The sequence below is a fragment of the Cyprinodon variegatus genome, unplaced genomic scaffold (genome assembly GCF_000732505.1).
Source record: "Cyprinodon variegatus isolate N-32 unplaced genomic scaffold, C_variegatus-1.0 Scaffold676, whole genome shotgun sequence".
In the NCBI taxonomy this organism is placed as follows: Eukaryota; Metazoa; Chordata; class Actinopteri; order Cyprinodontiformes; family Cyprinodontidae; genus Cyprinodon; species Cyprinodon variegatus.
In genome coordinates, this window is record NW_015151129.1 from 96,172 (window position 1) to 166,576 (window position 70,405).

General features: G+C 36.9%; 3 protein-coding genes across 7 annotated transcripts; 1 reads left to right on the top strand and 2 right to left on the bottom strand.

Annotated features, from left to right (window-relative positions):
- Window positions 1-1,371: 1,371 nt before the first annotated feature.
- zbtb47 (zinc finger and BTB domain containing 47) lies at window positions 1,372-31,291 on the bottom strand. Its single transcript, XM_015394170.1, has 6 exons — window positions 31,009-31,291; window positions 10,373-11,734; window positions 8,058-8,205; window positions 6,590-6,705; window positions 6,121-6,265; window positions 1,372-4,471 (listed from the first exon to the last, which is right to left on the bottom strand). The coding sequence occupies exons 1-6, from the start codon at window positions 31,009-31,011 to the stop codon at window positions 4,032-4,034; spliced, it is 2,214 nt and encodes a 737-aa protein (XP_015249656.1). The 5' UTR covers window positions 31,012-31,291; the 3' UTR covers window positions 1,372-4,031.
- A 2,768-nt stretch (window positions 31,292-34,059) lies between these two features.
- nktr (natural killer cell triggering receptor) lies at window positions 34,060-54,010 on the bottom strand. 4 transcript variants are annotated; one of them, XM_015394180.1, is made up of 17 exons: window positions 53,880-54,010; window positions 51,674-51,752; window positions 50,177-50,251; window positions 49,493-49,600; window positions 49,077-49,121; window positions 47,384-47,471; window positions 46,525-46,554; window positions 45,495-45,640; window positions 45,139-45,328; window positions 44,876-45,043; window positions 43,945-44,032; window positions 43,629-43,777; window positions 40,861-43,539; window positions 40,685-40,768; window positions 38,076-38,135; window positions 34,769-34,870; window positions 34,060-34,583 (listed from the first exon to the last, which is right to left on the bottom strand). In XM_015394180.1, the coding sequence occupies exons 2-17, from the start codon at window positions 51,729-51,731 to the stop codon at window positions 34,520-34,522; spliced, it is 4,134 nt and encodes a 1,377-aa protein (XP_015249666.1). In that variant the 5' UTR covers window positions 51,732-51,752; window positions 53,880-54,010; the 3' UTR covers window positions 34,060-34,519. The 4 variants fall into 4 exon arrangements, with proteins under 4 accessions (XP_015249666.1, XP_015249667.1, XP_015249668.1 ...); XM_015394181.1 differs by lacking the exons at window positions 50,177-50,251; window positions 51,674-51,752; window positions 53,880-54,010 and adding an exon at window positions 48,855-48,878 and having other exon boundaries at window positions 34,061-34,583; window positions 49,493-49,565; XM_015394182.1 differs by lacking the exons at window positions 49,077-49,121; window positions 49,493-49,600; window positions 50,177-50,251; window positions 51,674-51,752; window positions 53,880-54,010 and adding an exon at window positions 47,098-47,123 and having other exon boundaries at window positions 34,061-34,583; window positions 47,384-47,511.
- sec22c (SEC22 homolog C, vesicle trafficking protein) lies at window positions 54,001-60,347 on the top strand. Of its 2 annotated transcripts, none has more exons than XM_015394185.1 (7): window positions 54,001-54,257; window positions 54,604-54,815; window positions 56,168-56,331; window positions 56,460-56,639; window positions 56,772-56,890; window positions 58,771-58,836; window positions 58,922-59,122. In XM_015394185.1, the coding sequence occupies exons 2-7, from the start codon at window positions 54,634-54,636 to the stop codon at window positions 59,120-59,122; spliced, it is 912 nt and encodes a 303-aa protein (XP_015249671.1). In that variant the 5' UTR covers window positions 54,001-54,257; window positions 54,604-54,633. The 2 variants fall into 2 exon arrangements, with proteins under 2 accessions (XP_015249671.1, XP_015249670.1); XM_015394184.1 differs by having other exon boundaries at window positions 54,002-54,257; window positions 56,769-56,890; window positions 58,922-60,347.
- Window positions 60,348-70,405: the final 10,058 nt, after the last annotated feature.

The window sequence follows — 70,405 nt, forward strand, 5'->3', positions numbered from 1 at the left end:
TATTTTGCACATTCATGTTTGTGGTTTTACACAAGTCATTATTATCCATTTTAAAGCAGTAGATTAGTTATTAGAAAAAAAAAATCATAAATCTAAATATCTTTGTAAGCAGAAAAATAAATTTTAGCTCTTAAAATGTTGGATGTTACTGTTAAATTCCTCTGCTAATTTGCAATAATGAAGCTAATTGTCGACTGCAGTTTAGAAAGACTTTATCCCAGCCAAAATATGACCAGTTAAATTACAATCCAACAGTTCTAATTAAAGAAGGTCACTCTTAGGCTTTATAAACGTAACTTAGCATCATACCAAGCAAATAACACATTTGCTGAGATAAGATTACAGCATATATATATATATATATATATATATATATATATATATATATATATATATATATATATATATATATATATATACACACACACACACACAATTATAGAAGCATTTTATCTGGGCATAGAAACTTGCAAATTATCACACTTAAACGACAGGAGTCATGTCTTGTTGGACATCAAACTTTGCGTTTTAAATGGTGCTCATTGTAAAGCTCCCGGGAAACTCACATCAATCTTAAAGCAAATGGAAAATTGTCTAAGCCCCTTATAACCCTGATTCCAGGTAGCCCCATTTGGATTAAAATTAGATTAGATTCAAAGCAGCCATTGCTTTATATGAAAAGTTTCTCCTGCATGATTGTTTTCTTAATGCATCTGCAAAATTCAACTTTGAATAACACAGCCATTGATCCTTTGAACATGTTCAGAAATTTCACAATATAAGCATCAAAACTATGAAACACCATGTATCATAATGCACCACAGCTGCAGAATGTATGCCATTAGTAAGAAATAATGCAGTGGTTAATAGATAATAAAGTTACTTAATCTGATGTTACACTAAGCAGACATCTACGGTATCTATAACACCGTTTAAGATTCAATCACTTTGGCCTGCAGCATTAAGTGGCTCCATCTGTTTGCAGTTTGACCTACTTTGCAATTTAGAGCTTTTTATGCTGAGATGGTCAGCTGGTCCGTAAATATCCATCTAGAGGATGATATCATTGCACAATAACACACCCTTTCCTTAAGCAGCCTTAACCACTGTGAAATCCACACCTTTGATCCTGGTGTACACACATCATTCAGAGCAAGAGCACATCAAAGATGCACAGGCTTCATAAGCATGATCAGTTCAGTGTTTCACCCCATGCTCTTTAATTCCTCACATTCAAACCCAACATCACATGTCTTATGACTTGTCAAAATATATAGGAACATAGGAACCTCCTTTTTAGCATCTTTAAAGTAATTTGTTTTGGTTGCTCTATCTGAGCTTAAATCATTTTGGAACAAAAAATCTGTGTTTCTACAGTGCAAAATAATGGACCATAAGAAAAATTGGAAAAGCTGCTCAAGAATGTCTTGCAATCACTTCTGCTGTTTCTAAAAACCTGACTTTGAAAGCTAGAGGGGAAATTTAACATCTTTAAAGGTTTTATGAAGCTTAATTTTTTTTTTCCACTTTGAAAAAAAAGGTTCAACTGCATAGGATGCCTTGAAGAAATCTAATAGATGAAATGTTTTTAGCACGATTAACAGAAGGAAACCACAAACAGACTTGTTTCATACTGTCGGACTATTGGTCCCCGAGCTTCCCTCTGCTTCAGAGAACTTTCAGGAAGCATACACTCGACAGCTTGCTTTGTTTAGACAACGACAAACATAGATTAATAGTAGGAAATGATTTCAAGATCTGACCTGCATGTGATGTGCCCGTCAACGTTGAGTATGAAAAAAATATAAGCAGGCAAATTGCCAAGATTATGAACAGATCTTGTGATGTATCTATTATTTACCTCATGGTAAATAATGGATCTGGTTCTGCTTCTAGGCTTTGATTGTTTTCACTATAAATTTGATCCTGTATGGATTTAATGCATTTTATTATGTGAGCAAACTCCTCCATGTGTATTAAAAAAAAAAGAACACCATTTAACAAAATCAATATATAAGTATAAGGACACGGTTTGAATAAATGAGCTTTGGACCTAAATTCGTAACAATCACACAGCTGTCTAATCTTTATCGCATATGGTCACTTTATTGCAGCAAAACACATCTATTATATTTCTGATTCATGTGGACCAACAAAGGTACTGCATAATTCTGGGGTGAAAGGCTAATTATAAACAATGAAAAAATCTTTGCCATGTATTTGTATTCATCCCCTTTGAGTTCACAACTTGCTATTGCCGACACAAATTTGATCTCATGTGCCTTCGTCCACTGGTATGTGGGTGAGGGAATGGAGGGGGAGAGTTTTCCAAAGCCCAGGGAGGACATGGGAAATGGCATATTACATATTATGAGGAGGTTGGGGCTGATAGCTTGGCAGAAGAAAATTAAGGAGAGGTATATTAAATAAGGCATTCCCTGTCATTTCTTAATGTTCACAATAAAGTTTTCTGGCTGCACAACCACAAACCTACCAAGTCGTTTCATTACTATTAGCATAACTATTAGTCTCATATTCAAGTATGGCCTCATGGAAGAGTGGCAAGATGAAAGTAATAAGTCGTGTTTGCAGCAAACATGTGGAAGAAGGCGTTGGTCTGGTCCAATGAGACGAAACTCTTTAACTCACATGTTCAAAAGCAGGTGTTAAGAAACACATACTACACTTGTCCTTAAATACACCCTACGCATTGCGCTGTATACCGTCAAGATAATATTTGTCAAAGGAGTCAAGGGAACCTGGTCAAACCTGATTGAACAGATGGGGCTGAGTACAGGGCAATACTTTAAGAAAACATGTTAGAGGAAGCAAATGAGACATCCAGAGCTACCAAAAGATCATATTCATGTGATACAATGGCCCAGTCAAAGTCCAGACCTGAGAAACTGGAAAACTGCTCCTTAAAGAGAGTCTCGATCAGATTTTGCCAATGGACTGAACAAGGATGGCAGAGGCAAGCTCTGAAAAACAAAGAGGATTCAGTAAGAGTTCAATAAGTATGATTCTAAGTAGATACCACTTTTGTGGGGATACCATAAAATGCAGACATTATTTTATTTCTTTTCCACAATTACGCATCACTCCGTGCTGCACTATCACATAAAATCCCAAACAAAACACTTTATGGTTAAAAAATAAAAATAAAAAAATAGGAACAAGGTTCAAGAAGTATGAATGGTTTCCAATGCAGGTTATATAATTATTATTCAGAGCAGTGCAGCAAGAGGGTGGGCATCTTTAATGGAATCCAAACATAAAAGTGAAGATCTTCATCTGCTGACTTTTTTGGAAGCTTAGATATGAATTAGCCATTCTAATAACGGCCTTAAACAGTCTCCACTTCTCTACCTCTCAGCTCATTCTAGCATACCAGAAGACAAAAAAAAACACACTCACTACATAACACACATTATAGCCTTTCTGATATCTGAATCCACAGCTCTGGTAGCCACAAAAGGAAACAAATACAAAACAAAAACAGACTTTATACATTTTAAATGTCAAAAGAGGCATTTGTAAGGTGCAGGATTGATTATAAATGCTATATTACATTACTAACTTATCCAAGAGAGGGAGCTAACAGGATTTGGTTATTGATGATGTCACAAACAGTTACATGTCAAAATCAGTGTTTGGTTATTGCAGAGTCCGAATGGAAGTGATGGCTACATCCTGGCAGAGAACAAAATAACATTTCAATCTTATCCTTTATAGGTAGTTATTTGCTAAAGGATGCTACAATCTATATTTTGTGCAAAACTATAAATTCACAAGTGTGATGTAAAATGTATGGGATAGGTCAGAAAGGACTTTGAGGTTATATACTGTATTCAGTAGAGTAAAAAATATCTATTTCATTATTGTTCTAGCTGTATGAGTCTGTGTGGCAAGTCCAGCCTTTAGCGTATTTTCAGTTCTCTCCTCTGTGTTAATGTCAATCTCCCGCTGCGAGTCTCTCTTACAAAAAAAAGAGCAACCAAACAAAGTGCTTCAAATGCTACAGAGATGTGTTAGTTGTTGGAGTTCATCCTACCAGCAGAGAACAAGGGAGGCGGTGGGGGTAAATGTGAGGCAGTTGGCAACCCCCCCATGGGGTGCAGCAGAGGAAGAGACAGTTGGTTGCTGTGGAGGAGCTGGGGGCTGGAGGCAGCAGAGGGCGTGGCGTCAGAGACGGGAGTTCCCAGCAGCTTCGGAGCGGAGGAGTCTGTAGTTGGAGAAACTAGTGGCTGGTCGAAACCGAGGGGGTCTCCACAGCTGGGGACCACCATGGGGTTGCTGACGTGGAAACACTTCTCCCTGTGAGCCTTGAGCATGTTGGAGAAGCGGAAACGCTGGCCGCACACCTCGCAGGGGTACGGCTTCTCCCCGGTGTGAGTGCGGCGGTGGCGCTTCATGTTGGGCCGGCTGGTGAAGCTCTTCCCGCAGATCTCACAGATGTATGGCTTCTCACCTGTAGGATACAGGACAGCACAACTGTAAGCAGCTGATAGTGCCGTTTTCAATGCTGAGATGACTCTTTTACCGATCCCTACTGACCACTAATGAGTCTAATGGGAGAATTATCCCCCCTCTGTTAACAGCTTAGTGTGTTTCTACAGTGCCTTGCAATGACTAAGATAATTGTTTTCATTTTGTCACATTTCAACTACAACCTTTAACATATTTAATTAAGATTTTTTTGATAGACCATGATGGACCAACACAAAGCAGAGAAGCAACCAGACTGAGATCCAAAGCTCCGATTGGGAATCAAAAGACAAATATGAGCTAAAGGAAGAGACGTAAGAGGAAAGAAAAGCAGTTGCAATTGTTCACAAGCCCTGATAGGAATACACCAATTATATGAAAGGAAAGCGCTCTTTTAAGAAAAGACTACATTCATAGATTTTCGACAACCTACTAATGGTGTTTGCAGAAGAAAACCAGAGGCTTGCTTATGTGACACTGAAGTTTTTGCAATGTGTGCCTAGAAGGCCACCAAAACATGATGGACAAGCAACAGCTTGTACTGTGAGAGTTTGCAAACCTCTACTGACATCTTATTATTTTGCCCATAAATATCACAACGATCAACAGATTCTGAAAAACTCTTGGAAAGAAATCGGTCAGAATATCGGCTACAAAAAAGGTAAAATTGGTACGCTGTGTCGGCAATGTGTCTCTTTTCCACACGGAACATTGATTGAGTCAAACATAAACCAGATACCACGAACTGATGAACAGACTGTACACAGTGTGAGCCACACAGATGTCAGCCTTCATAGTGAAGGGTACCTATACTCGAATTTCTCATTACGAGCGCGCTTGATTTCCCACACTACCAAGGCATCGTCCGACAAGTTTAGCTTTGCAAAAAAAAAAAAAAGAAGTCTAGCTGGATGTCTTGTGCGGGATCATCTTCACCAGAGCAAACATGGCACACCTACCTGTGAGGCAGAGAGAGCAGCTGTGATTCTGAGGGTCCTTACATCTGACTGCTCTGAGCAATGTATCACTGCCTGCTATCGCCTCATGAACTCAGTATCTCATTTAAAACTGTTTGGAATGAATGATCCTTCCTGGGAGAAATACTTTCCAACCAAGCAGTGTAATGGTACCTACATACCATTTAGGCAGAATCTCACCATCTGTGCAGAATCTCACTGTCTGTGCAGACTCTGCACCCACCAGCGATGGTGCAGGTGGAGTGGTGAGTGATGAGCATACCTGCCTTCCAAGCAGTTCATCCATGTTTGACTCGATTCCCAGCCATTACAAAGTCTAGGGGATTGGTGGCCTAATAGGGGAGGTTCTGAGTTCAAACCCCACTACCATGGACTGCCACTGTTATTCCCTTTTAAATGGTTTGTTTTTTTTATCTCTCTAAAAGAGTACAATAAGTATATTATATAATAACATCATAAAATCGATTTTTCTTATAACATTTCAAAATCATTACCTAAATAAATAAAAGGGTTAACACCACCATACTGAATAAGACCCACGCTATGTCATAAAAGTCATAAAATTTTAAATTAAAGAACACATGAAAAATTGCATGTAATTATAAAATAACTCCAAAAAAAAAGCTTTAATAAAAGGTGGGAAAAGGTGAATCACCAGTGTGTGTCTTCATATGCTCATCAAAGTACTGCTTCATGTTGAAGTCCTTTCCGCACCACTGACACATGAACTGTTTGTGTCCGATGTGGATGCTCATGTGTGAACGCAGCTGGTATTTGTACTGGAAGCGCTCGCTGCAGCTCTGAAACGGCACACAGTGGACAACCTTGATAAGTGGCTATAAAACCTAGTGGTGGATGTGGCTGGAGCTCAATAAAATCATAGTCAAAATCCAGATGTATTACTGAGTATTACTTTAAACTCAGAAATTTAGTTCAACAAAAGTGACACAAACCGTGTTAATATCGTCAGAAAGACTAAAGGGATCAATATTCACTGTTGTTCAATGGGATCTTTCTTATATCAGAGTGTGGGTCTATAAAAATCTGGATTTCATCACTACATCAAAGGCATCTCCAAGAGGTCTTAAGAAAATCATATATCACTAAAAAAAAGGATCTCAAACCTCACACTTGAAGGGTTTCTCTCCCGAGTGCTGCAGAGAGTGAACCTTTAGTGACATGCTGCGCTTGAACGACTTCCCACACGTCTCGCAGGTAAATGGCATGTCCTTCGTATGGGCTACAAATGCAGACACATAAAACATTACAGGCCAGTCTAAATCAAACTAGAAACATTTCCCTTTTTTTTCCCCCAATAAATTCTCTTGATAACTCCCATCACATATTTGACATGGTTAGCCAAATTCTGTGATCTACATTATATTGATACACTGCAAAAATGATCTAAAAATGACCTTAAAATAAGTGCATTTACCCTTAATTTAAGAAGGTGAATAATGATCTGCTAATGGAATTAGTATTTTTACGGTTAAAATAAGATAATTAAATATTATGCACTCAAAATGCAAGAATGCAGTTACATGATTTTTTGTTTTTTTAAGGTAAATACTTATTATATTGGCAAAGTGTCTCATTTGCCTGCTTAATTTAAAAAGAACGCATTTACTTTGAGAAAAATTTACTTAGATTTCAATTTTTGGCAGTTTAGTTTATATCTTACAATCATTTTACCCTTTTTTTTCTGTAACATGCTTTATTTTAATGGGCTAAATGTAACCGCTAGCTGTCACAAAATGTCCTTCTAATGGTTGTATATGGGCAAAACTGTCTGCTTTAATCCACTTAGTTTTTCCTGCAGTGAATATAGCCTAAGATTTATCTCATCTCCATTAATCTCAAAAGATGCCTCTGACTTAGAACCAAGAAATACCGGAGAAAGCAAGTCACAACCATGGCATCATAAAGTCTTTGAAATACCACAATATTTGAAATAAAAACAAATAAACCAAAAAGAAAATTGCTTGTGCAGGGGTGTTTCAGCAGGATAAACATCCAAGATATTATGACCAAATCCACACAGAAATCCTTTGCAGACAAAAAAACGTTTCCAGATCATCTTATCCCTCTAAAACAATCCTAAAAAAGATGATGCATTAAAGAGGACCAAGTAATTAGGATTATCGAGATAGATTGTGCCAAAAAAGGTCAAAGGTTCCTTCCTCTGTATGCACACAGCCTTTGTGAAATTTTACAGAAGTGTATAGCTGAGAAAATTGAGATGTGTCAATGTTACACACACTGGAATATATTAAACTAATAAGTAATTCTGCTAAGAAATTAATTCGGAGACTTAAAATTTGATTGAAAAAGACCAGGATATCCAACCCTAAGCGTCAGATAAATCTCAATTGGAGTAAAGTACAAATGCAAAATATTCATGGATGGATGTACACATAGAGTGTGGTCAGCCTGTCCAGGAAGCAAGATGCTTATCCTTCATAAAAAAGTGGAAGAGGAAAGTAACACCCAAAACAAATCCTGATCAACAATTAAAGAGCCGTAGAGGAGGAAGCCCAAGTAAACAAGGGAACGAGGTGACTTAAGGAGATAGTTGATGTTAGTGCCACTCACCGACCATGTGCTTCCTGACATGAGCCATGGTGTAAAACTTCTTCTCGCAGATCTCACAGGAGAACTTCTTCTCAGCGTAGCCGTGGACAATCTTGTTGTGCTCGTGGAGAGACCACAGCTTCTTGAAGGCCTTTCCGCAGGTCACACACTTTCAAACAACACCACGAAAGAGGTAAGATGTTATGACGACTGGGGTTTTTAGAGGACAATATGTTTAAGGCATCAATAACTGAAGCTTTTCATATACAAGAAGAGTTTTACTTAAAGCAGCTGTTGTCTCAAAAAGAGTAAAGCAGTAATAATTTCAAACCAACAACATGATTTGCATTCTTTAAAGGAATAGTGGAAGATTTTTATTAATTTTTTTAAAAGACCCGCCCTCTCCACTTTAAAAAAAAGAATGCACATGCACAACCCTGTACCTGCTCCCAAGAGGGAACACCTATTAAGCGCATGCAAGAGCATGCACAAGCTCGTTTTTTTCTGTTTGAAAGTTGCTGTTTGCATCACTCAAAAGCTTCCTCTCTAGAAGAAGATTGCAATATTTCCACCATGTCAGACTCACCACCGGAAAGTGAAAATGGGGACGAGCATGTAGGATGGCCTTACGTAAACATATCACCAGAATGATTCGCCAATAGAAGGGGCGCTTATTTTGATGATCAGCCCGAAAAAAGAACATCCTCGACTATACCTTTAAGCAGTGCATAATTGTGAAGTCTCTAAAATGAACCTCTAAAAATAAACCTCTAAAAACATATGATGCAATTTACATAAAGCTCCCTCTAAAATCATCTGATGGTAAAAGCAAGAGGCTCTGTGGAGGCCACATAGATATATAATAGATCATCAGTGGAGAAACGACACCGTGTGGACTAAGGAGACCTTGAGACAGCTTAGGGAAAGAGTTATGGAGAAGTTTAAAGGGAGGTTAGGTTTAAAAACAAGAGCTGATTGCTTCAAACAAACAACATCCAGACTAATTTCATGGCTCACTCTTAATACTATTTCTGATAAAGTAAGGGAGAAGAAACTGTATTTTTTGTACAATTTTTCTGCTGAACTTTGATTAAATAATGTAAAAGTTAAATTCCTGTTTGAGAGTTGTTTACTATAAGAATAAGCATTATTTAGAGTGCTATTTAAAGAGCGATTGCTCCAAGCAGTAGAACGGGATAGTTAATATGATAGATGAATGGAGCTTAATAAAAGGCAAACCCTAAAGAAAACCGATTAGGGCCAAAGTTCTTTTTTTAGTAATATATTAGCCCTACATACAGCAAGAATGGTTCTATGTTTTTCTAATGTTTTACATAAACACATACTGTGTTAAAATTGACTGGTCAAACTTCTGACTAAAAGCCAAGTGAGATTCAGTCAGACGGCTCGAAAATTCATTCTTACACACACTCTCGATTTAATGGGACAGTGCATTTTGCAAAAAGAACATGCAAAAAAAGTCACTTTATATGAGATCTTTGCATGAAAAGTTTTCCAACAAATTACCATATCCTGCTAGGGGAGTACTTGTTTTATGCTTTTTTTCCCCAGTTTGTTAGCAAATAAAGCCCCTCCTGTATATTTACAGTAACAGAATCAGGTGATCAGAGGTACAAATACTGTGCATGTGTGGATCGGGTAGACAAGAAAGTGATGTGGCCCAGTTAAGTTGGTAAAATAAGGAAGAAAAGTTCAAGATCCAGAGTCAAAAAATGCAAATAAATATTTGATTTGACTATACATTATGAAGGTTGGTGTTCACCGATACCAACAACTAAGATAACAATGCTACTCTTAGTCTCTAAAGTCTATGGAGAAGCGACATAATGACTGACTGAAAAGATATGGGGTGCAGTTTTTTTGCAGCTGCTTAAACTCACAAACCACATCAGATTCAATTCAGGGCTCATTAATATTACACTTATTTGGTAAATAGGATTTTAATGAGTTTAACTGGCATTAAGTTAAATAATTAGGTTTTGGCGTATGATGGAAATGTTCTTTTCCTTTGATGGTCAGGTAGGAAGCTCTGGAAAAGATTCACTATAACTTAGAGTAGCTTTAGATCCCTTTATTTAATCAATGGTGCTTGGCAAAGCTAGGCCGTCGTTTTTCCATGAGGCATTGCAAGACTCTATTAGGCAGTCGGGATCTATTAGGAAGCCATGCCAATATTTTACATTTAGCTTTGTGATGGGGAAAACACCTTTATGATGGACACTTGATGTGTATAACCTTATTTTATCATGATCAAAGGGTTTATGGTCTTTTAGTAAAGGCATATAACATAAAAATGTACCTTTAAACTGTCCTACCTGGATGCTTCTCTCACAGTCAGTCTGTTGGTGCAGCAGCAGCTCACTCTCCAGTAGGAAGCGCTTCCCACAGTTATTGCAGATCTGCATACGGTTGTGGGTGACGTTCATGTGTTTCTCCAGGTACCAGCGGTTGTTGAAGATGCGAGGGCATTTCTTACATGGGAAGTGTTGTTTTTCCTCCAGCCTAACCTTCTGGCCGAGGCCCTCAGCATCTAGTCCCTTCTTCCCGCCCTGTCGTTGATTGGCCACAGTGGCCTCTGTAAGAGTCTGTCGCATGGTGGTGGCGCCTGCCACAGTCAAGGCTCTGGTGGCCCGGCGAGGTCGATCCATTACAGTGGGCTGCTCAAGTCCAGGAATGTTTAGGGTGTTTTCCTCCTCCTCTTCATCCTCTTCATCTTCCTCTTCACTAGTACAACCCAGCATGCCTCTCTTCTTTAGGTCTTCATCACCTTCCTCTCCATGTCCTTCACCATTCTCCATTCCATTGTCTTCATGGCCATCAAAGTCTCTCTCATTTTCATGACAACAACCAAACATAGGTTCTGTGCTTGTGGAAGATTTTCCATCTGATCCCTTTGAGACATTCAGAGTCTGGTTGTTGAGGTTAACTTCAACTATGATCTGATCTCTGTTGAAGGAAGCGTGACTATCCGCTGGAGTTGATCCATCCACATTGTCCTCTGCTTTGCACGTAGTGGTCACACCTGTGCTGCCCCCCCCTACTCCTTCTTCTTTCTGATAGTACTGCTTTGTCTGGGCAGCCATCTTTCCAACCTCCTCCACTCTGATAGAGAATGGGTTGCTGCCTTCTCTAGTGTAGACCCTGCCAAGCTCAGATTCCTGTTTGATCTCCCGATAGAGCTGGCAGGGAGGCATCTCTGCTTGCTCACAGCTGCTAAACCCCCCCTGATTGGCCATCTCTTTACAGGTGGCTCTCAGCGAATGAGTACTAAGGAGGTCTCGACAGGATGCAGCGATGTCGCTCATCTGAAGCACAGTGGCAGCGTTGAGCACGTCACAGACGGTGCTGCTGCTCACCAGCAGCTTGGAGGTGTAAATGAAGTTGAGGATCTGCTGAAGGCCCTGAGAGGTCAGAGCATCCAGCAACAGATCCACACGTCGAAGCTGTTTGCTTTGGGCAAAAAGAGAGTGGAAGAAGGGACTGTAGGCTGCCAGCACTCCCTTGTGAGCAGGAAAGGTGCTGTGATGGCGCACCAAGACGATGTCCACGTCACAGAGGTCAGGCTGGAAGAGGCGCTGCTCATTTAGCCTGTCCATCAAACAGGTGAAGTGCAGAGCCACATCCTCCACCAGAGAGAACTCAGCAGAGGGGAAGTCTGTGGTCTTCTCCACTATGAGCTGAAACAAAACATAATGAAGATTAAGATTTATTAACATTAACTCTGGAATCCAATATCTGTTCCTGGAGGTCAGAATTTTGTATAATTAAGATGTTTAACCTTTACAGCTGATTTAAATAAAAGATTCAGCAAGAAGTGCAAGAAGTTGTTTCTGCAGGGTCGTCTCTAGGTACTCCTACTTCTTCCCAAAGACAAGGTATGCAAATCATGGCTGCTGGGTTAAATTAATCTGTCTGTTTGCCTTAGCAGTGAGTCAGTGTACATGGCTGTTCGTCCAGAGTGTCTCTAAGATGCCCTGTGGATTGTTGACTCCAGAGTCTATTCCAATACTAATGACCCAAAGAGAAAGACGCCAGTTACCATGGATGGAGAGAAAGATGGATTGATGACATACATAATTTCTGGAATCATAACCCTCACATGTTTGAGCAGCACCCAACCATTGATGCTTCTAAAAATACAAAAAAACCCAAAACAGAATTACTTTAGACTTACTTTTCTCCAGTATGTTGTTAGTGTTGAGACTTTACACAGCATAAATAATCTTTTTATATAGAAATTGTGAGCAGCTGACAAATGGATGCTCCCCCAATAAACACACTATTCCTACTGTAAAATCAGCTCTAAAACTACCTCCTATGGCAGCTTCACCCCCCCTTCTCGATTCCATACTTTTACCTTTTAGAAAGTGGCTGGTAAATTTGTCCCTGCATCCTAACATGAAAGGTTTTAGCTTGAAGTTTCACTAACACATATTTCCCTCTTCTACATCTTTAACTTCATTAATAAGGATCTTTCTTAAAATAAAACACCTGCTTTATAGATTCTATTCCCCATTAAATGTGTTTCTCAGAATTTTTTTCTGCTCACAGTGTCCTTTAAGTGGCAATTTGAAACGTGAAGTTTGTCTCATAACGCTCATTTTAAAACTTTATATGTTATAAACTTGTCTTCTCCAAAGTTTTTCTTAAATTTTCTATTTTTTACAGATTTTTTTATGTCAATTTGATCACAGAATTATAAACCTGAGGCATTAAATGATGTGCAAAGCAATATTGGTGACAAACCATATACTGTACATAAAATGAAATAAACAAGAAAGACAACATTTAGGTGGAAAAATAGGCATTTGTGTGTTCCCAAAATTAAAGCCTAATCAATAAGGAACCCTAAAATATAAGCTCATACCAGTTCCTGTGCATGCTTCAAAGTGTTGGGCTGCATGCAGAGTGTGACCCTAGTCAGTGAAAAATCAAAAGGTGTAACAATCAGCACTCTGTGCAAGGTCCTCGACATCCCAAGGTGGGTTTATTTTAGCACAGGAAGGGCAGGGTTTCGATCCAGACGGGATGTGACTGAGGACAGAGCAGCAAACAGTGTAGGCGGACACAGACCCCTACATGCACACACACACACACACACACACACACAAACCGGTTGTCCAATCTCTACCAAAAACGCATACACACCAGACAGAAACACAGTGTCTGGTCTCTCTGCAAAGACTGACCGGCTTGTGCATTGGTATTCAGTGCCATTTCCCCTCTTATTGGCTGGCTGCTGCAGCGGCACACTCTCCCTAAGGTATGACGAATTATGCACAAGACAAAACATGTCAGGAAAAAAGAAAACAGGGAAACCTTGCTGATTAAATAACAAATAACCCTCCAAAAAAGATAGATGCTAAAGTCCAGGGGCAATTTGAACGCCCTGATTAAAACATAATTTTTTTAGTAGCTGCTGTAAACGATTCAGCAGGAAGAAGTAATTACCTTTCCCATGATACTGTGGGTTTAAAAGAACAACTTACGGCTTCTATGCAGCATATCAGAGTCTACATGGGGGTGAAATGCTTTATTTCTGTTCTTTCTTGGCATCATTTTCATCACATTCTTTCCTCTATTTTTAGAGGTTGGGAAAAGATTAGCATTCCCTCTTTCTAACCTTGAGAATATGCTCTGTTTGACAAATTCACTTATAATGTTTTAGATTTATTCATAGTTTTGAGCTGCAGAATTGGAGCTCTCAGCACAAGGTGTCAGACGGCAGCTGAGGGTAAAATGCTGCAGCTTAAACCCTAACCAGAGCAAGTTGTGAGCTGAAAGGTAATAATATGTTCCATCTTTTGAGATGTTATCTAAAGCGACCGATCCAAATTCTTAGATTTCTGTTTAATATATTAAAACATATTAAACAGAAATCTAAAAATCAACTGATTCAATTTACTTAACCTGAAATCTTTTGATTCTAAAAGAATTATGATTTTTTTTTTCATCCCAATACATTCCTCCTAATAATCTATCAGAGATAAAACCAACCGAGGTGGACAGTAAATTCAGAAAGAAAGGTAAATATTATTATATGAATGTTCTCAAATGCTGCAGCAGTTACCATAATAACATAATATCATTCATTGCTATCAGGCGTTATGTCTGCACTAATGAAGTTTCTTAAACCCCAGAATACAAAATGCTGGACATAGCTGACATGAGAGAAGAGTATGCCCCATTTTCAGATTGAGTCTAATTAGTGGCCACTTAAAGCTGCCTGCAGAGAATCAGCTTTCATCCCCAGATGCTCAGAAGCACATAGTTTACGTACTCTTCTTTCCAAGATATTACAAACAACTCACACAAATAGGATTTATTATTTTCCCATTTGAGCCCATGTAAAATGTATCATTCCATGTCAGGTCATCAAACATGAAAAAATAAAGCTGTGACAAAATTTATATAGAGATATTGAATCTGAAAACAAACAAACTATTGGAAAATCTAAATTTAAAATCCATTAATTTTATAGTATTGGTGTTCGAACTAGGGCTGAAACTCTTACATCGGATTAGTCAATTATTGAAATAATCGTCAACTAATTTGGTAATTGATGAAACGTTAACTGGAGCATAGAGACTCTAAAACAAAAATGCAAATTTTGCATTTAAGATAAAAAAAACATATTTGCCCATCAATATGCTCTATCCAAAGTGGAAAAGTTTTAGCTTCACCTGGTTTAATTTCACAAAGGATTCCCTTTAAGGAACCTTTGGCCATCTGATTAAATAATTAAAAAAATAATCAACAGATTAATCAGTTTGCAAAATAATGGTTAGTTGCAGCCCTAGATCCAGGTAAATCTTTACTAACAGCACATTTATAACACTCTACTTTAACAGCAGTGAGACGCTACAGAGAGGACTGTCACTGTTTTTGCTGTATTACTTCCGTTTCTTTTTGTAGATTTAAGCTTAAATTAACATTTCAAAGCCACCAATAAATAACTGCATTGCTTTGGTTTACAACAAATGTATTCCGATGAAGAGGATCTGAAAAATAATCATCAGGTTCGTGAACAAAACATGGATTTTGGTAAACCTATAATTAACTTAGAACACACAGACAGATGCTTTGTAAGAGTTTTATGCAGTGAGAAACAACAATTGCGTCTCTTCATACTGCAACCATAATCCAACTCCCATGATCTCCTTCTGACCTTCCCCTTTTTCTCACTTCTTTTCCTTCCCGCTAAAATGTCAGGGAGAGAGCTTGTTTGCTATCATTAGAGCAGTGCCACCTTTAATCAGCCTCTCAGTCAGATGTCTCCCTATACATTATTCATACGACACCGGCCCTGCGACAAACACATAGTGGCGAAGATTACCGACACAACCCGACACGGTGTGTCAATTAAACTGCCTTCAATCAAAGCAACACTCTCAGTTTAAAAGACAGATTATTTTATCGCTCGTCCAAGGCAGCAATGTAGTCGGCATTTTAGGGGCCTGTTTTTACAAAGCAGCTCTTAAGGCTGACGTAGAAAAGTCCCATGAAATCATTTTTTTTATTTGATGCAGAACATTTTAATCCTCTAGATGTGATTTAGAAACAGGGAGGTTGTTGTGGAAACAAGGGTTTGACTTGCTTTCCTCAGCATCCTGATGCTCAAGCTGTTAAGACTGGACTAATATGTACAGACATGTTTTTATTTGTTTTCTTGCCGTTGTTTGGTTTTTTTCAGCCCCTATTTATTGCAAGATGTCCGTAAACTCCCCGTCCTTGCTCTGCAGCAGGAGGAGAGCAGATAAACCTGGAAATCCTATAAAGACTGCGAGTGATGATTAAGTTTATGTCAGAAAAGCTTTTAAATCACATGGTCCACAGAACCATGCACTTCAGTCCATTTTCTGGGAAATCTGAGCTCTAATCATCACATGAAACCACACTTAACTGAATATTTTTGTCAGTTGCAAACTGTAGGATTTGCTGACTGTTGCCAACCAGTAGCAGCAACATTTTAAAAAAATGATGCATTTCCTTGCAATTTATTAATTAAAAATGTAGAAAGTTGTACTTAGTCTTGTCTCCATTAATATGTAGTCACTGCCAAAGATTAAATACATTAAGGATGTTAAATTTTGGCATACCTAAATAAAATTGGTAGGGTGCGTTTAAAAAAAATGGATCTACGCCATCAGAGACATTATAATCAATAACTGTTTAATCAAATGTTGTTATACAGCAATTATACCCCACAAAAAAGCAAAGGACAACAAGAAACAGATATCAGAAACAAAAAGCTAAAGTTCTTGATGCTGTTGTATAATAATGCTCTCAGCATATGTGAGATTTAGCCTTTCAAACACTAAAACTGTTCAGTAAATCCATACAAATCAGTTAATGCTGGCATCCTAATATACGGCAGGAAAAATATTTCACCCAAATTTTAAAATTATGTGATTTCTTTACATAAATTCCCATTTAGTTTTTTTGTAAATAATTTTTACACAAACTTATTAAATAAAACTCAAATGATTCATATCCATTAGTAAGCTATTATTAATAAAGCTTATTTAAAACACATAATTGACAGGTTTAATTATTTAGAATGAATAAAGTATATTTAGAATGAATAAATAAGAATAAATACTTAAGATTAATACTGAGTGTATTCATTCATCTCACTTATTCAAACAGTAATCATACTATCATTTTAAATAAGTATACTTTTTTAAAACTAAATACATAAACCTGATGATTATGTATTTAAAATAAATAAGCTTTATTAGACAAGTTAATAAGTATCATATAAGGTTTTATTAGGTGTGTGCTAACATTATTTTTAAAAAAGGAAATGGGAATTTGTTATGTAATAAACTGACAAAAATAAAATGGGTGAAATATCTTTGTGAGTGAAAATTAATAGTAGTAATATTTGTTTCAGTCCCCATGGTGTAGTGGTTTAAGTCTTTTATGGCCATGCAGGGGAACTGGATTAGATTTCCTAATTTCTAGATCTGAACTCTTAGGCCTAATTCAGGTGATTTCTTTTTCTAATCTGACACTGAGTGCTAATTTTTTCTGATTATATATAAAAAAAAAGATGCTTAGATCAGAATCAAAGTTTAGGGATGTTACTTCATCTTACGGACTGAAATCAATCAGCCTTTAAAGCTCGCATTTTTGTGGATTTCTGCTGATCCCAGCAGAACTTTAAGGTCCCATTTGATTTGGTTCCCTTCTACTATAGCAGGGGTCACCAACGTGGTCCCCACAGGCATCAAGGGGCCCTCAAGACCACATGGTGCCCTGCGCATCTTATGAAAACAGAACAACTCACCAGTGGACTAAGTTTGAAATTATATATTATGCTGTTGCTCATGTTTTTTATCATTTATATAGCTTTTCATCATAGCAATACTTTTGAAAATGTAAGCATTTGTCTTATTTTTTAACAGGTCTGCCTAAAAAGTGGATCAGACAGCTGCAGCTGATCCAGAACGCTGCTGCCCGTGTCCTCACTAAGACTAAGAAAGTAGAGCACATCACCCCAGTTCTAAAGTCCTTACACTGGCTCCCTGTATCTCAGAGAATAGACTTTAAAATACTTCTGTTAGTCTATAAATCTCTGAATGGCTTAGCACCTAAATACATCACAGATTTGCCATCAGTGTATCAACCCTCCAGACCACTCAGGTCTTCTGGCTCCAGCCTGCTCTGCATACCTAGAACCAGAACTAAACATGGAGAAGCAGCATTTAGTTCCTATGCTCCAATTATCTGGAACAAACTTCCAGAAAACTGTAAAAGTGCGGAAAGCCTGACGTCCTTTAAATCAAGACTAAAAACACATTTGTTTAGGATTGCCTTCGACTGTTCTAGTTAAACAGTTCAACTAAAACATCATTAGTTCAACTTTTTTTTCTTTAGTCCAACTATTTTTAATATTCTTTTTTGTTTCTGCATTTTTATTTTATTTTTTTTCTACTTCCTTTGATTCTGATTTATTTTCCTATATATTAATCATGTAAAGCACTTTGCATTGTCTTTGTACTGAATTGTGCTATACAAATAAATTTACCTTGCTTTGATTTTCAAAATGACAATATCTAAAAGCAAATTAGAAAGGAAAGAAACAGTAGAGATATGTTTATTATTTATGAAGTTTAGGTGAATGCTGACTCCTCCAGTTCACACGTCAGCATTGGCAGCCCGTTCTATGACTCAGTACCAATGAAGTAGCCCTCAGTCTTAAAAAGGTTAATGACCCCTGCACTATAGTAAACTCTTTAGATTCATCTTAAATGTTAACATGCTCACCATACCATGTCACCTTAAAGTACTGAAAAACCTTCATAGATGCTTTAATTTGTGAGCTACGACTGCATTTTCCATTTCCAACAGGTAAGACAGAAGGTCTAATTAAAGTAGACCTCTTAAAGCAAGCAGTTCATTCAAGGACAAAGCACTTCCCCATAATTTAAAGGAAAATTGATTTTAGAAAGATGAGGAAGGAGACGGCTTTGAAAAAAAGATTAGGTTTCTAGTGTAGCTCCTTCTGAGTGGAGCATGCATTACTTAAGAGAGAGAGTCCAGAAAGAAAAAAAAAAGAACCATTGTTGCAGTTAATTTACTGCTGCGCTTGTTAGCATTAAGTGTTACTCTAACACCAAAGTGCAAGAAGAGCCCACAGTGCACACATCAGTCAGTGATAAAAAGAACAATGAGGAAACTGTTCTTCAATCAGCCATGTCAGGATTGATGGGCTGCCTCTGGCACGGTCCAGATTGACTGGACCTGATCCAGAGTCTGAAGATGAAGATTCTCTTGCTAATTTAGCTGCTGGAAAGGTCACCTCTCTCCCACATCACAGCAGACCGCTCAGGTGGATTTATGACGGTGTACAGAGTCCCACTCTGTGGGGTCCATATCCAAGAAAAGCAGACTGTGTGGTCTTTGCTGTTGCCCTTTAAAAGTTTGAATCTTCAGCTCTTTTTGTTTTTAATTTTCTATTCATATACAAAAAAGCAAACAAAAAGCATCCAGTCTGCCTGTTGAACGTTTATTAGCAAAGGCCGCTGCCAGAGTCACGGACATTTCAACCGTGTAAGGGAGGCCTGGTTGTATTAAATGCAGAGGAAATCTCAGGGGTAAAACTACATTGGGTTAAAGCTTCCTTGAGCTGCATACAGACTGAACCGTGACTTCATACAGAAACAAGCTTGGTAACCTATGCAAGATGGCACCATCTATTGTTTAAAAGTTATTTTGGATGCTCTAGGTGCAGCGCCTTTAAGATCCATAATTATGTTTTAAATCAAACTCAAAGGAGTCAAAAGTTTTCAGATATTTGAAGACTGTGTCCGAATAGGAACTGGGACTTTGACTCGCTGGTATGTAAACATATGTGCTGAATAAATCAATTAATATTTTAGTTGCGAGAGTGCAAGTGAATGCACCACAGAACAAAGCACTCATAACTTATAACATCCATTCACTTCTATATTTAAGGATAAAACAGACAAGATTAATAGCATCTCAATATCTTTAAAACTCCCAATAATTTTGCAGCACAATTCAACTCATTGACCTCCAAGAATCCCCTGGAAGCTGTTTAAGTGAATTTGCCCTTTTACTAAAAAGAGAAACCAGTGATATTTATCCCATCGGTAAGGATGGTTGGTGTTATGCACTTCTTTGACCCATGGAGTCCTTCAAAGAGAACAGTCAGCAGCCCCGCTCACAGTGCCGCCTCTGGCTGAGGGGCACGGCATGGCCTGACATGACTGACACCCAGAGGAAGGAGAGTGGGCACCGTGTCAGGCCTCATCCCGCTCGGTGGGAGCTAGAGATGGCAGGGGAGCAGGGCCAGGCCCTACGCACACAGCTGAGTCATCATCAGGGGATTTCAGAGCGCAAACATGACGGCCCTGAATGCTAACTCTCTCTGCAGGATATCAGCACTTTAAAGCACCAAGTTTGGGCTCACTGTTACATCAGAATGCGATTATATGGTGGGAAATAGATCATAAAGACAACAAAACGGGACAAGGGGCCAGTCACTCAAGATGGAAGTTCAATCAGAGAGTCATTAAAAAGTCATCAGAGTGATGAGGGATGAAATGTCCTCTGAGTGTTCATCAGACCCACTTGTCGACAGTCAGAGACATGAACTTTGATTCATGCATTACTCCTCTGTTGTGTGCTTTGGAGCCAAGGCTAAAAAAAATTTTTAAACTTAGTTTGCAAAAGATGTCATGTTTTCAAGGTTTGCTTTTCTTAATAAGCATTTCTTTAAAAAAAAAAAAAAGAGTAAAAATATAAGAAACCCAACAAATCGAATGAATTTAAAGAGGTAAAACCCAAGGCAATGATTAAAATAATGCCTCATTTGATATATAAATATTAAAACAGCCACTAAGGAAGAAAAAAAAAATGGATTTCAAGAAGCTCAAAATGAATATGAAATAAATATGCAGAAGAGTCCTTTCAAACCAATTTTAGAATAAAATGATTCTTAATTTGTTGCATAAAGTTATGAAGTTTAGGGATCTACTTGTTTATTTAAATCATTACAGCTAGTGCCAACAAAGTCAAAAATGTTTTAGAAGCTATCATAAAACCAATTTAAAAAAATGATTTTAAACATAAAAATGTAAATGTGACAATCACATAGGAGACTACTGACAGCAGATGGTCAGTGACATGTTGATGGGGAAGCAGGCTGTAAACTGAGTACTGTATCCAAGCATATTAATGGAAAGTTAAGTGGAAGGAGAAACTCCAGCATCAACATCAAAACTGCTAAAGGAAAATGTTCCTCTTAAACACTAAAGTAGTCTTGTCTTGTTAGCATCATCCTGTCCAGGCCAGGTCTAACAATCATCTTGTAAAACATATTTTTGATCTCCAGAGATCTTCAGTCAGAAAAACAGCTACTGCTTTCTCTCATCTCAAATCACTCTGCACCGTCTGAGCTCTCCTTCTCCTCCTGCTGTGGGTGGGGGTAAACTCACACACCTTAAATACACAATACAGGTTTGATACTCCACCGGCCTGCCTTTATTCTTGACGTAAAAAAAAGAATCCATAGTCAAACTTCCATAAGTAACAAAACTAAGACCCAGTGAGTCTTTGCGAGGAAAGAATCCAACTCTATAGAGGAATTTGGCTTCACTCCTGTTTACAGGATTGCTTTAATTTGACCAGATTAAATGGTTTTGGAAAATCATCAATCTGCTAAAGACTAAAGGCTGATTTATACTCAGAAACCAGGTCGTCTGTGTGTGTGTTGCATTGAATGCAAATATGTCCCCGCCCCCTCTGCAGACACTCTGGTGCACCTCTCCAAAATTGTAGGTGACCGCAGACAGTGCTACAGACAGGAGGACTTTGATTGGTCAGATATATATCCGCTCTACACTATGCGTATTTCCCGTTTGGTACCTTATCGGCTTGTTTCGTTTTCAAAACAACTCATGAAGTTGAACCAGCTAAAAGAGCGAGGTGCGTAAGAACGCGGGGAACCCCCCTCAAGTCCCTCCATTGTCGCACAAACTTGCCCTCACTTCTTCACCGCCTCGGCCGTATCTAGACCCAGAGCTAGTTAGTGATTGACCCTCTTGCGTTGTGAATAGAGCAGACAACGCTTTAAAATTGGGCATAAATTAAAAATATCTGCATCATACCTGCGACAAGCTCACTGCGACACACTGCCACTGGAGTAAAACTAGCCCTTAAGCAATAGATAGTCAATCAGATTTATGTTCAGACCTTGAGGTAGGCATTAATAAAACTTTATTTGTTTGAGCCATTCATAGGTTGTTTTTTTTTAAATTGGTTTCTAGACAAGTTTTGCTGCACAATCCATGTGAAATTGATTTTAACAACACAACTAAACCAGATCTTCTGGATTTTTTTTTGCATAGAGCAATATTTGAGGATTCATCAATTATTGCTGAAAGGTCCAGGTCCAAAAGCAATAAATAGGCCCAGACCATCATACTACCACTGATTGTGACTGTGGAGACAATATTAATTTTCTATAATACTGCATCAGTTTATTCACCAGATGCACGGAAACAGTCACCAGTATTTTTTCAGAGGGTTTTGGATTCATAATGTGTTTTTTTTTCCTTCCTCTTACTGAGCCAGCTGATGCCTGGATTACTTAAGACGTTCTTCTGTCTCTTTTATGGTCTCATGGACGAGTCTGAATTATTTTGGCAGGGAGTCTATTCTGGAGAAGATTCAACACTGTTCAATGTTTTCTCAATTTTTGGACATCAGCTCACACTCGCAGAGCGGGCTGCATACGCCAAACCTGCTTTAAAATGGACTGAAACTGGCAAGCGATCTTAAACAAAAGCCACAAGATCAGTTTGTTTATATATATAATGAAGGGTCTGGTTAAACCATGTCCAGCATGGTGTTTATACTCAAGAGCATCAAACACTTAGGTCATTACACAGGTCTGTGTTTAAAGTTTTATTTTTATAAAAAGCAATAAAAATGACAAAAATATTCTGAAGTTTACCAAAAAAACAACAACTCATAAGCCAGGCTTTCTAAATGCATGAAATTAGGAGATTTTTGAGATTTTAAAGGAGGGGAAACTGAAATACCTTCACTTCTTGCTCCTGGTTTTACACTTTCCTCCACTTTAGCCAATAATTTCATACCTCTCAGCCTATTCAAATGTTAAACTTGCCAAACCACATTACTCACTACTGTCTGCAATTAATAAAGACAATATTAACAGCATTTAATCTCCCATTACTCTCTGTTGGTTCGTTCCATCCTAATCTGAGTCGAACTCGGCTAAGCCTCACATTGTTGGAGCTCCCACAGCCAACAACAACCCATTTAAACATGTTTCCACCTACATGGTAATACAACCACACACCACAAGTTTATGTTTGATAGGAGTTTAGCCAGGCATGAAATTAGAGAGTAAAAATAAGGACCAGAACCCAGTGGGATCAACCTGTTAGCATCATCCATGAGGGAAAAGGAAATGAAAGCATATATGGCACAGATTCAGCTACAGGGATGTCTAACTTCTGAACATACTGAACGCTGTTGGATGAAGCTGAGGACAGTGTTTGTGAAAGCTAGTGGTGTTCGATGCAAAGAAGACATCAAATGGCTGGAGCTGAGATGATGAGCGAGCTGGATAACCAAGAGGTTCTGCACGCAGGCTGAGAGGAGCAGGGATGGAGTGCCAACACTGATGCTGTGCCAGGAAGTTTGTGTCTGGGCCAGTGATCTGGTATAGGAAATGCTGAGTCAGGAAACCTCGCCAAGAGGAGGGGGGACTGTGGTGTTGGCATCTCTTCCACACGCCACAATGCTGCACACAGTATAGCCCTGCTGGAGTCATAACACGTTGTTCCCAAGCCAATACACCACATGCATGGGCACACTGCAGCCCGGGCTGCAGAACCACCGGCTAAACAAACATGAAATGGCAGAAATAAGGAAATGGCCACTAAATTACCATTTTCCCAAAACAGTTTCTGTTTTGCAGTTTACCAAAATAAAACCTCAAACCTAAATATCAGACTTTATGCGATCCAGCCACAATACAATTGTTCTGGTTTTAATGTAAATACATTTGTGTATTCAGGGAAAGCAAAATTCAAACCTGCCAAAAAATATTTTTTTTTTGTTTACATTTTTTTTTTACTTACTGCAGGGCAAAAAAAAAAAACAAAGAAAAAAAATACCAATAGGATTGTTAAAGTTATAGTGGAGGATTTTTTTCGAATATTTGAAAACCCACACTCTCCACTTAAAGACAAAAAAAAAATGCACATGAACAACCCTGTACTCGCTCCCGAGAGGAAACGCCTACTAAACGTGTGCTATTGCATGCATGATACCATTTCTCCTCGTTTAAAAGTTGCTGTTTGCAAAGAAGCTTGCAAGCTTAATTTCCAAAAGATTTGCAATTTTTTCCATTATGTCAGACTTACCACAAGTAAGTGAAAATGTGGACGTAGAACGGCCTTATGTAAACATATTACCAGTATGATTGACAATTATTAGGATCACTTATTTTAATGATCCACCAGGAAAAACAACATCCTCCTCTATACCTTTAAAGATACAGAGAGCAGGTGCAGAAAGTCCCAAAGACAATAGATGGAGTAAAACAATAATATATTAGACATCTTTTTTTCGCTTTAAACATAGAATGCTTTTTCAAGACAAGTCCAACAGTAATTTGTCTGTGTGCACGTTTGGAGGCAGCTGATATTCCAGGGGAAGGTCAGAGAGGACAGAGAAGGAAATGGGAAGAACAGCATCAGTTTTCTAAAGCAACGACCAGTGAGGAGAAAAAGAGAAAGATTTATATTCTCAACAGTTATTTAAAAGCAGATCTATAAGTTCTGTCATTTCATGTTAAGGTGGGGACATTTTACACATTTTTTCCAAATGAGGATTTGAAAAAAAAAAAAAGGAAAACAAAGAAAAAGAGGCATTTCCCAAAGAACTTCATTATTATTTATTATTGTATTCCTTTTTGTAGACTAACAGAAAATCTAAAACAATAATCTAAATTGTTATCCACTGAATGTATTATCTACTTTCAAAACATCTAAGGACACTGTAGTGTCAGTCAACAGTAAACAATATTACACAATAGAGTACTACATATGTATCATTCTAACCAAATATTCAAGGATTTCAGGATTCCTCTATTGTACTTTTTTTAGATTCATGTTTGTGCTGTGAAATTTTGACTCCCAGTTCAAAAAACTTTGTCTTTATTTTAGATTTACTTAGTAATCGATTAATCGATTACTAAGTTAGTTGAAGATTATTTCAATAATAGATTAATGAAAATCAATCCAATTAACTGTTTCAGCCCTAATTAACACAGACTGTTTTCTTACTTTTTCAGCATCAAATCTCGTCACTGCTTTTTTGAGCTTCAGCATCGAACCCACTAAAAAACATAAATCAAGCATTCCCATGAAGGGGTGTGAAACCTACAGGTCAAATATATCTTATGCATCATGCAACATTTGCACAAGTTGTACTAAAAATGTAATGATTAGGCCATGTTCACACTATAGCTCCTGATGCTCAACTCTTGTTTTTTTTTGGAAAAATCTGATCATTCTTTCTGCATGGTCGCTGAGGCTACTACTTTAATGCGATCACCATCAAGGAAAGGAACATTTACTTACATAGAACATGGAAGTAATACCAGATGTCAGCATCTGGTAAAGTTCCAAATTAGTTAGTTCTGACTGACATTAGTCTAGTCACAGTTGGAAATAAATAAAACAAAAAAACTATATATATATTTATATTTGGGGTCATTTACCTGCAGAGCTCTTAATGCTCAAATATATTTTTTTATGAATTTGTTTTGTGTGTGGACAGTCATTCCCTTTACCTATAAAATATGATGTGTATCCGATTTCAGATTAAAACTGTTTGTGACTACAAACTGACCTGCATCTACATAAAGGCAATAAAGAGTAGTCAAACACAGCACAACAATAAAACATGGACAAATAGCACAACAGAAGCAGGCAGGTCAGCAGGTGCTGTGTGTGTGAATCAAAGGAGAGCAAAACGCTTTATAGGAGGATTTCAGGGATCTGATTTTAGCATCATGACGGCCATTTCAGCACCGGAAACTGGATAAGAAGACACAGCCAGCAATGGTTGAGTAGAGATTTTAACAACTCCACAGTGGCCTGGTTTATTCAGTATTCTATCCTCTGTTTTAAGGGTCTTATACGACATTTACTATGCTAACTATTTCTATGTATTGATGGTTCCTACACTCAAAAAAATTATTAAACCCCTTCTTTGAGGTGACATAATTTCTTACCATTCAACATACTTAAAGTAATCGGTGCCAGAATTAGTTAGTAATATTTAATTGATGTAACACCATATGTACGAACATTTTATGCATGACTCAAAGTAACCTTAAATTCTTGAGTTCACTATAAGGCTGCCTTGTGAGCTTCCGGGGAAGTGAACTGAAGAATTTTAGGTTACTTTGCAATGCTCATTAAAACTGGTCTTTGCTAAGATTACTTATTTAATTATCGAAGCACATCTGCCAGAGAAGCATTGAGCATGGCAGCTAATTCTACAACTAAAAGAGATAGTGGAGTTAGTTATCTTGAGGCCCAGATCCACGATCACAGGGTGCTCTATCTTGGTCAACGTTATGTTGACCTTGTGTCATGTATGAAAGTTTGTTAACAAAAACGGTTTCTGCTCTTAAAGTAAATACAATTTTGAGTTGATAAAACCAATTAATTTGTCATTGGGGTTATTCAAATTAGTTCAACATTAATTAAATCAATGCAGGGACAAATATAGGTCAACAGAATTAGATATTATTAAGTGGAACAAACCAAACATTTGGTGTATGTATTAATTTCCTTTTAAAAGTTTGTTAAAAAAATGTGTTGAACGGATTAATTTCCTTTTAAAAGTTTGTTAAAAAAATGTGTTGAACGGATTCAATAAAATGACACCATACAGATAAATGTGGATTTGGTTCTGCTAGCAAAAACGTGTTGGAAGGAAAAACTGCCGTCAATTCAATTGAGTTGATCCAACGAGTCATTTTTTGGGAGTGTACGCTTTTCAATTATGCCTGAATAAAGTTTTTACTATTTATTAAAAAGCTCTAAGTTCTAAATATCTCTCCACTCTGCATCACTGAAAAATGAAATATGAGCAAATCAATTCGGTATAGTGTATTTTCCCTTGATTTTAGCAGATGAGTAGGAACATTTGCTGATTCAGTTCTCCTTAATAAAATAACTTTATCTTATTTAAATTGCATAATATCCAATTCGTTTTTTTTAAGGGCAAAAACTCATTCAATTTGCAGATCCTCTTATCTACCTGACTCAGTTAAGACCAAAAACTACTTTTTTTTTGCTCAGTTTCTCTCTTTTTTGCAAGTTGCTTTAGTTCCTGATGGGCAGCACAAAACTGTGAAAAATCTGATGGAACATGACATCAAAGTGAAATGTAATCCTCATCCCACTGGAATCCCACTCCAAAAGGTCTAATAGGAATCGGCTTCAGGACCGCTTACGTCTGTGGTTAAAATGTAATTTGAAAAAGTCAGACACATGCCTTATCTGAGCATCCACACTGACCTGATCACTGCACAAAAAACAAAAACAAAAAAAAAGTCAGGTGTGTAGAGATACTAAAACATGCAGGACAGCAGGCAGACAATGAAGTTAAAGAACTACATCCAGATCAGTTTGCAAACCTTTGCAAAATCCCACTAAAGTTCATCTCCATTTTATCTTCACTGTCCCCTGTAGAACTCACTGTAGACTCATTATATCACACAAAAAAAAAAATAATTGAAGTTTCAAAAAGAAAGAAATCCAAGGATAGAAATCCAGAAAAGTAGCTCAGTGTTTCTGATGCTGAACGACTACAGAAACAAATCAGATTTATGTTCTTTATTTTCCTTCTTCTCACAGTAACCTCTCCAGCAGACCAGCAACAGTTAAACAAGAAAAAATATGTCCACATGTAAAAACCATGTGTCTTTATCTCAGTGTAAAAACAAAGCCCTCTTTAGAAAAAGCTCGTCATTTGATGGAACAGGAACAAAGGCAACCTTATATAACCTCGGTGTGTTTGACCTTGCTGTCTTCGCAGTGAAGTCCAGGGCTTCTAAACTCTGGAGCATAAATCAGCAGCAGCTACAGGGCGGTCACAGTTTCTCAGAAACCCCAACCAGAACATGAGGATGCCTGCTGTAGTTTATAGTCGGGTCTCAGGAATGGACGCTCTGTAACGGTTTAACAAAAGCCGTGCATCGCTTTCTACAAAGAGAAGTCAAGGATTGGCAGAAATGCCATGAATGTTCATTTAAAAGATGCTATGGCAACCTCCTTGGCTGATACTCTATAATAGATTAAAGACAGTATTTCACTCACTTTTTACAGATTTCTAAAGGCACGCAATGTAACTTTTGACCACAAGTGGCGCTAGAACTGTAATTTTTATGTCTAGCGCCCCTAGTGGCCACATGCGCTGCAGCACTGTCGAGAAAGTCAACAAACAGCCAGCCAACGAACAAACTCCTTTCCATGATCGACTCTTGTTTTTCCTCGCCCACTATCCATTTCACATTTTCTCTTTTTAGCCTCCTCAGAAGGTTAAACTTTTTTCTTCCCTCGGCCATTATTCCAAGAGGGGAGCCCCACTTGTAGCACTGATAGTGTCAAGTGCTGTGTATTGGCCTGAGGAGTCATTTAAAATAACTCATATGCATCAACTCTTCAGGTCACAAATAAAAAATAAATAAATAAAATAAAACAACAACAAAAATAAAACCATTAAATTGGTGTTTGGTGTATTTTCTTTTTGCTTTGGCTGCACAGCCTCAGTACGTTGATATTTAAGTTAATAGGAAACAGTTTTAAAATTCTTTTCATTTCATGAAGAAAGTATGTCAAAATAATCATTAAAGTAAGCAGGAGAAAAATGAAGTAATTAAATAAGAAATATTTCTGCAATATCATTTCCCAATTTAATTAATTTTGGGTGAAATTTCCCCTCCTTGTGAAGATCTTTTATATTTTTTAGTTATATGCATCCGTCTGTGGTTGAGTGAGTTTGGATGACCAATAGTGGGTCACTATTGGTCATCTTTTAAGTAATTTTCTTTATTTTGTTTTGCTAAACTGACATTTTTCCCAGTTTGTCTCATCTTAACAGTTGGTTGAGATTATTATAAGAACTTGTGATGGTCGCTGTCTGCATGTTGTTATTCTGGCTTCTATTTATTTATTTGTGGTCAGCTTAGTTTTTTTTTTTTTTTGGCGTGTTTAAGAAGAATTTGCAAACATTTAAAATTTATTTGAATTTGCTTGTTTTCTTTTGTCTGCGTTTTGCTTTCCATCATGCCTCTGTGGCCAAATATTCTATAATACTCTACTTCCTAAATGTTTTGTTGCTATTTGGGGTTTCTGTTCATTTGTTTTGCCTCTCTTTGAAGTTTTTACATCTGTTATTCTAAATTCGGGTTTGAAAGCCTCCTGTAATATAACAATTAGTTATGTAACATGAGGCTAATGAGAAACAGGAGACTAGTTACATGAAACTGACCCCTGTTTGAGGTGCACAAACTATTTAGTGCATTTATCAAAGACAGCATCTCTAAATCAGCAAGGATTCATCATACTCACAAAAAACAGGTTGCAGTTTCTGTCTCATGTCCTCCCAACAGAAACAGGAAAAAAAGAAAAAAGAAAAGCAGAGCAATAACCAAACTCTGTGTTCCTCTTTGCTCTCGGCAGAAGCCACCCAGCGAGCACCAGGACTAAACCTGCTGACCTGACCCAGATATTAACCCAAGCCTCCAGATGTTAGGGAACGCTGGGATTACTCCACCACTGCATCCAGCTCCACATGCTTTCCTAATGAGGCATCCTGAAATGACCCTGGAGCCAGAGCGGACCAATGGCTTCACTATCAGACTGAAGCAGACATTTTTTCTCTTGGTTTATTTATTTATGATATTCGTTTTCTTGTTTTTTTTTCTGATGATAAATAGAATCATATCTATATCTATCTATCGTGTTTAGCAGTATCTGAAATGTACACTACTGCACTAAAAAATGAATGATAGATTAGCAAATTATGAACATCTTAGGTTATTGAACTCTGTTTTTATTAGAAGGATTTCAAACCATAAAATAATTTTAGCTTCTCTGAAACAAACGGTCTAAGCCTTTGGTCTAACTAGGAGCTAGATCTGCAAATAGCTAAATAGATAGGATATTTTTACATAGATAAAAAAAAAATCAATTAATTTGGCTTAAATATAAAAAAAACAAAAACATTATTTAAGCAGCAGAAGAAACATGCTTTTAAAAATGTTGAATATTTTTATCTAAATATCACTAAAAATTGAACATATGTCAGTATATAAGTAAAAAAGTAAGAACTGTATTTCAGAGACAATGATATATCTAAAGTGACCCACATGGCACAATGCACCACTAGCAAGCACATTCAAAGCTGCATCTCAAAGGAAAAAGTAATTTATCAAAAATGTGAAACTGAAGTATAGGTCCATCACATACAAAGCAGCGTAATTTAGGTCGTCACAAAATGTAATTTTGATGCAAATCTCTAAAGGCTAATGAAAATCTTTCCCTTTATTAAACTATGAATAATAATGTATAAGCAATGTTGTTCTAATACTTTTGCTCTGTAGCCCTGTTAAAATCGTTCTAATATTGCATTTCTGGTTCAGGAAGTGATAAAACAAAGGAACGCAACAGTCATATCGGTGTCCAACAGCTCTTAAAGGTTACCTATGTTGATTTTGCAACTTTTTCCTTCCACCAAACTTTCCTTTGATTTCCTTGATTGCAGCACCATAAACAGCCATTCATTAAAGTTATTAACTAAAACAACCGTACTTACATAAATTAACAGTAATCAATAGAATAAATGCATGAAATATACATCTCTGGTTGTTGTAAATTAAACATGCATAACTTTTTATTTTTCATTAGATGCACCTGTGTTTAAGCTGTAACCAGATTGAGTTCTGAAAACATGAAGGTGAGATGCTATTCTCTTCTCTGCTCAGCTGATCCTCCAACCATGCATCACAATTACTGCTGAAGACAAATGTGCTACCTTCACTTTCACTCGTCCTCTGAACATCTGCACTTGTCATGACCTCAATGGTTGTTGCAGATTAAGAAATTTAACTCCTTATGTGCATCAATGTAGCTCTGGTAGAAGCAGCTGAATTCTTCAGGGCTGCCTTATTACCAACTCCAGCAGTGCTCTGCACAAGTTGCAAACTTCTCTGCAAGCGCAACAACCAACAAAAAAACATGCGAACATCCTGCAAGGGGTGATGAAATCCATCAAATCCAACCGGCCTGCTAAGTGGCTTAACTTGCAACAGAGATGAGGAAAGGGGACAGAAAATAAACAAAAAATGCAGCCTGCAGCCTACCATTTTGATCCAGCGCTTCGAGGCTCCAAGGAGTCCCGAAATAACTCCTTTCGCTGCGGTTTGCCCTTCGCCATGAAAACGATCCTTGGATTGTCACATTTCTGCAGCTTTATTTATTTTTATTTTTGCTTTCTCCGTCTGCTTCCCTGCTCGGACTGTAGCCGTTCAGACGGACAAAAATGCAGAGGCTGCTTTTGCAGGAGGAATTGGTGATTGGAGCTCTGGGATCATATGGGCTTTTTGTAAGACGCTTTTAAAGGGACACGGTGCAGTTTTTTAAACGGGGAAGGGGGGTGGTTATGTTCATAGATGTTTTTATTTTTTTTCAAACTGTCCGTGAAGTTTTTAGGAAGAGGAACTGCGAAGGTCGCGCAGCGGCCATATGGCGCAAAGGCTGCTGCACGCGGCGTGTCATAGAGGTGTGGTGGGCTCCTGATGCTGAACAGTGTGACGTCAGGCAACGAGTAGACACGTGCGGAGGTCAGAGAGTTCACTGATTTCCCACATGACAGCAGCCACTGCAAATCCAAGTGCACCACTATAGTGACACAGGCGCACTTTTTTGCGCAGGTAGCGCCATTATAATGATGCATCTCCATTGGAAATATAATTTCTTTAACAGGGTTAAAATTTAAAATAATTTCAGATGCAATCACTGTCAATATTCATTTTAACTTTTATGAGTCTGAGGAATAGCTAATGACATTCAGTGTGACAAAAAGAAGGAAGTTTATAGAAAACTGATTAAGTGCAATTTTAATTCAAATTTCTTTTACTTTATCTTTTTAAATCCATAGGGGCTGTTACCTTACCTAACAGTTCTCTAGGAGACAGGAACCTTAAGCAGGTGGGATATAACACAAGATATTAATACTGAAGAATATACTGGCTGCATGTGTACTAGGTCCAAGCATATTAATGGATGTTTGGAGGAAGGGGAGAAAAGGGTGGATGCACAAGGAAAACAGATAACCCTCAGCCTGGAGAAGATTGTGGAGCAACGATCACTCAAGAGTTTGAGTCTATGCTTCAAAGCCTACAACACAAACAAACATATCCAAGAAATGACGACAGCTGTCACTGAATACAGAATTGTTGATGCGAAAACCTTTAAAACCACCAACTGGACAGCTGTCAGTCATTTACACCCTCCAAAGAAAGAGCAAGTCACCAAAGATCAGCACCAAAGGAATATATGTAGAGCATATTAATAGTACGGAGCCCCTCTGATGACATGGACAAAAAAACTGTTTAATTGTGGCCACGAAGTAGTATTTCGCGGCCACGCAATAAGTTTATCGTGCACACGAAATACTACTTCGTGGCCACGCAATAAGTTTAACGTGCGCACAAAATACTTATTAATAATATCAATAAATCCGCCCGTTTTCAGGCTTATGTTAACTGTAATGACTTATCTTGGACAGGCTGCTATGTAAACGGGCCTTTAGTCCTTCGTTTAGCTATGCTGCGGTTGTTTACACTACACCTTTTCCACCTAAAATGGCGTCTTAGCAACAAATGTCACGTGACTGGCGGAGACCGACTGGGTAAAGCAAATCGAGCGCGCCTTAGACCTTAGAGAAGGCGCACTCGATTTGCTTACCCAGATGTCCAGGAATGATATTAATATTATTAATAAGTATTTTGTGCACACATTAAACTTATTGCGTGGCCACAATTAAAAATTTTTTTTGACCATGTCATCAGAGGGGCTCCGTATAATGGAAAGTTAAGTGGAAGAAAAACATTTTTAATCCAGAAGTTTTATGGTCTTACAACCAAAGGGCATGATTCTTTCTAATAATTTTGTATTGCAAAAAGGATTTAACACAATGTCAAGTTATCAGCTTTATTATTGTATAAAACAAAACCCCATCTTAAGGTCTGCAAAACACTTATATATATATAATAAATATATATGTATAATGTGTGTGTGTGTGTATATATATATATATATATGTGTGTGTGTGTGTAATTAAAAGTAATCTCTTCATAATCACAAAGGTGCTCAACACTATTCTAAATCGAACCATATTCTAAATGTTTTATCTTAAAAAAGCAAAAAAAAAAAAATATCTTTTTTGTTTACACTTACACTTTTTTCTCTGGTTTAAAAGTGAGAATAAAGCCCTTTAGTATAGCAGTGTTATTTTAATCTTTTTCAATGTAGCCACAGGAGGTTGGAAATAAATCTGACAAATGATCATCAGGCAGCCTCGTTCTCTGTTGAAGCCAGAAAAAGGCAGACGGGACCTCCAAGCTCCTTTTAGATGTTGGATAGATTGTCCTGAGCTCTAAGATTTTAAATAAAACCTGACAGGATTTCACTTTTCCATAAAAATAGCAAAAAAATAAAGAAGTAGCAAAAATATAATTCATCAATAAAAAATTGCCAACCGGTGTTTTTCTTATAATTGATTCTATCAAGTTATTCATTTTCATCTCATAGTTTAGAAAATGTTTTTGATCATTTTCTAATTTAATCTTGTAAATTTGAATTAAATTTCTACTTATTATATTCTTTCTTTTATAAATAATTTTATAAACATTAACACGTTTGTCGTTCAACATAATGCATTTTAGTTTGAAATCATTTTAGCCCCCAAAGAAGCAGACATGGTACTTTATGGTACATGGTAAAAATATCTATAAAAGCTGATCTCTCTTTTTCTTTGGAATAAAGAATAAACAATTTCTACTGAACACACAATAAGTGAATATGGTTCTCACAAACACAAAGCCCTGCCTGCAAACCTGCCCTCTGTAGGCCAAACTGGGGCATTGCAAGTTACTGTGTGGTATTTGCCTCACTCAAGCCTTCCTGAAGCAGAGAAAATACCAAAATAAACGTGTCTCATCTAATTTGACATCGTAGTAGATATAGGTTTGTATTAATCTACGGTAACTAAAAAATCTTATATAAGGGGAGCAAGGGGAAAATCAATAAAATGTTTAAGGTCACGGTCTCGAACATCCAAAGTATAATTAAAACCACAGCCAACACAGTTTGTTGAATCCAAAAATGAAACATAGAAGCCCAAACTGTTGACGTATTTAATCAAAGTAAACATTTTTTTTACCAACTTATTATAAAAACAGAGATTATATATTTTGAGTAAAGCTTCTACATTCATCTGTTCATTAAGAGACAATTTATAACAAAGTAAACTTTAACCTTTTCCTTCTCAAAAACACATTAAAATGTGATGTTAAGCAATTCTATAATTGCATCATTTGGCATATATGAAGAAAATGTTAAAGAATAATGCATAAAAATACAATTATGTAAATTATTTCCACCCCCTAAAGTTTCCGCAGCTTGGCTGCAGACATTCAAACAGCTGCTGTCGGCCTTTTAAAGAAAGACCATTTCACATTCATGCTTGTATTGACCATCCCTACATCTTCCATTATGAAACTTAGCACAGTATAAAACAAGAACACTTCCTGTTGGAGCTTCGGCTGCAGACCTGCGAGCATCTCCTCCTCAGTAGAGGTGAGGCTGGACTCAACTGTAGCGACTGCTGCGGCTCCTGCTTCTGGAAAAACTACGGCTGGACGAGCGTGACGACCTGGATCAGACGGGTTACAATAAAATATATCAGCTTTTAGCTGTCAGAAGACCAGATCATGAGGATGCAGATGCCTTCATTTAAACTGAGAACATACTACTAATAAATGGATGACTTTAGGATCTATCTGATAGCATCTTAGAGGGCAGGCAGGATAAAACTGATATGAAAGTGTTCAGTCTTACCGTGATCGGCGCTCAGAGCTCCTGTAGCTCTCACTACGTCTGTGCCCTCGTCTCCTGCTCACGCTTCGACTCCGACTGGAATAGCTGTCATACGAGTCGGACCTACATTGAAACAAAATGCCAGATAAAGGCTTAAGAACGTCTTAAGAAACAGATTTTAAACCGTTTAATAAGCACCCATGGTCCTACCTGGGTTATATTTTAATGGTATTCTGATTAGACTTTATTACCCTTTAACAGGGTAAAACAAGGTTAATTACTTTGACTTTTATAGCTACAATTACTGATTATTTTACTAATTAATTAATCTATTGATTTTATTTTTTTATTTTAATACTAATCTAAAAACATATTTTTAGTAAATAAAGTTCTAAGTTTAGATTAAAGGAAATAAAACCTTAATGCACATTTTAAATTAATAATTGTTAAAAAGAATTAAATGATTCCTTTTCAAATATTAATAATGATTAATCCTATTAAGCGTTTCAGCTTTACTGTGATTTTGTTCAATACAAGCCGCCAAAACTATGCTGTCAGGAACATGTTCAATGACGGAGATTTTACTGTTCAACTCAAGTGAAAACTTCAAAAACAAAACAGGCAGCGTGGATTTAGAGTTGTTGAAAAAACATTAGGAATTTATATTTGACTGGATATTCATTGACATTTTTCTGTTTCTTATGAAATTTCAAAATCAAAATAAAATACAGTTAATAGTGATTCATCTGTGAAATAAGCCATCCCAAATTGGTCCAGCTTCTTCCCTTCATTGGTGTACTTAAAAAAAACAGAGAGAATACGTGGGTGGTACTTAGTATTTACCTTTTGACAATCAGTGACTTAGAAAATATCTCCTACAAACAGAGCTTTAAAAGGAAAAGGAGCAAAAATCTGAGATTAACTTAAAAAAACAAACAAACTATAATCAAGTAGTTTGTTGAAAGTTTAGATAAAGTTATAAAAATCAAAGGAAGACCAATTTATGATTTACAGGATCTTTAATTGGATCACTTTGTGCTTAAAGTTAAAGAACCATAAAATCTAAACTGGTAAAGCTTTAACTGCAGAAATTAATGACTGAAGTTTTTTTAAACAGATTACCACGCAAAAGTTTTCAAGTTGGCCCGGAAAAACAAAACACATATCGGAAGGTGCTTTCTAATATCCCAGTAAAAATCTGCTTACGTGTCAAGCAAAGCAGTTAAATCTCTGCCTGTTAGTGTGGACAGGTTCTGAGTCACTATTGGTTTACTTATTTATCTCATTTTTACAACTATATTCCCAATGATCTAGTCCATATGGCTGCATTGTATTGAAATTCCCCACATATTTATGAACAGTAGTCCTGAGTAAAAGAAAAAAGAAAAAAAAAAAAAAAAGGATTTCTTTGTATAACACCACAATTTTGGCTCCCTGGAGCTTCCGCAGCTGGGGCCGGATCTATCAACGGTTTGCGTGTATAAAAACGTGAGCCATTTCACTGCGCACGCTAAAAAATGTACAAACTAATCTATCAACAGCGTGCTAAAAGGATTTGGTCTTTAAAACGTGCTAAATAGCGCCTGTTATCCATTTAGTACTTTTTCTGCAATGAATATGCAATATGGGGCATTTACACGCAAAAGTGCATCTTGTGGGAGGAGAACATGTAAATATATTAATTTAGCACTCGCAAAGTGATTTATTAAACCTGAAAGCAATTTTGCTAACGGTATCTGACTCTATATTTAACACGTTTCAAAAGAAGGTGCAAATGGTCTGTATGCGTAATTGCGCACACATGGCAGCGGTTATTGTCGCAAGAAGGAGACATCGAAATGAAGCAAGGAGACGCAGAGAACGCATTTTTTCACTCCGTGTGAATATTTTTGGAATGAACGAGGAAACGATCATCAAAACATTTCGTTTATCCAGCATTGCCATTTTGGAGCTGTTGGGGGAACTCCGAATGGATTTGGAGCCAGCCACAAGGAGGACCCACGCAATACCAGATATCACAAAACTCCTTGCAACATTGCACTTTTTTGCATCTGGGATCTCCCAATCTCGTTTTTCAGAAGTGCGCAGTAATCTCATCCACAGTCACTTCTTGTGAGCCATTTGGTATGTGCATTTTTCTACAGGCCAATACAAAACACCTGTTTTTTTTTTTTTTTTTAACGCAAGGAAAGAAAAAAGGTTTTTTTTTTTTTTTTCCTTGGGATTGGGTGGGGGTGTCACTGTAAGATTAAAATTTCTTAATGCACTAGTTTGCAAAAACTACAAACTACTTTGCCGCAAACCACAAAACGCGCAAAACCATCATTTAAATAGGGCGTCTCCAACAATTTTGCACCTGCCACCAGTTACGCAATCGCTCTTGTTAAATCACCTGCAAACCATGGTTCAGCCCCTCGGGCAAAATTCCAGTTTGCGAGAGCAAATTACTGCACGCAAAATTGGATCTTGATAAATCCGGCCCCTGGAGTATTACTCCCATGGTACAGTTCGGCAAGCAACATCATGGCTACCGGTGAGAGTGGAAAGTTAGTGTTGAAAAAAGGAAACAAATCATCTGTTGTTTGGAACTGGTTTGGGTTCGCAGCGACAGACATCGCACCTACGGCTTTAAGGTGAGGGACACAAACATACCAAACAATCAACGGGAAATGTTTGTGGAATCTAGGGTAATTAGAAAGATGCTTAGCATTTGCTATAAGGAGAGCACTTTTCTGATGGTAAAAAACTGACTTTATGCGGCAATTTTCTCATCATGGAATGTTTTTATTATGAATATGCTGGATTGCATTTTTTTGTAGAACGTTACAGACAAATGGAATATGAACAATCTAGGCTTGGATTTATTTCAGGATCGCTTCAAAGGAAGGAAGTCAATTCGTTTTATATTTTTATTTTGATTTAATATGCTGCTATATATTTAGCAAGTGTGCTTTGGTGCTAATAGTGTCCATAAAATGAACTTGTGGAGGATCTAGAATTTTAAGGATGTATGTCTATACTGGTAAAAGTTTAACTGGTGTTATTTCCAAGCATACTGCTGTGTTTAATGTAAATATGCACAATGGAGGCAATCAGTTCATATCGCCCAGCCCTATTTTATAGATATTGGTTGTAATTAACCCACATTCTCCACACTCCTCTTCTGTGTTTCCTGTAGGCAGTCATGTTTTTAAGAGATCCAAGATATATATATTTTTTTAAACCAGTGTTTTTGGATTGTTGGGATTCCTTTCAATCATATTTTGGGAATCTGACTGATTTAAGGTACCAGTGGGTTATCTGAATCTGACTGAGGCGGCTCACAAACCTGGACCTCCTGTGGCAATGGTAAGAGCGGCTTCTGGAGGGACTTCTACTGTACGACCGACTGTTGGGAAGACAAAGGCAAAACATACGATTTTAGAAATGATAAAACACAACTCGGGATAAAGATTTATTTGATGACATGGGGAGATTAACAATAAACATTAAGTTAAACATATTTAACAAAAAAAAAATATTGGTAATTACACAAATATGTCAAAATTCAATGTTTTGAAATGTGAAATGCATTGAAAATGTAAAAATGATTACATCCCTATCAAGTCCAATACCAAAGTCGTCTCCCACTAGAACTGATCTTGACTAAATAAGCTATAAAAATGTAAAAGATACAGTTCACCAACTGCGCTCTTCTTCCTCCTGCCTAAATATTTTACCCACAGCCTTTGTAAGGAAAGCTCTGCCTGTCGATACAGCTGGTATAATTCAAACAATAAACATATTCCTTTTGTCAGGCGTTTTCCCAAGGTCCTAAAAAAGAAATGATCAACTGCTGAGAAAGTGCAGCTTGGAAAAGCTGCTACTGCAGAACTACAAGAAAATCTAAAACCTTCCCTTCATCAGAAAGATTATTTGGAAAAGCAGTTTTCGAAAAACGAAACACCTTTCTAACGATGAGCAACTTCTGCATCTTCCAGCCAGGCCTCCATCCTCACTCACAGTACAGGGACGACCCTTGTTATGGTGTTTAATAACTGTATAAATGCAAACTGCAGGAAAAACCACAGTGCTGCTTTAACTGGACATTATAGTACAGCATTCAACTCCATTGTATTAGTGTCTGGAAAACTAGGTCAGCCTTTCTAGTACTGCAATTGAATGATTTAGATCCTACTAGAAGAACAGGGATTTGTGCATTTGTGTCAGTAGGTAGCTTTACATCAGGGACGACAAAAATTCCTCAAGGGCCCATCATAGGGTCCCTTCAATTCATTATCTACATGCTCCCCCTTACTCGGATTATAAAACCCAACAACATAGGTTACCATAACCATGCAGACAACACAACTTCACATTAACATATCACCAGATGAATATGACCCTATTTAACCTCTGGGTAAATGCAAAGAAGAAATATAATTATCTTAATTCAATGTCATTTTTATTCTATTGAGGTAATTGTGTTGCCCCTGTGCCACTGAAATGTACTATATAAATATACTAGCCTTTCCTAAGGCGAGTAGCAGGGCTTCTGTCATTCTATGTTCTTAAATTCAAACTTTAATTAAAAACTGATTAGCTTTGACTCAATCTTTACTCTTTAAGACTTTAATGACCTTTACAAAACCTTTTGAGAACAATCTGGCATTAATGACAAAAACAGTTCAATTAACTTTCCTGAGAACTTGTGTTTGACTTCTTTCCCAACTAAAACTGGGAAGTCTCATGACAAATGTGATGATGGCTGAGAATAACGAAACATGAACATTTTAATTGCATAAATATGCAGTAAAGCCAGTTTGAAGAACATGAGCCTCTTGACAGGTTTTCATGTAAAGCTGAAAGTCCAGTGATGAATTCCATTCTAAGGCTACCATGCATCATGGGAGCTTGAAAGGGCATAGCCACAACTTTTTCATTAAAATGATTAATTTCTCAAAAATAACACATCCACAGAATGTCTAGAGTGGTGCAAAGATAAATGAATTAATTTGACTCAAAAAACAAGTTTAATGAATTTTGACAGTTCCAACATATAGAAGTATAGCCCTATGGGGCTGCTCAGTGCCGTAGTGGGTAGCACTGCCACCCTACAGCAAGAAGATCCGGGTTCGATTCCCGACCCGGCTCTTTCTGCATAGAAACAGTAGCAGCAAACAGTACAGAACGAGAGTGGCCCAGTGCAAGTACGCCACTTACAGGCCAGGAGGACTTAAATCTAAAGCATTCACCTTCAAGTTTTGTCCAATTTAACAACCAAACTTCTCAGCCAGAAGTAAAATATATCAAACAAATGAATGTTGAACATGTTCAACAACAAAAAAAAGGAGAAACAAAATTTCAAAATGATTACCTTCATAACTGAAGAAAATTAAAAACAGCAATGAGAATCTGGGTATATTCAAGACCTTTTAAGGGACTACATTTAGAGAGATTTAATTAAATTTCTCTTTAGAAAATTTGTAAGAATTTACAAAAATCCTGGTACAAAATTATCTGCAACTGAATCATTTTAGGACTATGACATATTGAAGATACCACCTCAAATGGTACAGGTACCTTTGGCCTGCACATTGAATCAAATCTTCAAAACAAACATTAACTGTAACAGTACTTGCCTCACTAACTGCCTTTAAGGGCTAAGGCTGAACGAAAACATGACTCATTATGTGTTGACATGTGCAATATAATAAATGTTGAGTAAATAGTAAAATCTTCTTAAAACATTTTCATATACAGTTCTGTTCAACTGTTTCATTTTTATCGAGGTAATCAAAGAAAATCTGCTTTATACAATAAACTAATTTAGTTAAATACATACAACTTAAGGACACATTTAGGAAATTATTTATTCATTCAGTGAATTGTGGTCCTTTTAGACCTTCAAAATAAAATCTAAATTCATCTAACGTAAAGAACCAGAAGATGCTCTACCTGTGTCTGCTGTAGCTCCGGTATGTACTGCTGCGGGAGCGGGATCGTCCTCGTCTACGGGTTCTCCGACTCCGACTGCGGCTCCTTTAAGAACAGCGATTGAAGTTTCTTTAACAAAAGGCACACGAGGCTGTGGTTTGGTAGCTTTAACACACTGTGAGATATTTATCTCTTACCTGGAGGAGTAGGTGTAGCTGCGAGATCTACTTCTGGATCTGCTGTAGGAGCGGGACCAGCCTCTGGAGCGGGACCGGTGACTGGAACCAGAGCGAGAATGTCTTGACAATGATCTGGACTTTTTTGGCGAGCGTGTGCGTGACATGCCTCTGGCCTTCCCCATAGATGGGGAACTTTCTTCACTCGAACTCTCCTGGTTTCTCGGCCTCTGGTTGAGCCGCACCGTCTTACGAACCTCATCGAACAGGGAACCTGGCCGGACTCGGTTTTTACTCTTTATCTCCATTTTTACTCCCTGCATGGTGAGACGCTGCACGCTCTCGTTGGCTGGTTTGCTTTTAACTGCGACAGCCTGGACGTTCACCTCTGGCACAGCGGCCATTCTTTTTAATGGCTTCCATTTGAAATTTATTCCGGCTTTTCCATTAGGTTCTTCTTCCTGTAGTTCAGCAGTTGTTGCTGAAGAAGTGACATCATGCTGGGCTTTCCGAGTAAATGCAATATCAGTGCTAGCCATTTCTGATGACTTTGAGTTGGAATCGAGTATTAATTTGGTGGCAGTGTTGGACGTATCTGACATGACAGGAGGTTCAAGGATCTCAACATTGTGCTCTGGAGTACAGATCTCCATATCATCTAAGGAATCTTGGTCTTTGATACTGTTCTGGTTTGATGTTTGTTCAGAATCATTTGGGTTTTCAATTCTTTCTCTGGATCTCATTTGCTTCTCTTCTTCTTTTACATGCTTTCTTTTCAAATCAGTTGAATGTTGGTCCTGTTTGTTACCATCCTCACCAAAATTATCTGGAACCTCTCTGCCAGGACTGCGTCTCTCTCTTTTAGCTTCATCATCCTCTTCCTCCTCGTCGAACTCTAAAGGTGGCTGCCAGTGGAAGGTCTCTCTCAGCTTCTGGTGTTTTCGTTTGGATTTTTTTGTTTTGTCTTTGCCATGATGAGAACTGCTCTTACTCTCTCCTTTTCTCTTATGTTTATGCTTCCGTTTTGCTTTCTTCTTGCTCTTCTTACGCTCTGGCTCTGCAGCCTTTGAAGCACTCTCATCTGAGGGACAGGATGAAGAATTGGCTGCAATGGCAGCAGCAACTTTATACCCTAGCTCAGTCACTGCTTTTGATGTACTTCTTAAAGCCTCATAGTCTGATTCAGAACTGGCTTCTCCTTCTTCTTTTTCAGAACCAAAAACTCTTTTGTTGGTTATATTCTCCGTATCTCCATCTGAATTCCACCCAGTTGACAGCACTGTGCTGGACTCAACAGTGTGCTTCTCTGCTGCTTTGTATTGGCCCTCCTTGTCACTGTCACTGTCCCACTCAGAGCGACTCTCCGCACGTGGTGGAAGGTAACGTTTTGTGTCCGTCTCCTCTGAGTTGCCCCCATCTCTTTTGTTCTCTAAAAACCCAGTCATATCAGGACTCCGCTCACTGCCTATTCCTTTTTCCGAACCTGAGAGTCCGTCTCGACCCTTATTAATTGAAATAAACGTATCTAGGTTTTTTATTCTGTTGAGAGAAGAGTAGTACTCCTTCCATTCTTTGTCTAACGAAGTCCCTCTGTTGCTGCTTCCTTTTTGTTCCTTTTCAGAGTTCGATCTTTTGTGGGATGAAGATCTGCTCCTGTACTGCTCGGCTGATCTCGACCTGCTAGAACTTCGGCTCCTGGAGCGACTGAAGGACTTGCTCCTGGAGGACCTGCTGCGTGAGCTGTGTGCAGTTTGGCGTGTCATCTTGTCTTGAACTTCTTCCTGTAAGGACTTTGGTGTTACTGAAGTCTGGGTTTTTTCTGAGATGTTCACTGCTGGAGCAGTGCTAGAGGTATCCGTGGGCGTAGCCTTAACCTTAGCTTTGATTTCTTGAATATGAAAGTAGGAGGGCTTCCAGGGCTTTTGGTCTGGTTTCCAGCGGGATGGAGGAGGACTGTCGCTCAGCGGGATCACAGGAACACTATCATTTACTGCGACTCCTGGTAAAATGGAAACGGGTGTAGACTTCTTATCCTGGACCTTCCCAGGTACTGGCATTATGACATCCATTTTAGGTTTCATTGTCTTCCTCCTCCTTGGAGATCTGGAAAAACTCCTCTTCCTAGACGACAAAGATCTAGATCTGGATGTGTATCTAGACCTTGATCTTGACCTGGACCGAGAAAATGACAGAGATCTTGATCTGTGCCTTGATCGTGATCTTGACTGGGAATAAGATAGAGACCTGGATCTAGACAGAGATTGACTTCTCGATCTAGAATAGCTTCTGGACCCTGAATAAGATCTGGATTTTCCACGGGATCTGGATCGACTGGATGTGTAGGACCTTGAGAAGGATTTGGAGAAAGACTTTGAGGATCTCCGTCTTCTTCTGCTGGAGGAGTGATGCTCACTTGAAGGAGACCGGCTTGGTGTGCGAGATCTAGACCTCCTAGGAGAAGACGCTGACTTTTCACCCTCTGAGTCATAGTGTTCTCGTGATTTGCTCTTGGAGCTTTTCTTCTTGTTTCCATGTTTGCGCTTTTTGGCTTTCTTCTTGTGTTTGGCTTTTTTCTTCTGCCTCTTTGGCAGCTGCTGCTGGCTTGACCTCTCAGAGCTCTGGCCTGAAGAATGCCCTCCAGACTGGGACCGAGGGGAAACGCTTCTATTATCCCACTTGCTTGAGGTTCGGTCTTTTAGTCTGTTAAATCAAAAGAAGCATGAAGGAAAATAAAGGAAAAAACACAAACAAAACACAGAGACAAGTTGGTAGTAGAATATGAGTCCTACTTGTCTCCTTTGCTCCACCTTTCCGGACTTGTGGGAGGAAAAACTTTGGTTCTCTTTGTTTCCACTTTCCAATGCGGTGGAGTTTCACTGCCACCACGTTCTTCAACAGATGTAGAGCGTGATTTGGATCTGGTTGGGGTGTGATATCTCTAAAAACAAAAGAAAAGGCAAAAAAATATATATATAATTTAACACTATTTCTGGTCAAACACTTAGTTTCTTTTTATTCCTTTTCTGATCAAAGCAAAGATGATGGTGATTAAAATGTATTTTATTTACATCGAATATAGTCTATGAAATTAAAAGAGAAGCGTACAATTGTTCCTCTGCCTCTGATCTTCCGCCCAGACTTAGTAACAGCGGGTTTCTGTTCAGCTGGGGGACCAGTTTCTTGTTTTTCAAGACTGAAAGATACAATCACATTTTAACCCATTTTACAAGTAGTGCATACATTGCATTACAAGACCATTCATACCCTATGATTACATGCAAGACAACATTCTGAAAAATCTTATGGAGTATTGTTAGATATCCAATATTCAAAAATTGAACATTTTGTATCGCACAACTGCAATAATACAAGGCTGAGAGGCTTGGCAAGGAGAGCATCCATCAGAGAAGCAGTCAATGTGGTATAAATCCTATGAGAAGACTTATTTGTAGAATGTGGTTTAATCAGATAAGATCAAAGTAAAATCTTTTGACTAACCCAAAAAAAAAAAGAAGATATTTGTGACATAAAACAAACATCGCACCTGATCCTAAACCTACATAAACCCAACAAAGGTGGAGCACGTTATTGGCAGCATCATGCTGTGGCCTACAGGATAAAAGTATCCTAACAGCCCGTGGGGAAGCATTGTCCTAGCACAGACTAGGAAGCTGATGATGGGACTACAGATGGAGCTACAGAGCAGTTTCTAAAGAAAAGGCCTGAGTTGGAGCATAGATCCTTCACCCTGTGTGGCGCCAACACTAACTATTCAACCTAAGCCGCAACAGAACAGAAATCAAAATATATCCATGTTTGAGAATAACCTAATCAAATCCTTACCTGCATCAAACTGAGAATCTGTAGCACAACTGTACTATACATATTCAGAGATGCTCTCCTTCCAATAAACGGCTACAAGCTGGTAGAGTTGTAGCCCAAAACAATTCTCTACTCATATATGAGAAAGTTCAAGAGGACTGAATGCTGTTGTAGGGTGTTATTTGTGTATGCTTTAATATGATGGATAACTAACACTTCTGTTTTCTCCTCCTGTGTTGGCATGTCGCGTCGCAGCAGGAAACGATTCTCTGGCACAGGTGGGATTTCCTCTGGTCGAACAACGGGCTTCTCCCTCTTTCCAGCCTGCTCCTTCTCTTCATCGGGCTTACTTTCACCTCCTACCGTCTCTTTTTCTGCAGACCTTAATGAGCAGTAATACATCCAATCATGTATTTTCATGGCAGTATTCATATCATTCAATTAATCTTGATCATGGACTCATTTTTTTTTAAGTACCTTTGCTTGGGAGTTACTTTATCTGTCTTCTTGACTTTTTTTCCTTCCTTCCTTTTCTTTTTTGACTGTTTATGTTTTGCAAGACGCTTTTGATATTTGAGCTTTTCTTCTGATTCGCTTTCAGACGAGGAAAAATCGGACAACTCATTAGAATTAAGAGATGAAGTCCTTTTCCGCTTGCCCTCAAGCACTGGAAATTGTACATATTTAATAGGTTAAATATATGACACACATCAGGATACACACTTCATACTTAACAGAAGTATTGAATGAGAAAAACTATATTTATATCTGGTAATTTCTATAAGCACTACATGGATTTTTAAGAAGAAAAAAAAAACATGCAGATAACGGACCATCATTGGCAGATTTAGTGATCAGCTGTCCACAGTCCACCACTCTCACATCAGCATAGGGTCTGCTAGCTGAATCCGTCTTCAGTTTCTCAATCTTCTTGATCACTTCAAACCCAGAGATGACGAGACCGAAGACAACGTGGACGCTGGATGGAAAACAGGACTTACTATCACAGACTTTCTGGATTTAAGAAGTTCAGGGGTAGGTTAGCATTTGAGGCCGAGTCATTTCAGCCCTGATGGATGCTGCATATTTTCATCTCACCCATTTCATTTAAAATAAATGAATCTTGGACAAATAATCCCTTTCTTGATTGGATACAAAACAAACCACTGGAATTTGTTTTCCAAGTTTGAAGACGTTTCGCTTCCCATCAAGAAAGCTTTTTAAATTCAAAATGTCTGGAGTAGCGTTGAGTTCCAGGCTTATAGAATGGCACAAACAAAAGTTATGGCTTAGAAAACATGCAAATTGAACTCCCATTACAAAGGGGTGGATCTGTTTTTGGTTCAATGCAAGTCCACTGGATTGTTTTTCAACTTTTTTTGGAATGACTATGACCTGCATAACTGAGAATCTTCACAAGCATCCTTTGAAAGAATTGATTATTCCTGCCCTTTATTAAAGTGATGTTTGCATTTCACTGTCATAGTGTAGTGGATACAAAAGAAAAATAAAATTTTCCTCATGTCAGGATATTCAGTTAGTGTGAGTTAATTTTCTTTAAGTAGTAAATGACTTATATTATATTCTATTTACCATGTTAAAGTAGCACAGAAAGGTCATTAAATGTTTATTAATTTTCTTTTCCCAAGAAGGTGTTTTTTTAGTGATCATCTCTGTTGTCTGCAGATATGGCAGTAAAGAAATGTATTAATTTTTTTTTCCTGGAACAAAATGCGATCACTTTGTTTTGTTTGTGACAGATTTTTATCCAGGGAACAGATCAGCACTTAAACAACAGTTTCAGACATTATTTTGACACATTTTCTATTAAGTAGTCGTGGTATATTTAGAATAACTTCTTACCCATCAAGGTGAGGTGCCATCCTAGTTGTGCTGTTTATGATTAATCCAGATGACAGGTGGATCAATTACAGTGAAGAGTTCATGGAAAAAAAAGAAAACATTGATAACTGAGAAGACAAATCGTTTAAATAACCTGAGGCTGCAACTGAATAAGACAAAACGACTTCAGAATGGCATGTAATGTAGAATACCACTCTTGATTTATCTGCCATTTGACTTGTAATTTAAAAAAAAAACATTCTGACGGCTAAATATATTTAAGATTTTATTGGTCTAATCAATCAATAAAAAAAAAAAATAATGTATTAAACTTAAAAATCAATTAAAATCTTTAACCGTAATGTCAAAAAGCTACCTGGGGAGGAAAAACTCATAATGATTATTGCCTTTGAATTACAGGAGGTTTTGCAGTCCAAGAAAAATCCCCAAAACATCAAATTGCTTTAAGCTATTAGTGAAACTGTAAAGCATTTAAAAAAAAAAGCAGTGTACTATCAGACATGTTTGCAAATAGAAACTACAACATTAAAAAGAAAGTCAGGAGAGAGAAACACAGCCTTTGAGACACATTACCTTGGAAGAGCAGGATGCTAGAGTTTCTGTAAATTTTACACAAAAACGGCAAGAGAAAAAATGTAACACATTTGTAGGTAAAAAAAGAATGAATCCAATGTTGCTGTGCACTTTGAAATCTAACTACAGAGAGAAAGAGAGAGAGAGAGAAAGAGAGGGGGGACTTTGATGGACAAACATTATTCTTCAGGGCCACAACAAAGGAAGGGTAAGTAAAATCTAAGATACAGCTTCAGTTGGGATCTAAGTGAAATGTTCTGCCTTATTTACATCAACTCTTACTCACATAAAGAATTGTGAGCCATTGGTGTCCTTCCCACGGTTGGCCATGGACAGCAGGAAGGCTCTGTCATGTTTGAGAATGAAATTCTCATCTGTCGGAGACAGACAGAACGAGAACCAAAGTTTCAGTGTGTCTCTCGGTTAATGCTGATGGAAATATTTGACAAAATAAATACTTCAATTTACTTTGTTTCTATGGAGCCAAAAACTTCTTAAAGTTATTTTCTAAAGCTTCAAGCTGGTGGTTTGGTGAGTTCAGAATAATTCACAGGAAATAGGAATCAATAAAATACAATCGAAACATACATACAATATATATGTATGCATGTAAAGCAAAAACAGATTGAATCTTTTGGAAGACTAGTAAATCATTAATAAGACTGTTGATTGTATATAAATCAAGAAATCTGAAATAAAACTTAAACAAAAAGGTATTTAGTGACTTCTTGTTGATGTAAGAGATGAGCTTTAAGTTTTTGACATTTAACCTAAAGAACTTCCAGAACTTCTTGTTTCTAAAATAATTATTTCTAAAAATAAATGCTACAATTAGCTTAGTTTAAAGATTATAGTTTAATTGAAGTTTTCTTTAAATACATTCAATAGACAAATAGTTTGAGAATAATGAGGGAAGAATTGGTTAGACTGGTGAGGAAAATTATACAATTCATAGATCAACAAGGACCTGTCGATTGCAACTCTGGTTTCCTTCACATTTCTTCGGCTTACATTCAAAATTAAGACAATCCTACAACCACAGCTTAGCTCTGTCTTCTGGTCTCCCTTCTCTGATAACACTGCTAGATATGAATAAATGGAACATAATAATAACATCTGTGTAAACAGTCCAAAACTTTTAAAAGTTTACCCTGGAAAGCATCTTTACTTTCTTTGAAAGTAAATCTTGTAAAGAAACGCTTCTTCAAAGACACAGTTTGTCGCCATGGTAACTTACTCTTCTTAGGGCACTTGGGTTGATAAGGCCACTAACTTTAAATTTTAAACTGTGAAATCTGTCAAATCAAAACCAAACTGTTAAAGTTGGGAATGTGTGTGATTGTCAGAGGCAAAAATAAAATAAAAATAAAATAAAAAACTTTGGGAATTATTAGGAGAAAAATCTTTTGAAGTCAGAGATTATTTTATTTCATAAAAAGTATTATTTTTTTTAGAAGTAAATCAATGATCAGATCTTCTCAGAAATCTTTTTATGAAATTGGTTTTGCTATTTACATCATACCTTTCGACTCTGCTTCTCTATGCTCTTTATAATAGTAAAAACAAAAACAATACACTGGAATCCGTCAAACTGTCTAAAGATAGCAGAAAACCAGGTTACAGCCAAACACTTGGAGGACAACAGGGATTTTGGACTGAATGGGAAGTTTATTGGGACATATGTAACCTTTGATAGTGAAAGCCTTGTTGTGAGGACTATGTTGGGATGGTGTTACTGAACTGTGCACATTTCTTACCTTCTCATTTTGCAAAAGACCACTCTATAAATAAGAGAATATGTTGATAGTTTTAGGCAGGAGGATTGTAGAATTCGGTAACGAGAATGGCTACTTCCCATGCTGATGTGATTAAGTTAACACATTGGAAAATTCACAAGTTACTATTTATTTAATGAAAAAAACATGCAAAACTTTTCAGTACTTAAGACACAGATAAAAAAGAGATAAATCAAAAAGTACCTTCAAAGTAGCCACCATATATGGATTCACCTCCTCTTCCATTTCCTGTAGCCATAAAGAAAATCAAACCACCTTAGATTCTTTTTATATCTAAATATCTTAATAGTGTTTGTACTCTTCACAAAATCCTAATATAAATCTAATATAAATAATCTGTAATTGTTGTCAAGTGCTTCTTTTTGACACAGCTGCCATTTACAGAAAGCAGCATGTCTCTTGGATGTCTGACATGATGACACCCACAACAAAACTACAAAACAAAGCTGGGTTAATTGATTATAATATACCCCTTCTAGGAGTCCATTATTTGCTGGAATAAATCCTAAAATGTCAACCTAACCTGGATCTTTATAAAATGCTTCAAATCCAGATGCAAATCCAACAATTTGCAGTCACTTAAAACTTTTTTTTTCTACCTTCTGTGAAGTCGCCTCCTTGAACCATGAAGTTTTTCACAACCCTGTGAAATGTGGAGCCTTTGTAACACAGTTTTTTTCCTGTGACTTTCCCGGTTCCTTTTTCACCTGAAATAAGAGATGAATATAAGCAAAACTCTTACAGAAATACAAACTTAATAGGACCTGCAATTCTAGAAGGTGCGTCTGTGTAGCAAACCTCATGTAACGCTCAAAAAGAGAAGGTCTGAGTTACTGGATTTTAAAGAACTAGATTTTAGTGTTTAGACATTATAAAAAGTCAACATGTTGGCTTAAAACCAGCATCATCTAGCTTTTCATTTGGCTGCATTCAAGAGAGATATGTCTGTTAGAAAGTTCTTCTTTAAATAGTAGCATCTGATTGTTATTGCATTATTCTGAGGTTAAAGGTCCTGGTCTTAAAGAATATATTAAAGACTTTGAGAAAGTCACAATAGTACTCAGCTACTGCGGCAAGCTCAAACAGAAATTCATGAGCAAACTAATTAATCTCAAATCAAGTTGTAAGGTGTGGAGAAAATTAGAATCACTGATTTGGTCAGAAAACGATTTAGAGCTACAGCTTAGATCTAGTTCAATAAATGACTTGAAATCAAATCACACTACATGTTGCCTAGAATCACAGAATGCAGTGGATCAAACCACTGTGTGAAGATAACTCACCAGTGCACAAGCAAAGAAAGTTTTTGCTTGTCTTGGGACAAACGTCAGAGAAAAGCTGAAAGACGATGCGTCCAACTATGGAAAATACAGAAAAGAGAGAGAATTATTACAGCATTTAATAAGGCATTTCAAAATCTAAAATAAGAACACACACATAAAAAAAAACATTTGAAGGTACAAGTAGGAACTCCAGCAGGGCTCCTGCATTATTACCTGGCATTATAGAAAGCTTTCAATACCCGCTAACACCCAGAGGTGTCAAGTAACAAAGTACTAATACTTTGTTACCTTACTTAAGTGGAAACAATTGGTTATCTATACTTTACTTGGAGTAATTATTTTTTAGACAACTTTTTACTTCTATTCCTTACATTTTTTGGACTTATCTCTACTTCTACTCCTTACATTTTAAAAATAGACTCATTAGTTTTGTGAGCATACCAAAATCAATAGTTCTTCAAGACGATGCAAAGTTAAATGTGCCACTGTTACCATTAGTTATAAAACTAAGAAAGTCAAGTATAAAGAAGGTATCATTCAGAATTGTAACTGCACCCTTTAATAGGGTGGTAAAATATCCAGCATATTGTTTAAAGCATCTGTCCAAAAGATTGTTTTCCTGCATTACTTTTATACTATAAGTACTTAAAAAAATAGTACTTTTACACTTTCACTTGAGTAAAAAGCTTAAGTTAATATTTCTACTTGAGTAATAAATATGAATAGTTTTGAAAACTCTACTAGGAACACTGATATAGTGTTTGACACAATGAAAAATTAGTATGGAAGAAAATTAACTGCAAAGACTAATTTAGCACAGAGCTAACTTAACTTAGCTAGTCTCTACGTGTCCGTCTGTGCATACAGTTCATTCACCTCTACAAAGAAGCACCAAAGTTAGCTCTTTATGCACATGTGAAAAGCTGCTGTTTTCTGACAGATTAATTAAAGAAATCATATTTTTTAAATAAATATTATTGAGTCAAATTTTTAAAGGCAGAGTGTGTCCAATGGTATGAATTGGGCAATTAAGTATATAAAAAAATTTCTAAACTAATAAAAGTAATCATTTTGATGCATATTAGTGCTTTCAGTCTTTGAGAGCCCATACTCTAAAGACAATGGATCAGAGCTACACAAAAGCAGTGTGTTTAGGAGGATATAGTACTTTTTATTCAGGCTCAAATATGCAATAATGTTTTAAATCAGACTATGCTTTGTTTTATTTGTTTATTTCTTTATTTTTTTTTTACCCTTTTTTTAAAGAAAGCTTGCCCTTGCAAAATAAAATAAAAAAGAATTACAACAGCAGGACAAGTATTTAGAACAGCCATTCAGTACTCAGCATCAAACCAGTATTTCAGGCTTGTGAACTTCTGATTGTTGCACTTTCATTTTGTACATTTACGGAAATATCACAGTTAATCTTTACATTGCGAGTTATTTGTTGAAGGCTCAAATGAAAGCTGTTTATTAGTTTTATCTTTATATGCTTACCTGGCTCCCGGTTGAGTTCCACATCAAAGTAACACTGAGGGCGGTCTTTAACCCCCATAATGATCAAAGTGCGGGTGACCTAAAAATGCAGGAAAGGTACAACAAACCTTTTAATAAGCAAGTCAGGTTAACTCCTCATTCCAAATCCTCAAGGTTTAAAAGGAATGACATGAAGAGGGTGGGGCAAGAGGGCAAGAGATTAAACGATTGGAGGAAATATACGGATGAGGAGAGATTGGTGGGAGGGGAAAGAATATTCATAGTCCTGACAAAAAAAAAATAAAATAAAATAAAATTAATAAATATATATATATATATATATATATATATATATATATATATATATATATATATATATATAATGCGCCACCATCTAGCTGAGATTTACAGTCTTTAAATTAGGTAACCTATTTGTTATCTTCAAAAGTAGAAACATGCAGTTCAAGCATAGTTTAAATATCTAAACAGATTTGAGTTTAGTTTTTTTGAGAATTTTGCTGGTTGCTAAATGAGTATCTGTTCCTGTTGGTCCGTATCAAAGGGAATGCAACCCCCATAAAAGACTTTAACTGCAAACTCAATTTGAGGTTCAGGAAGCAAGGACAAAGAGCAAACCAGGACTGCAAAAATACATGCTTCACTTGGTGATCTATTAGTATATGGTCAGCTTATCCTTGTGGTATTTTGAGTCATTGAGGTTTCGTTTGTTTTTGCATTTAAATTGTTAGCTATAAAACAGATTCCTTTGTTTTTTTTAACTTCATAACTGTTTTGATATGCTTTGAATAATTTCTTTCTTATACATAATGTATAATTAGGAAATGTGGTTATATGATTACAATGAAAAATAGTTAATTTGAATTGATCAGGGTTGATAACTTGTAATATCAAAGTAAATGTAAATAGATTGTAGCATACAGCATAATGGATAGAAAAAAAATTGTAAAAATGTTTAATCATGGTTACTTAATCAACATTGGTTGAGTATTAAACAACAATGAAAATGTGAATAACATGGGCTATGCATTGGACATGGAGCAAACAGCCTGGAGTTGAATCCAAGTATAACAATACCAAACTTAAAAGAAATCTTTGAAAACTGTGGCACGGTTTAATTGGACACATTTTTACATTTGTACTGGTATGTAGTCAGTCCTAGAAGAAAAACTGTTTTAAATTAATTAAGATTCTGTATTCATTTTTAAACTAAGTGTGAAAATTGTGCCCAAGACATTTGAAGGGAAACCCAGGAAATCTCATAAATCTAAACATTATTTTTACTACAAAAAAAATATTAAAAAGTGAGGCCCCCTTTCAGAAGATTTCGAAGCAATTTGAAAGTTATTAAATAGAAATAGTGCCCACACATTTGCGCCTCTATGTAAATATTCAAAGAGGTCTAGCAGATCTGACACTGAGCCTGGTTCTGCTGGAGGTTTCTTGTTGTTAAAAGGGAGTTTTTCCTCTCCACTGTCACTACAACCATGCTCAGTGTGAGGGATTGCATCCCAGTGATGCAATAAGCTGGTTTTCCTTAGATAGAAAACATTATATCAATTTGACTGTATGATCTGGTGAACTGTAAAGTGTCTTGAGATGTCATGTGTTGTGAATTGTCGCTATATAAATAAACTGAATTGAATTGAAGAGATCAAATGAAAGTGAAAGTGATAAAAAATTACGCGTTCTCCAGTAGGTTACATTGGGGACACCTAAAGCAGAATTACAATGTGTCAGTCGCACAATGTGTATCATGTTACTAATTTGATTTGTTAACTGTGAGAGTCACTGCCAATACAGAAAGCAACTAATTTAAACATTTCAAGATCAACTGCAGCTGCTTAATCTGTCTTCACATTCCACGAGTTCTCGTTCTAAAGTGTACTAACTGCTATTGAAAATGATTGACCTCATTTATTACTATTCTAGTTCATAACCTGAATATAATAAACAAATATATATGTTTGGGTTAATTTAGAAACGTCTAAAGATCGTTCACTTCGTAAACCTGAAAACACGGCCGATATTAAAATGGTCGCGCTAGCTGCCCTTAGCTAGCTAGCTATAAGTTAGCTCCGTTAACGTGTTCCCAAGCAGTAACGCAATTTGCATGAAGTAATTATTTAAATTGTTAAAAATGAAGACGAGGGAGTGATTTCAAGTGTCAATATATGTTTTAAAGTAAATTGTAATTAATGTAACTTACCTACGCACAGTAGCTAGCCGGGTAAATAGCGCTAGTCACTGACAGTAGACCGTTAGCTTGTGCTAACTTCCTTCTTTTTTTTAAGAATAGGTGCCGTCTTCATGAGGTTTGTCCATCCTGAGATGCCGTAAAAGATTTGTTGTGGCTATCCATAAACAGCAACCAGATTAGCTCTCTGGACAATTCCAATCAGTTGTCCTGATTGCTTAAGTAATAGGTTCTTGAAGTTAGTATATATTAATCAGGAATTATCCTCAGAGCTTGTTTATCCGAGCTTGGCTTTTTAGTGAGCAAATGTGTTTGCTTTGTATGATGTTATAGTTAGCTAGCTCCCAGTAGCATTGTGACAAGGTGCAGTATGAAGTCCACAACAATGAGGTAAGGTGCAACTTACAGTTTTAAAATAATTCACATTAATAAGTTGTCATTTTTTAAAGAATAAATCAGAGTTTCATATGCTGTAAAAATATAATTAATCATCAAATCTAATAATTTATCATTATTTCGTTAAACACGTCATTAGAAAGCCCTAAATACGTCACATTAATATGTTCTAGTTACCAATCAAATTCCATTTTTTTTCAGAGATTTGTTGATATTTTGTAATATAGTGTAATAATCTTTATTTAATCTTTAACAGAACGACCACCAAACTTTAAAAAAGTGTTTTGAAATATAATATATAATATTATATAATATAATAATCTTCTTTTACTTTCTGCAGGCTGCATATCTTCCACAGACCCAGGCTATCATGTCTCTGATCCTGTTTGCGTTTGTGGTGCGGGTCAGGGATGGACTCCCTCTGTCAGCTTCCACCGACTTTGAGCACAACAAAGAGCTTCAGGAGAGGAAGCAGCAGCTCAGGACCATCAGCAAGTCACTGGCCCTTTATCCTGACAGGGGGACCCTTAGGGGCCAGAAGCTTAATATATAGTAAGGATTCTTAAAAAAAGAAACAACTTTTAAACCTGAACCAATGAGAGTCTCACATTATGATAAGCTTTTATTAAAAAAAATACTGTTTCAGAGTAACTCTGATATGTTCTGCTAAAACATGATTACAACTGCATCATTGCAATGATAAGTGCACCAGTAAGTCTCCCACAGATCAGTAATCGTAAAGTTTTGACATCAACTGATAGCCTGTAATTTGATCAAGCTTTTAAAATTTATGAAAAGAAACTCCACATACCTGAATGTATGCCAGATTTTTGTAACTTAAAAATAAGAAACCTTGTATATAACACATACCCTACACATTTCAACAAGAAGAAAAAAAAAAAGAAAAATACAGATTCTCTATTCTGTCAAAGTTTTAATGAATTGGAACACTAAAACTCTCTCACATCTTGGTTTACTTATATTTGTCTAGTCAACCTGTTATTTTAACCATCTCTTGTCCATACCCCTCTCAAGTTGACCCCAAAGGTTATAAGTACTGTACGGTTCCCAAATTAGCAAGTCCATTTAAAACTTCTTTTATCATTTTATTTTGTAATTAAAGGTATAGTGGAGGATTTTTTCACAATTGTTTTGATAAGACCCACCCTCTCCAATAAAAAAAAAAAAAGCACAACCCTGTATACGGTCCTGAGAGGGAATGCCTATTAAACGCGTGCAATAGCGTGCACGAGCCCATTTCTCCTCATGCACAAGTTGCTGTTTGCATCGCTCATACAAGTTTACTTTCCAAAAGAAGATTTGCAATTTCTTCACTATGTCAGACAAATGAAAATGGGGAGGAGCACGTAGGACGGCCTTATGTAAACTTATCACCAGAATGATTGACAATTAGGAGGACCACTGATTTTGATGATCCACCCGGAAAAAGAACATCCTCCCTTATACCTTTAAGTCATATCTTGTTGAAAGTGATGCCTCCTTTTGACTGATACATTTCTCTGTTAAGATCACTTTAGTCCTTTTTAAGTATTCTTCAAATGCAGGCTTTGAATCAGAGATTAAAAATGAGTAAAAACAATGAGAATCTACCAGGAATAACTTCATTTCAGGTTAAACAGAGACGTCTCAGTTGGTTTGCCTAAAAGAGAACTGAAAGGTGAAATTGGATCAAAAGGTGGTTCAACATTTATCATTGTTTTCCTTCTTTTACATTATGAATGCCAGACATTTTAACAGGGTGTGTAGACTTTTTTTCTGTCTCTGTAAAATTGGGGATGAGGTTGCTATTTCTTCATTTTCTGATAGATTCAACAAGGTCATCCTTGGCATGCTGTGCCAGGCTGTTTGTTTACGGAACACCTTGTCTCCTCTCACCTGTTCAGCTTCGTCTCCTCAGAGGGCGTTTCCTACATGAGCGTGTGCCACAGCAGCCTCCCCATTGCTAAAGCCTTCTGCTTCCTGGAAGATCTGCGTTGGGAGTTCACAGCATGCTTCAACAGCACAGTCATTTCCCTGGCAGCCAGGCCATATCCTTTTTTGGAATTTGGTGAGGAAACAAAAAGCGGCAATTTTTGCAGATTTCCAACTAAATTAATGCTGTGGTTATGTTGTTTGAAGTGCATGTTCCTTTTAATCTATTAATCCACATGTAAATATGTTGCTTATGCTTTACAGACAGCACTATTCAAAAACTGAAGCAGCAGTACAACCAGAGTGGTGGTCCTGCACTAGAAGTGACCCTGGCAGAGGTCCAAGAAGACCTGAGGATCCATCCACCTGAAGTGATTAATCTTAATGAAGTTCAGCTGGTCAACGGGACAGCAAATGGGCACATCGAACAAAGTGCTGCATCTGGTAAGGCTATGCTGGATCAGCTCAGTAATTATGCTTCTAATCCTCAGTATTACATATGTTATGTTGGTTTAAATTTGACTTAGTTTTGTATGATCAACATTTTCTATTGCTGATTTGTTTTTACTCCAGCAGGTATAAATCAGAGGCTAGAACCAGTGTCAGCCCCAGGCATCCTTTCCCTTATCCTTAACATCATGTGTGCATCTTTGAACATGATCCGTGGGGTGCATCTCGTAGAGAACACATTCCAGGTACGGCCAGGGCAAGGATCTGAGCATGACAGAGTGGTGAAAGGCAGAATATTAAACTCAGCCATCAGGATCCTGGATGTCATTTTTAGTTTGCTCGGCATGATGCAGCTGAGTTGCTATTCTCACAAAGCTGAGTAATGAGATAAAATAATGCGTTCATGTTTTCTGAAAACCACAACTGGGTGTGAAAGTTTGAATTTTTCATCATTTCTCTTTTATCCACCCAGGGCCAAACATACATATAATAACATTACTACAATGTGGCTAAATGTCCATGAAAGAAAAACTGCTTTCTTAGAATATTTCCAGCTTACTTTATGTCCACTTTTGTTGGTTAAAAAAAAAATTGGTTGATTTTGAGGAAATGAATACTACATACATTTTTAGCAAATGTGAGGTCTGGTACAGCAGGCATCCCCTCGAGGCCCGCTGTCCTGCAGGTTTTAGAGGTTTCCTTGCTCCAGCACAGCTGATTTTAATTGAAAGCTGATTAACAGGCTTTTGGTCTACTGCAATCATTATAATCAGCTGTGCTAAAGCAGGGAAACCTCTAAAACCTGCAGGACAGCGGGCCTTGAGGACCGAGGTTGGGATGCCTGTGGTACAGTACTATACCAGACCTTTCATTTTATTCATTTTGTTTAACCTAAAACCAGTGTTGATGCACATTTATGCAGATTTTCCTTTTGGAACACCCAGCTGTGTCTAGGTTTCAACAGTTTCATCTGAACAACGAAAGAAAACTGCTTAGCTTGTCCAAGGTAAACCAGTGGAACTATTGAGGGTTTATGGACCTAAGTCCATCATAATTTAAAAGCTGCTGGAAAACTAGTATCAAATACTAAGGTGAGTTTAGGATCAATGTGAAAAAATGTGACTGAAAGTATGTTTGAAGGAATCAAAGCTGTATCAGCTGTTAAACATGTTGGTGGCAGCATCCTACTGGAGACAGTTGCACTGCCACTTGTGCTGGCGTTGTTCACTAAGAGCATAGAGCAAGAGACTCTAACTTCACATGAAACGAACATTTAGATAAGTAGTCTGCAACCTTTACAATCCAAAAAGTGATTTTTGCACTCAGTTCAGCTGAATAAAAGTTGTTTTCTTTGGGATATTCTTATTTGTGGTCAATTTTAAAAAAGAGAAATCATATGTTTCCAATCTTATGGAAATTAAAATGACCAGAAAATATAAATTTTGGTTCTTTTAGTGTTTCTTTTTAGTGTCTCTGTTTGGAAAAACAGGAAAAATATTACATTAAGGGAGAATATGACATGCAGCTACTCTTCGTTTATTATTATATTTATATGTTAAAACAATAGTTGGTTCTCTATCAGTTTAAGCCAAAGTTATCAAGAACCACTGTGGTAGGTCCATAGTGACTTGCAGCCCCAGAACCACAGTGAGTTAGATGATTAAGACATAGATACAGTCAGTTTAGGAGTGAATAGAAAAGACGAACATCAGGCCTCTGGAACGGCCCTAACCAAGGCTACCTTTTCTGGATGGTGTGTAAAAGCTGGATCTTTCTATATTCTAAAGGGAGATTGGTCAAACATCCAGGCAGAAAAATGGCAGATGGCTGCGAAAGTGTTATGTTTTACCAAATATCCAAAGTACATACCTAAATATATACATTTGAAAACTTGATCACCCAATTCCCTATTTTTATTCTTATTAGTAAACTTCTTTTGCTAGCAGTCCATCCAGAACATAGAATGTTCTGCTTAAGAGTGTATACAAACTTCAAGCCAGAATAAAATACTTTTCGTATTTTTCCCTTAGACTCTTTATCTTTATTATAAACTTGTTTCTTTTTTTGAAAAGCATTCACCCAAACCTAAAATTAATTCAACTGTTTCTAATCTTACTTTCCAAAGGACGACTATGAAGGCATTTGGAACGTTGTGGCATTTTTCCTCGCATTCATCTGCTGTGCCCTTCAGGTAAACATTAGCTCACATGTTAACGGGTTATCATACCAAACAGCCACAATAGGCTCTGTTTAACATCTTATTACCAACTCCACAGTGCCACCTTTACCTGTTCCACTCGTCTCAGAAGAAGCTGAAGTCCTTCCTCCTTTTGAGCATAATCATCCTATGCAACTTGTACCTGTTTGGCATGCGGAACGTATGGCAGCTCCTCTTCCACATTTCCGTCGCCTCCCTCTCCACCTCCCTTATCCTCACTCGCAGACTCCAGCACAGAACCTATGACTGTGGAGTCTGAGGAGATCAGAACTGTCCAATGTGCTGCACCGACCCAGTATTCATATCGACAGTGGTGAAAACGGCCTATTTCATCAGGAAGATGTTTTTGCTTGTTTTTGACAGAACTGAAATGAAGAGGATGATTAATGAATATTCATTATCTTACCTCAAATCTTTCTCTCGTTCCCTGAAAAACATTTTTACTTGGTTTTTTTTTTTTCAAGACAAGAAATCAAAGGCTAGCAAAGAGTCTGCATACTTAACTGTCCAAATAACCACAAAGAAAATCAGTTTTTAACAAACATTGAGGTTTTTTCAGACCCTGTTTCTCATCAATGTTTTCTACAAGGAGTCTTAAGGGGGGGGGGGGGGCGGTGCTTTGGATCATTTAGCCCATTTTTGCTTCAGCTTTTCCAGGCCTTTTTTTTTTTACCTCTGCATAAATGCTTTACTCATGCTTGGGACACTTCTATTTATAAATTATTGTACATTTAAGATAGGAAGGAAATATATTGGGAAGAAAAAATGTTGGTTTTCTAGGATGTAGTTGCTTTTTTTCTATTGTTTAAATTAACAACCGATAAACTGAAGGATAGCTCCCAGTGCTGCTAGTTCGCTTTCTGTGATCCAGTACCCATTTAGCCAAAACAAAAGCATAAATCAAAGTTTTTTGCATCAATATTGTGGGCAGGTTCAAGTAGTGCTGTGTAGCAAAGCGGTTTGGTAATTTACCTTGATTGACGCTTCCATTGCATGTGCTTAGCTGCTTTTAAATGAAAAGCTTTGTTTCCGGTTAAAGGTCATCAGCCTTTCGGTAAGCTCTGCACGCACATATTTCTGTCACTTTGGGAATGCTTTTCTATTATAGCAACAGCAGATACATCTTAAGTAGAGAGAAATCTGCAGAAGGTGGGATTCATCAGATTTTAGCTTATTCTTCCCTGAGTCAACAAGTCACAGTAACAGTATGGGTTTCCTGAGTGATGATGACTCAGAGTTAGCAGGTTTAGCTGTAACTGGGATGTCTGAAATAAAGTCAGAAGCTATTAATAAGGAAAGTTATTTTTTACAAGAACCTGTCTGTGCTTTGTTCAGGCTTCAAGAGATTAAAGGTTAATTGGAGGATTTTTGCGACTTTTTTAAAAGACCCGCCCTCTCCATTTAAAAAAAAAAAAATGCACATGCACAACCCTGTACCTGCTCCCGAGAGGGAACACCTATGAAACACGTGCAAGAGCGTGCACAAGCCCATTTCTCCTTTTGCACGCTCTGTTTAAAAGTTTCTGTTTGCGTCACTAAAACAAGCTTACTTTCCAAAAGATTTGCAATTATTCCACTATGTCAGACTCACTATGGGTAAGTGAAAATGAGGACGAGCACATAGGACAGCCTTACGTAAACATATGACCAGAATGATTGACAATTAGGAGGACCACTTATATGATCCACCTGGAAAAATAACATTCTCCACTACACCTTTAAGACTTCAGGCAGATAACAGGAAGGCTAAATAGAGTACAGCCAAGTTTCTAATGTTGGCATTTCTATATTTTGCAGCACGCTTGGTTAGGAAAAGTTGTCAGTCTTTTGGAAATGACCTACACAGTGAATAGACACCCAAAAAAAACTGCTCTCTTTGTTATATTAACAGTGCAAATCATTAAAAGTATGTTTTTTAAGGCTGTAAAATCAGTTTTCACTGCAATATCTAATACAGTGTGATGTGGCCTCTGATGTATCTGATATGTCAACTTATGTCAAGAAAGGTGAAAAGGCACATTTTAAATGCTTTTTTTTTTTTACAGTAAAATATAAATTGTATTGTACTGAAAATGATGTGTGCAGCTTTGAGCTTCTGCAAACTTAGCATAGAAATTAGGTGCATCTCTGCTTTTTAGTTCTGTCTTTATAATTGATATAACAATTCAAACAGATTATAATGTATGAAAGCACTGATTTTTTTTTAAAGGTAAGTTCTATTTTGTTTTTAAAGGTGCATTATGATCTAAGGAATACCTGTGAGGGTTTTATTGCTGAATGTTTTAAAAATGGGGTTTATCCTGATTTATATTTATTTTATTTTTTGACTCCGCACATCTGATACCTGGTTATGGTTCTCTCAATGATGTAAGTAAAGAAATATGCTTAAAATACAATTAATGTTGGAATACAATGAAAGCAATATCAAGAGATGAAGTGTCATGTAATAACTCTTGTACTGATTGTTTTGTTTTTACTACAGCTTTTAGTCGTTTAACTGAGTCATACCAAGCTCTGAAAGTTTCTGTCAGTACAGCTTGTATATCAGCTGCAGTAGAGGATAGGATCTCTTTTTTTTACTATTTATTATGGACATTTTGATAAATGTAGAGAGTAAGGCTTTTGAAAAAATAAAAAAAATGGATCTAATCTTTACTCCCCTGTATTGCTCTGTAAGTTTTATTAATAGAAGTTATTGTTAATCTAGATGCTTTTTGGCAGGATTCGTGAGCCAGTGAACTCTGGATTTACCTTTTTTTTACCTTTTCTATTTATGATTTCAATATTTCCAAATTTCTTGTTCGTTGAAATAGATCTTAATTAAAGTTGTAAATAATAGCAAACCAATACAAAAAAAAGAAAAACTTTTGGCATGGGTCTAGCAGTTAACAGACATGTAGTTTTATTAGTTTAACGCCAGATGGCACTGTTTCCCAACACTCTATCATACCTTTAGATTGTTGCACAGTTGGCAATGATTTTACAGATTTTGCTCACACTACAGTTAGTGTGGCTCTGAAGACAGAAGGTGTTATAGTCACGCTTAGATGATCCCCTGCTAAAATAAGCATTGTGTGGCTAAAATAAAGAAATAAAACATTTCCAATGATAAAAGGTAAAAAGAGTATTCACATTTCTGAAATCTTTGGTTGAAAAAAAATATTTGTGAGGGACTGATGATACAATAGTGCCTAACATTCATTCTTATTACAAAATAAAGAAGGATATTCACATTGCAGAGCCTGTTTTGCTATAATTCCAGTACCGCATATATTTTACATGGTTGGAAATACAAAACTGAGGCAGTAAGGCATTGTTAGATAGGCCTCCTACCATATACCAGATGCATTTTTTTTATTTTTTTATTTTTTTTTTTTATTACAGTGTCCTGTCTGACAATGTGGCAATAAGAACAATTGTCTTGATGCCAAAAAAGAGCCAAACAGTTTTTGCTTTCACAAGTGGAGCAGTACGGCTATCGCCCTAGTGTTCCGCTTGATTTATGCATATAAATAGCTTTATTATAATTCATGCAAGGAGTATTACCGATTATATGGACACTGCAATGTTAGTAGAACAGGAAAGGAAAAACAGAAAACAGATTAAAGATTAAAGAAAGAGGAGATAAAAGGGAGATAATGATAAAACATCTTCAGTCACTAGATGCATTCACTAGTTACATGTCTCTGCAGTGGAATATTAAGGTATAAATAACCTTTTTTATAGGTATTTTTTATAACCCTGTGTTGTCAACAACACAATTGCATCCTTATAGTGAGTAAAAACCAGACTATAGCTTAGCCTGAAGCTGCAGTAAAAGAAAAGCTTCTTACTAGTTATATTTTGCTCCGTTTAATGTAAAACTAGTGCGCACTGATAATACAACAGCTACGGATATTATTTTATTTTTTTCGCCTTATTAAGAGGGAGTATTATTCACTTCTAATTTAGACAGATACCCATCTGTTTGCTCCTGATGCTCTTAAAGCCAGATGATTCATTCCTGTTATTACTGCAATGCTGACCACTGATCAGAGTTAACTGGATGAAGGTTATCTTACATCATTTGTCACATAGTAATTTCATTTTTTCCTCCAAGACAAATTTTAACATCTTCAGTTATTTTACCAGGCTTTCTTTCTGGGGTTGGGGGCTTTAATTTCTTTCATTTACCACCTGGTTTTATTTTCTTGTCAAAAGTAACTGTAGACGTTTAGGATGCCTAGATTATTCAGCTCAGCCTGTGTGAGTGTCTGTGTTTCTCTTCTGTCAACGCTGAAATCTCAGCAGACATTTCTGGAAGTATCCGTCACTGATTTGAACTCATAATGAAGCAAAACCACAACAAAACGCTTGCATATACAAATGGCAGTTATCTTATTTTATTTCATTGTTGGATTCTTTGTATGATTTTCTCTAAAGCTTTTAGTATTTGCTATCCTTTCTTAAAGATTTTCTTTTTTTTTTATCATTATGTGTTTAGTTTGAAGCTCAGGAACAAATGGAGGATCTCCAACAGGGTTGATAGCATTAGTTTAAAAGTACTGATCCATCAGTCACAAATGTATTTAACAGCATGGGTGGTCCTGCTGAAATGTTTATGACTCACATTTTTCTCCTCCGCTTCCTCTTCCTCCTCCAGCATCTTTACAGAACAGCGGTATTTATTTTCTCTTTTAAAATAAATGTTTGTGTTATGTTCCTCCTAATAATGCAGAAGAAAAGAAGACTTTCATTACTCCAGTGATGCTCCTTGACACACACCGGTTAGCTTTCCTCAGTGCTGCATGCTGTCACCGACTGACAAATGTGCCCAAGTGTTGACTCTGCGTTCATGTCAATCATTTGTGTTTTTAACTATGGAATTGCAGAGTAAGTTTGTCACAGTACGGGCTCGGATTCTTCAGGCCGACTGAAAGTAAAGCCTAAAGTAGTTCAGACCTCATATACAAGCACACTTAGTAAAGATTTGTTAAAAAGCAGGAGATTAATTAATCTTTTATTAGAGTGGGATAATCTCACATTGGATATTTTAGAAAAAAAAAACAGCTGTACAAATGTATATTTTCTCTCTAAATAATCTTGTCCATCATCCTTTCTTACAACTGTCTCTCTGCTGATAAGTCAACATGTATTCTATAAGATTTTGGAAATGAAGGGACTAAGATGTCCATTAAAACCGTTTTTTAGTACCTAGTGAACTATTTCTGTCTTGTATTGGCTGTATGGTTCGGATCATTATCAATTTTTTTTTAGTTTTCTGGCAAATCACACAACATTCTTACTTAAAAATTGCCCTAGGATATGAAACAGTTGATGACATGTTTTTAATCAGTGTTAGGGTTCATCACAGATCCTATAATAATCATGTAATTTTCAAACCAGTGATGAATTGCTGAAAAGGTCAATCCTAGATCCCCTCATCTGGGATATGGAACATAAGCTTTGTCTCAAATGAGCTGTGAAGAAAGTGACATTTTTTTTCTGTTAACCATGGGTCCACTTGACTTAACATTTTCACAATGTGACAATAATAATATTTTCACTATGTGATATTAATATTTATGGGAAGTTGGGGATTTTTCATTTGAGCATTGTAACCAGGATTAAGTTAAATTAAATTTCAAGATAAATTAATGTTTTTTTTGTTCATTTTCAATGTATGATTTTAACTAAAGTTTTATTTTAAATGCCTAATTTTATTTTCAATGCGCATTTTTTTAAATATATAACTGTGTAAACGTCTTAGTTTAATAGTATTTTGTTAGTATTATTTTTTTAAGATGCATTTCTAAAGCTACGCCTTAATTAAAAAGATGTCAATAGATCTACTTCATCCTTTTTTGTTATGAATCCTTTTTCTCTTTTTATCCTGGACACAGGATAAAACTATTTTATTTGGAAGGTCAGGCGTGATGCTGTGGTTAAAGAAAGGTAGAGGGGAATCTTCTAGGGTGGGTCTGTGTAAAATTACAGTTGGATTTGAAGGATTTAATCAGAGTGAATCACTTTGGCACCCACTCCTATCTTTCTAATCTTTGTTACAGGTCTTTTGCCCAGATGACATCCCCGCTTCAGGGTTTTCCATTCATTTTCAAATGAATCACTCCTCTACCATACCAGGGACCTTGAGTCTTGCTGTCTCTGTGACGAAGCATCTGAACACAGGAAATGAGAAATGCTCTTTTTTTCTCTGAACAAATAAAATGTTGATCTGATGCTAACATTTTAAACAGAACTAGAATGAATGAATGAAATCCTGTTTTTATAACCTTATATTTGTATTTCCAGTGTTTATTCCATTCATCATTTATTTTAAAATGGTGGTTGGGATAATAAATATGGACTTTCCAGCATGTTAATGTAGAAAAAAAAAAGCCATTTGACTGATTTAGTCAAAAGGAGCTTTTATTTACAGATCAGAATCAACATTTAAATGAACCTGGAATTTTTTCCCCCAAGTATTCAGTCTTTCAGAGATGAAGGTGATTCAGAGGGAATTATCTCAGTCAGTCTGTGTTACCACTGTTAATGGGGTGTTGTGGCAAATATACCATACTACCAGGGAAAGCAAACAGGATGAGACTTGAATCCTAAAAATGTTTGTCTTTATTCAGAATGGCACCTAATATTGAATATTCCCAAGCTGAGAGAGCCTGACAGTGATCAGACAATGATGGATATGGTTAGAGCCATATTCTACTGCTCCCTGCAGATAACAGATTCACAGACTATCAAAAATGATGAATGGTATGCCATGGTATCCCAAAGACATTCCGGTGCATGAGACTCTGACAAAGTTATATCTGAGGTAACATTTTAAATCTAACCTTTTTATTTCCTTTATATTCTACAAGGATAAATTGAAGCAGCATCTATTAGCAGAATAGATGAGTGCAATCTGAGGAAAAGGAGTTAAACGTATCATATTTAATGTATAATCACAGCTGCTACTCTCTGCCTACATGGACCTCCACATATCTGTCAGAGGGAATTGTGCAGGTAATGTGAATATTTGCAGCACTGAGTTGTTGTTTTTTTTATTTTTATTTTTTTACAGGTAACCTATCACTGATATTTGTGTAAAATTGTGTAAAACCTGCTGCTTATGTGTTTCCTGATGTATCTTATTTCTCACAGCTAAATGAAATGCCAAGGCATCTCTTTTATAGAATCTATTTAGTATATGAGCTATGATATACAAAAACGTGCCTCAACTTCAATTGGTCTCCCTAGATACAGACTTATAGTTGATTGCTTCCCCTTAACAGAAAGTTATCCCCCAGAGGAAGCCTGGTAAGCTGAATAGTGCAAATTGTTATTGACACTTAAGGCAAAGTGGAAGAACATCATGATAAATGCAATCTGAATAGCCATGGAGCTACATGTAGGAGGAGGAAACAGGATGCTTCCTAAAACCTGTTTAGCATTTGGACCTCCTAATGTTCCTCTCTGCTCCTAAGCGCAATAAGGTTGCCCACTATCCTTTAATCAGAGCCAGTTTTAACAAGCATCATTTGTTTGCATGGCAGTCCAGAGCACTTTTCCTACCCTTGATAGTGTTCTTACTGTTGACCCCTTCCAGGGGTAAAGAGGTAGGAGTTAGGAACAGTAGGCAGGTGGCCCCTTTTACAATTTGAGGTATCCAGAAGGAGCCCTGATGTCCTAAATACTGATCATTGTGGCCTGAAAGCATGACTGCTGCTTTGACTGGACAGGTCTAAGAGGCATAATGCCATCTGGGGTAAGAAAGTTATAAATATTGAGGTTATTTGGAATATTTTACCTTTATAGCAAAAAGATGACAAATCATTCTTTTGTGGCTAGTGGTTAGCACTGAAATTCTATTCTAGTCTACCTGCTGTTAAATTGAACTATTTGTAGCAAGAAGACACAGAAGGTCATTTTATCCACCGTAGATTATCACTTACCACATATTTCCCTTCATGTTTGCAGATGCAGAGGCCATTCCACGTCAACTGCCAGCTCTACTGAATCCTGCAGAACGGGAGTGGACACGTATTCCAACAGAGCTGTTCTGTATCTTACACCACTGTCTGACTAGACAGTTGCAAGTAGAGGGGGCCAATAACATTATTGTTTAACTTTTTTGCTGTGGCAATCACTGAATTTAAATGGCTGTTTGTTTTAGATAGTCGTTAAATTAGTTAATAACCAAAGCAGCTATTGTCCCGGGGCCCTAGGCAATTGCTTAGTTTGCTTGCCTTGTTGCAACGGGTCTGTCAGTGTGCATGTGAGTTAAAGGTGGAGGTACTGTATGGTGATGAGGTTGAAGGCTTGGTCTCCTTTAGATTAAATCAAAAGGGTGTTGTTCTTCTACTCCACTTCACTCTGGAAAAGGACTTTTGCTAAGCTTTACTTATTTAGTGTGGATGCAGAGTGCATTAGCATCTCAGTCAACTAGAAGAAATGTCCCCTTCACTATGATTTCCTATTCTGCAAATGCCCTTGAGAATCCTGGGATAAAACTGTAGTCCAGGATTATCTTGGCACAACACTCCCCAACAAGGTCAGGATTCTCGACAGGGGGTAGTCGTACCCCTAGTGGTCGGCGAGTGCATTGCAAGGGGTACATGAAAATATTTTATTTCTCGGGTAGTAAAATAAAAAAAAAGAAAGAAATGAAAAATGAAACAAGCTTTTTAAACTAAAAAGTACATTATTATATATTTGAGTTCACCTTCAGCTTTGACACACATCAAAACCAAGCAGAGGAACAGACTTGATGTAGAGAACAGCCTGGGATCAGTTGTTTTTTCCCCCCACACCTGAGCTCATCAGACCCAGCTCAGGTGTCATAAATTATAAAAACAGTGTAAAAAAAATTGAGTCAGTCTAACTCTAATTTTATTTTATTTTTTTTGCCCAAATCCTCAAGTTTAAATGTGATCATTGGGGAGTTAGTCAGAGGAGCTACCATTTTATAAAGGTGGATTTATAGTATGATTTTATTTAGCATTTATTTTGAATAAATACTAACATATTTATGTTTTTTTTTTTTTTTTTTTATATGAGTTGAAAATAATAAAATGTCAAACTTAAATAATTAGTTATTGTTTGTTCCACATTTGGACAGTCATCAATACTTAGAAAGGGGTAATCGTGTTAAGAAAAAAAAGCCTAAAGAGGTACACAAGTCAAAAAAGGTTGGGAAACACAGCTCTAAAAGATTGAGTGATGCTGGTACACACAGGCCTCATTTTGTAAATCCACTGCCACTGTTATTATAAATCATCTCAACCCTCATTATTGAATCTGGTTTTGTGGGTTATAGACACCTTTGAAGACAATGCACAAACCACCTCAGTTTTTTTTTTTTTTGTAACTGTTTTTGATTAGTGTTATTAGATATTTGTAAAAGTTGGATAGGATGTTTATTTTGTTACCTTCTCATTAAGCAGAATTTAAACAGATGATACTTTCATTTTTTTTAAACAACATGCACTGGAAAAAAAAATTGAAATCAGAAAAATCGAAAGATAAGTAATTTTTTCTTAAAATAAGTGCATTTGTTCTTGGATTGAGAAAGTAAAAGAGACATTTTGACAATGGAACAAGACAATTTACATTTGAAATAAGAAAACACAACTGCATTGCCTTATTTCAAGTGCTTATTATCTAATTATCTTATTTTAAGAGTAAAAACACTCATTCAATTGGCAAACTATCTAATTTACCTACTCAAATTAAGGGTAAATACACTTCATTTAATACTATTTTATGTTTTCCAGTGTGGAATATGATTAAAAATTCAATGCTGACAGGATGTCCACATTAAGACATCTATTGATCTCTTTTGATGTCTTGGTTTACACAAGATGGGCTGTAAGGGGTAGAAGGGTCCAGGATTTTATAATTGTTTTATGGGTAAATAAATGCAGAGACTAATGTTAATGGATGGAAAAAATGATAATGTACTTCTAGGGCTTGAAAGGCTTGCTTGGAAGCCTTTAAGAAATGGGTAAAAGACTCAGACAAACAGGAATTCAGCCCATCCGAGCATCTACTTTCTCTTCCTAAGGCTCAGAAGCTGGATCTGAGTTCATTACAGTGCAAGATTGATGATTTCATATAGTCAGGGCTTTTCAGATAACTTGATTTTAAACAGGAACATGTAGAGCTACAGAATTTCTTTTATGATTTTTTTGACATGTAAAATTTAACAAAACGATACATTAAAACTGTGCATTATTTGAAATTATGAGGACATTTGAATAAATTCAATTTTAACCTGCTGAATTGCATTTCATGTAAGTGTTCTGATGAATTCGGCTTTAATTTAAATTTTTTCAACAGAATATATTTTCTGTCAGTACTATACTATTAATGTTTTGAACCGGCTCAGAGGAGTCCTGATATTGGGGAACTCAAGACTAAGGTGATAAAGAGTAAGTCTTCAAACCTGCCTAACTTCGAGTCTTTAAAGATAAATCATCAAAAAACCAGAGGCCTACAAATAGTTGGTCAGAAAATATGAAAAGGCATTGATTGCTCAATATGATTTTTGTTTTAATTGATTGCTGTAATTTCAAATATAAATAAATAATAATTAACATCTACATCTCCATTTTACAGTGTTATATTGTCTTTTTTAGAAATAAAAAAAACATTTGTTTTGATGAAATTACTTTTATATCTAAGCTGTTGAAGTCTGTAACGTGGTAAATTCCAGCTTCTTGTGTGCCTCGATCTGAGTAGTGTTCTTTGCTATCTCCGGTTCCAGATGGTATACTCATGGATGCTTTTCATATTCCTGTTTATTCTTAATCTAATGCCTACATCATACATTATAAAGGGACAGACCACATTCTTCTGATGTCCTTATTTGCATGTCCTGGTTTTGAACCTTGCTATAGCTTTACTCATGCTTTAAAACTGCCCTCAGATAACAGACGATATAAAATTATATATTGATTGTTTCGTTTATTCATATTTTTGACAGCAAGGTTAGGAATACACAGTTGCAAATGTCAGCGATAGCTTAGCTTTGTACTTAATTTTAATGTTGTGTGGACCTATCCATTTTGTCCATCCTTTTTCTGCATCTGCTTTTCAATCCATCTTTTGGGCAAGGCTGAAGGGACCCTCACTTCCTACATCCTGGACAAGATGCAAATACATCACATTCATTTGCTTAAAGCACAGACTTTATCACTTTCATTTGACTTTTATTTGCTAGACCAATGCACAAAAGCACATAATTATGAAGTAGATAGACAATGGTTTAGTGATACAGGGTTATGCAGTATAATGAGTTTGGGGGCCTCGTAAACGCCCTGATGGAAACTACACTTTATCAAACCGAAGACCACTTGGTTCAGGAAACTCTGAGAGTTCCCTTAAGAAAAACAAAACCTGAATGTCATGAAGCGAGGACAGAATGGACCCAGTATTCAAGGAGAGACAGTCAGTAGGAAAGTTCAAAACGTTTATTAAATAAACAAACAAAACAAAAAGCGGAGCTGTGGCTCACGGACGCTGCAGGCGGGGGGGCGGGGCACCGCCCAATCTCAGACACTCT

Excerpts from the sequence above, each read along its gene's own strand:
- zbtb47 (XM_015394170.1), bottom strand. Across the intron at positions 8,206-10,372 it reads ACTGTGAGAGAAGCATCCAG|TGTGTGACCTGCGGAAAGGC; the intron begins GTAGGACAGTTT and ends GTTGTTTGAAAG. Across the intron at positions 6,266-6,589 it reads AGAAACCCTTCAAGTGTGAG|AGCTGCAGCGAGCGCTTCCA; the intron begins GTTTGAGATCCT and ends GTGCCGTTTCAG.
- nktr (XM_015394180.1), bottom strand. The coding sequence starts at position 51,731 with ATGGGGGTTAAAGACCGCCCTCAGTGTTACTTTGATGTGGAACTCAAC. Across the intron at positions 43,778-43,944 it reads TCAGAGGCAGAGGAACAATT|AGATATCACACCCCAACCAG; the intron begins GTACGCTTCTCT and ends TTTTGTTTTTAG. Across the intron at positions 34,871-38,075 it reads CATTGCCACAGGAGGTCCAG|GTCCGACTCGTATGACAGCT; the intron begins GTTTGTGAGCCG and ends GTTTCAATGTAG.
- sec22c (XM_015394184.1), top strand. The coding sequence starts at position 54,634 with ATGTCTCTGATCCTGTTTGCGTTTGTGGTGCGGGTCAGGGATGGACTC. Across the intron at positions 56,332-56,459 it reads ATATCCTTTTTTGGAATTTG|ACAGCACTATTCAAAAACTG; the intron begins GTGAGGAAACAA and ends TATGCTTTACAG. Across the intron at positions 56,891-58,770 it reads TCGTAGAGAACACATTCCAG|GACGACTATGAAGGCATTTG; the intron begins GTACGGCCAGGG and ends TACTTTCCAAAG.